We start from the raw sequence: 72,089 nt of genomic DNA on the forward strand, positions 1-72,089 counted from the left end.
AGGCCGAGCGCATGATGGTGAGGATATTTATGGGATCGGGCTGCGCGCCGCAGCATGTTTCATTGATATATGCCATGATTGGCTTGTTATAGCGCTTAGGCTAAAGGAGCCCCTCCGGAGTCTGTACACACCCTCAGTTAGCACAGGTACCTACTGAGTGCGAGTGCCAAGTGCGAGTGTCGAGCGTGAGTGCCGAGTGACTTGGGAGGATTGAGTGACTGTGAGGCATGAGTGACTGCGAGGATTGAGTGACTGTGAGGACTGAGTGACTATGAGGATTAAGTGGCTGGGAGGACTAAGTGACTGAGAGGATTGAGTGACTGGGAGGACTGAGTGAAATGATACTATGAGAGTATGCATATGGTTTTATCATTGAGGTGCATCGCATTGACAGGCACACTTGACATACATGCATAGAGATACATTTTCCTCATGCTGTACGGTATCACGTCATTCATGACTTCTCACACATATTGGCATATGGGCATATTGATGCATTTTCCACTGGCTATGTTGAAAGAAAATAAAACATCTTGTTTATTGTTGAAAGGAATTTTGGAAAAATTATTGTTCCAAACTTACTCATATTTTTAGCAACTTCGGTAAAAGACTTGAGTTTTCACTGATACACTTGAAAGGCAGAGCTATTTTCAGAAATCATGATTAAGTTTAGCATGTTATTGTTGAATTATTACTTATGTTGCTTTAAATTATATTGTTATGAAATTTTGTTGGCTATTGGTGTTAGACCCCGACATGTGTTTCAGCTCGTCACTACTTTTAACCTAAGGTTAGGTTTGTTACTTATTGAGTACATGAGGTCGGTTGTACTCATACTACACTTATGCACCTTGTGTGCAGATGTTGGTTGCTGATGTTGTTGTGTTCGTTGGGAGCTGGATACCTGCGTTCCGGTTATAGTTGCCTCTTGTTCATGGTAGCCTTAGATTTATTACGATCTGTTCATATATATTTCGAACAGATGATGTATTATTTCATACCAGTTTGTAAATTTTATTCTTAGAAGCTCATGATTTGTACTACCAGTCCTTGGGGAGTTTAATAGAGTCAGCTAAATATTATTTGAATCAGCTATTTATAAATTGGCTTACCTAACTGGTTGGGTTAGGTTCCTTTACGGCTAGTTGCATTTTGGGTCGTGACAGATTCGTCGTTTCGATGTTATTATATGTGATTTGAGGCCTCGAGTAGGTCCTTATGATGTTATAGAACTTATTGGTATATGTGTACGGGGTCCCGAGAGGCTCCGGTAAGTTTCAGACGAGGTTCGGATAACTTTTGGACTAAGTTGAAGTTCTATAGCTGCTGGTTCTGTTGTTTCGCACATGCGATTGGTATGCCGTAGGTGCGAAGAAGAAGGCACAGAAGTGAGGAAAGTTGATTTGGGGAGTCTTCGTAGGTACGGGAAATTTGCATGCTTATGCCGCTTCGCAGAAGCGGTATTACGTTCGTATAAGCGAACTGGAGCGCAGAAGCGAATTTATCATTCGCACCTATGGTTGCGTAGAAGAAGACGAAGGTCCGCATGTGCGAGGGGTGCTGGTCCAAGTTGTTCTCGCAGAAGCGAGATTTATACCGCATAAGTGGTGGTCGCAGATGAGACAAGATGACCGCAAATGCAAGAAAAACCGGGCAGAATGCCTTAAGTTCGAGGGTTCTATATTTTTACCCATTTTTGGACGTTGGAGCTCGGATTGGGTGACTTTGGAGAGGAGTTTCACCGGGAGGATTGGGGTAAGTGATTCTAACTCGATTTTGGTTGAATTACACGAATCCATTGTTGTTTTTATCATTTAAATTAGTGTTTTGGGTTGAAAATGGTAGAAACTTTCATAGACTTTGATTGAGAATTTGAAGGTCGAGTTGTGTTCGAATTTGAGTAATTTTAGTATTGGACTCGTAATTGAATGAGTTGTAGGATTTTGTGAGTTTCGTGGGGTTTCGAGACGCAAGCTCCACTGTTGACGTTTGGTTGACTTTTCGAACGAAGTTGAGAATTTTTATAAATTGTTAAATTGTAAGCATTGGAGTGTATTTTGATTAATTTGCATGTTATTTGACTAGTTTCAAACCGTTTAACTTGGAATTGAGAAGATAGGAAGGCGTTCGGAGGTTGATACGTGCGGAATGGATTTTCTGGAGCATTGTTTAGCTTGCTCGATATTGGATTCGGCTTGTTCGAGGTAAGTAACATTTCTAAACTTGGAGTTGAGGGTATGAACCCTGAATGTACGTGTTATGCGATTTGTTTGGAGGTGACGCACATGCTAGGTGACGGGCGTGTGGGTGTGCAGCGTAGAAATTATGATGTAATTGATTCCGTGGAATTTTGTACTCAGATAATCTTGGCATTATCCATGTACTTTCATGTGTTAAAGAAATTGAGCTAAGAATCATGTTAAAATCATGCTGAGGCTATATGCCGATATTATAGTTAAAATTTTGTACTGTTGAATTAGCTGTTTTAAATTATAATTTCACACTCAGTCATATTCATTCATTTCATATCATATTTCAGTCTCTGTTGCTATTTATTGATCCATCATATCATCATTTTAGGTTGATTTCATGACATTGTGAGCTCTAGAGACTAGAGAGATTGATGATTGAGTTGGGGCCTGAGGGCCAGATTGTGAATGATATTGAGGGAATTAGGTTGCACGCCACAGCAGGTCATATTGACTTTATATATGTTATTATTACATGGATCGGGGCTGCACGCCGCAGCAGGCCAGATTGGCTTATATTTTTGCTTGGGCAGGATCCGCCCCTCCGGAGTCTGACATACCAGTACAGTGCTGAGTGATTTTTTTTTTTTTGTGTGTGTGTGTGATGAAGTGGGCATTTGAGGCACACAGCTTGAGTATGTCAAGGGCGAGAGTGCCTGGGAATATCATCGTAAAATCATTTACTTGACATGCATACTTGGCATATAGGCATAGAGATGCATTTTTCCTTCTTCTATGCGGTATTGTGACATTCATGGTCTGACATGTACATTGACATGTAGGCATAGAGATGTATTTTTCTTATGCCATTTGATAAAGAAATTTTTTATTGTGGAAGAAAGTTTTTGGGGGACAATCACAATTTTAAAATTTACTCAAATTTTGGTGATTTGGAGAAAAGAACTGAGTGTTATTGTCATCTTTGAAAAACAATGTATATTTTTTCGAAAATTATGAATGAATAGAGCATCATATCTTGAGTTATTACTTGTATTATTTTCTTTATGTTGTTATAAACTGTTTCTTGACTGTTGATGATGGACTCTGACTTTTGTCCAAGCTCGTCACTACTTTCAACTTAAGGTTAGGTTTGTTACTTATTGAGTATATGGGGTCAGTTTTACTCATACTACACTTCTGCACCTTGCGTGCAGATTTCTGATGTTGATGTTGCTGTATATGGCGGGAGCTGGCATGGAAGATGTACCTATGATCCGGTCATAACTGCCTGTTGTTCATGGTAGCTTTAAAAATTTTAATCTGTTCATGTATATTTCAAACAGATGTTGTATTTTATTTCATACCAGCTTTGTAAATACTAAATCTTAGAAACTCATGATTTGTACTACCAGTCCTTGGTAAATGTATTAAAGTCGATTATTTTGTCACTTATTTTATCAGTAAATTTTATTGAATTGGATTTTCGTAAATTGACTTACCTAACGGGCTGGGTTAGGTGTCATCATGACTAGTTGGATTTTGGGTCGTGACAAGTTGGTATCATAGCTCTAGGTTCATAGGTTCTACAAGTCATGAAAAAGTGTCTAGTAGAGTCTTGCGGATCGGTATGATGACGTCCATACTTATCTTCGAGAAGCTACAGGGCATTTAGGATAAACCTCCCATCTTTATTTCTTTATCGTGCGGCATTGATTCGGCTTGAAGCGTATCGCTTTGAATTCCTTCCACTTTTTCGTATGTGTGCGTGAACGCTTGGTATCCGTTGTGCATTAACGACTTGTGATTCTTTGAACGAGGTACAAGATGTGTATTCTATCTTTTGGTAATGGGCCAGTCTGGAGGACTTGAGGCCAGGTTTAGACCGCATCTTAAGAGGGTTTCGAAAAATAGATTATCAAGGTTTAATTTGTATAAATTGTCACAAATAATACTAGAACCAATAAGATGATTATGCTTAAACAAACTGAAACATCCATTGCCAAAATTTTAAAAATATTCAGCTTTATCCAATTTAGACAAGGAAATTAAATTTCTTAAAAGAGAAGGTACATAAAAAGTTTCAAATAAGTCTAAGTGACGCCCAGTATCTAGGATTAAGCGATAAGTCTTGATAGCTTCAACTGGAGCCTTCACTTTATTCCCCGTGTACACAAATCTTTCACTCTGATTTATGGTCTAGGTTGTAAGGAATTCCTGCATCATATTAGAAGCATGAATAGTAGAACCAGAGTCAATCCACCAAGTATTATAAGGAACTTCAATTAAATTTGATTCGAGACACGTAAAAGCACAAGGCGTACCTTTCTTCTCGAATCATGCCTTACGTTTCAGGCAATCTTTCTGAAAGTGTCCAGGTTTTCCATAGAAACGATATTTATCATTCTTGTGTTCCTTCTTACGTACTTGAGAAGAGGACCCATTGACATTATGTTGTATCTGTTTAACTTTTTCATATTTCTTTCCCTTTTTTCCAGCTCCTTGATGGCCTACAAGGTTATTGGAGTGGGTTCTTTGATTCTTCAGCCTTGTTTCCTCTTGAACCAGCATTCCGTGCAGTTCATGCACATTCCATTTATCTTTCATGGTGTTGTAGTTCATTTGGAGAGGACCATACTTAGATGGGAATGAGTTAATGATGAATTGAACAAGGAAATTTTCATCCACCTACATTCCCAAAGTCTTAAGTCTCGCAATATTCATTCTCAAAGTACCCATTAGTGTCCCAGCAAGAGACTTATCAGCAGTTTGGGACCATTCTTCCACAAGTTTCAGAAGTTCTTTCGCGCTTTCAGTTTTGGGAAGAGTAGTCTTAATGTTTCCCGCAATATTCATTCGCATAAACATTAGGATTAATCTGTTAGACCCGTCCCAATGCTTAAAATAGGACATTTCTTTAGCACTACTAGTTTCAATAATAGCAGTTGGTCTCTCAGTATAAAGTGCAACATAAAGATCTAAAACTCCAAGATAGAATTTGATCTGTTCGCACTAATATGAGAAGTTGAGTTCGTTAAAGGTCGTAACAAAAGCACAGTGTGAATGAAGAGCAAGTGTTGCAAGTAAAATATGCTCATTCGTTAATGTTTTGAGTAAAAATTAAATATACTATCAGATTCAGAATGGTTTATGTACTATTAAATGTATATTGATGTCCTCCTTTAGGCGAATCACCAAAATACAACTTTAGACATTATGATACTTAAATATTTTAACTTAATTCGATAATTTTTAATGCATCAGTTAGTAATATTCACTATCTTTGGATATATATAAATAAAACTAACAACACGTCTAAATTATCGACTTAATGTTCAATGATTAGAAGAACAAATGATCAACCTTTGGGCGATCCATAAATGTCTTAGAATCAAGAACTTCAATTTACCCATAAATATTATATCATTTATATGCATCACAACTTTTGGGTAATTGAATATAGATTCAACCATTATTTTGGAATTAATCATGCTTAATGATTCAATCACTTTGGTGGTTAACGAATCACATAATAATTCCAAAAGTATTTTAGTTTATACTTTATTAGTCCATGTAATGCATTAAAAGGACTCTAAAAATTAACAGTGCACGTTTCTTTACTACACTGAGAGCTTCATTATTTTATTCACATTAAAATTTCAAGAACGATATTGAAATTTGAGGACAATGTGATATTGTTAAGAGTTTCAGCGGAAGCATCTCCAAGTATTAATCATGAAAGGATACTGGAATTAACTTCTTTCTATACTTTTTCCATGTAGTTCACAAATTAGGAAAAATCTTACTAGCTAATCCATTCAAGAGCAATTTCCAAGAGAAACAACTTTCATGGATATCATATGCAGAACATCAACTAAGTTAAATTCATTGCCTTTGCCCACAAATCTCTTTTTCCAAGAGAACAAACTTAAGATACTACCAAGTGGATGCACAAAAAACTTACATCTTAACCCAATATGAACTCGTATAGAAAGCAACAATATTCATTCTTTCCTAATATTCATGGACAACAATAAAGTGGATGGCAAAATAGACTTCTTTCAAATTAATTGTATTCATGATATCATAACAGGATTAACCGTAAATCCCTAAATCACATAACTAGGGTTCACAATTTGAGGGGACAAAAAAGGACGTTAATTTTAGCGAAAAATCATTAGTTCCTAATCCTTGTGACTCTGATACCACGTGTAAGGATTTATATAATTCTAGACTGTGATTCATAAACAATCTATACAAAATGCTATCAATAATCTCAGGGCTGTGGAACTATATGATTTTCACAAGTTGTAATATATAAAAAATTCAGTCAAGAAAACATACTAGAATCGGTCATAATGTTCTTGACTTAATCGAACGGAAGGGAAGAACTGGAACTTCTGCTCTTGATAAAACCAATTTTCTTTTCTCTCTCAGAATAACCGAGATGGAATAGGTTATTCTCTTTTAATAGGCAGAGAGAGGGACCACACGGTTAATTCCCACTTACCATCAAAGTGGGTAATGGGAAGTTTTATAAAAATAACTTCCTCAACAAATTAAAGAATTTAGCTAATATTATTAAACCAAATAATAGGCCACGTGGGCCAAAAACTAACAAGTGGGATTTTGAAACTGAAATGCCATTGCTATCATAGGAGTCTCGTTCCTCTACAAGAGGCAGAAGGTTTGAGGGAATATGAAATTTGGTGTTTGAGGGAATGGAGGCAAATCACAGGTGTCAAATGCGATTTATAAATCTCATGTGTCAAATGCGACTTGCCTTGAGAAATTTCTAAAAATAGGGGTTTCACCATTTTTAATATATTTTGAGTTGTAGACCTCGGATTTGAGTGATATTTGAGGGGTTCTTCACGACCAAATACCTCCCCAAACTTTGTACTATATAACTTTTCCCCTCTTAATTTATCTCCCCCCTTTATCCCTCAATTGAACATTTTAAATACATATTTCGCAGTCTAAATTATCAATCTATCTCTATTTATTTCTTTTTAATATTGTGATATTTTTTTCTCTTTTAATCTATATTATAATCTCAACTATAGACTTCATAAATCTTATTTATGATGTAAAAAAATATTTGTAAGCATATCTAATGTTGGAATGAACGAAAAAAAAAGTGAAAGAGAATAATTTTTTTTAACATATATTAAAAGTATACAACAACAAAAACAATCCAGTGTAATCCCGCAAGTGGGGTCTGGAGAGGGTAGGATATATGCAGCCTTACCCCTACCCTGGAAGGGCAGAGAGACTGTTTTCGATAGACCCTCGGCTAAAGAAATGATGGAAGAAGCACTGATAGCAAGTAATAGTAATACAAGGTATTTAGAAAACGAAACCCAAGATAGCAAAAGAGAGTATGGAGGAAGTACTAATAGTCAGTAATAACAGTGCAAGATATGCAGTGATAGCAAACTAAGGGTGTACGGAAGACAAGTAACAACAGTACAAGATATGTGGTAATAGCAAACTAAGGATAAAAAAGATATCAAACTAACACTAATACTATTGAACAAAGGAAGACACAGGGAAACGCTCGACTACTTACTAACCTTCTACCTTAATTCTCAACCTCCATACCCTCCTATCAAGGATCATATCCTCGGTTAGCTCAAGTTTTGCCATGTCTCGCCTAATTACCTCTCCCCAAAATTTCTCTGGCCTATCTCTACCCTTCCTCTTACCCCCCAAGGCCAGCCTCTCACACCTCCTGACTGGGGCATTTGTGCTTCTCCTTTTATATGCCCGAATCATCTTAGCCTCGCCTCTCACATCTTTTCTTCCACAGGGGGCACTCCCACCTTGTCCCGAATAACTACATCCCTAAATCTATCTAACCTAGTATGCCCACACATCCATCTCAACATCCTCATTTCAGCTACTCTCATCTGCTGGACATGTGAGTTCTCGACTGGCCACACTCTTCCACATACAACATAGTCGGTCTAACCACTACCTTGTAAAACTTACCTTTAAATCTCAAAGGCACATTCTTATCACATAATACACTGGAAGCGAGCCTCCCCTTTATCCACCCTGCTCCGATACGATGTGTAATATCCTCATCAATCTCTCCATTATTCTGAATTATAGACCCAAGATACTTGAAACTCTCTCTCCTGGGAATGACTTGTGTATCAAGCCTCACATCCCCATACGCTTTCTGGGTAACATTGTTGAACTTGTACTCCAATTATTCGGTCTTGGTCTTGTTCAGCTTGAAACCTTTAGACTCAATGGTATGTCTCCATACCACCAACCACTCATTAACACTACCTCACGTCTCATCAATCAGAACTATGTCATCTGCAAATAACATGCTCTAAGGCACCTCCCCTTGAATGTGACGCGCCAATGCGTCCATTGCTAGGAAAAACAAAAATAGGCTAAGTGTTGATTCCTGGTGCAACCCCATCTCAACCGGAAAGTATTCAAAATCTCCTTCTGCTGCCCTTACCCGCGTCTTCGCTCCATCATACATGCCATGGATCACTCTAATATACGCTAAAAGCATTCCTTTAGCCTTCAAACATATCCATAGAACATCTTTTGGGACTTTATCAATATGCAAATCCTTCTTCATCGCCCTATACTTCTCTACCAATCTCCTTACAAGGTGAATGACTTCAGTAGTAGAGTCGACCGTACCGATATGAAACCAAACTGGTTCTCGGAAATGGAACACTCCTCCTCATCTTCCCTTCTATCACCCTCTCAAACTTTCATCATATGACTTAATAACTTAATACCCCAATGGTATATTTTTATTTTAAAAAATGGACAAAACTAAGAGATTATTCTACTTATACTTAACATGAACTTAAGTACAATTTATAGTACTTCAATATATCCAAAGGAGCTAGGTGAAAAAATAAATATCACCTATAATAACAATAATAAAAAAATAAAAAATAATAATAATAAAATTATTATTATTTTTATTATTATTATTATTTTGATAGAATTTGTGTAACTTATCCTTTTTTTTTCTTCTTGTTATTGCATTTAGTGAAAACTATACCGACACCAACACATTTTTCTCTCTTAATATCACCATTATGGTGAGAGGTTAGGCATGACATCAACTTGTATATTAAAACCACAAAAGGAGAAGATTCGATACAAGAAGGGTTGATAAAACTAAGCTAATTGGCCCCCTAGTTAAAAGCAGAGGAGCACATAACAGAGAAATACATAGCTAACACTCCAAAGTAAAAATCTGTGAAGGCCAAAAAACTCCTCCTCAATAGGACAAGCCAAAATTGGGAAGGCAGACATTGAATGACTTTTTGGTAGTCCTAATTCGGAAGTTGACCAGCTAGTTTCTGTCATTCTTCAAAGCAGCTCTCACCTTCATAGGTAAAGTGCTAGCTTCCATGAAGAAAGTGGAAGATTTCCTATGTGAGCTCCAATTAGCTAGCAAGTCAGAAGTGCAATTGGCCTTCATGTAGCAGTGTGAGAACTTAATGTGGCCTCCCTTCCTCATCTCTCTGATATGTTCAATTAAATGGGCAATCAGCCAAGGTGTTCCATCCTGATTATTTGTTGCATTGATTAGGATTACAGAGTCAGATTAAATTTCGACCTCTTTATATCCATTGTCAATACACCAAATTAAGTCTACTAGAATAGCCCTTGCTTCCGCCATATTGTTAGTACAGGAGCCAAAGAAAGTTGAGTAAGACATAATGAGGTCTACATATTGATTTCTTAAGCATCCTCCTCCACCTGCTAACCCTGGGTTTCCTTTGATACATCCATCAGTATTGAGCTTTAAACAACCATCGGGTGGTTTAATCCATTTAACAGGAATAACCTTTAGTAAAGGCTTGCATCTTTCCACAACATGGACTAAATGTTTTCACTCAGTAAAGATAGGCAAGGATGGGAACTGGGCATTAATCAGAGTACAAATCATATTCTGGATCTGGACTACAAGTTTTTTAACATAAAGTTTTCCATCTACATATCTGATAGCACATCTTTGTTTCTAAATTTTCCAGCATATCAAGCATGGGAGGCAGTGGAGTAAAAAAGAGTGAACACTATTTTTTAGGTTTTCTAACCACTAGTTAAAGAGAGTTTGTCTCAAAACATTGATGGCTTTCACACCATAATAGCCACCAAATAACTTCCAAGCATTTGATGCCCCATCACTGTTAATGAACGCATGTTCAATGGTTTTAGTTTTGGGAGCTTTACATCAAGAGCATATAGACGGTCCAACAAAGCCATACCTCCTAGATATCTCATCAATAGGTAGTCTATTATGTATCAATCTCATCATAAAGAATGAAATTTTAAAAGGGATCCCTCTATGCCACATATTGGAAGCAGGGTTAGTAAAATTTCTAGCTTGTTTGAAAGTCTGCCAAGACGATTTACAAGAAAATGAACCATCATTAGTAATGATCCAAATTGGCTGATCAATTCTAGAACTGAAAGGCACATTAATCATGGAGATATTCCTTGCAATGGGACTAGGTATGACAGTCTCAAGAGTTGCAAGGTTCCATATACCTTCATGAGTGAAATCCATAATTGTCTCATTTGCTCTACTCGGATCATTAATAAGCTTGGCTAGAGGGCCAAAATCAGACCAGTTATCCCACCAGAAAGAGGTGCTTCCATTAAAAAGTCTCCACTTGATATGATTCTCAACAACAGTTTTTTTAATGTCCATTGTTCTTTTCCAAATATGTGAGTGACCAGGTTTCCATGAAGCAACAACATAGTGAATAGTATTACAATATTTAGCTTCAATGAAATTCCTCCAAAGGAAGTTTTTGGTTCTAAAGATCCACCATGACTTAGCTGCAAAGGCTTTGTCTATATCATGAATATCATGAATGGATCTAAAACCAGCTCCCCCTTATTCTTATCAAAACACAAAGATGACCAAGAGAACCAATGATGCCTTTTATTCTCTTCTGAGTTACCCCAAAAGAAGTTGCGACATTGTTTTTCAATGGTCTGAAGTGTAGTTTTGGGAGGGATAGTAGCTGCCAGGATGTGCATAGGAATAGAGTAAAGAACTAATAGCTTTACCTCCATAGGAAATATGTTTCCCATTCCAGCCTTGGATTCTCATACCAATCTTGTCAGAAAGGTCATTGAAATATTCAATTTTCTTCTGTAATGACCCGACCGGTCGTTTTGAATATTATAACCACGTTCCCCCATTTACTGCTCAAATTATATCTTGTAATTGATTTATGACTTATCGGGTTAGTTGGTTCGGGTCCGGAGGGAATTCGGAAAGAAATAAGACACTTAGTCTCATAATTAAAAATTTAAGTTAGAAAAATGGATTGTATATGGACCTATGTGTAAACGACCTCGAATTTGAATTTTGATGATTCCAATAGCTTCGTATGGTGCTTTTGGGCTTAGGAGCGTGTCTGAAATATTACTTGGAGGTCCATAGTGGAATTAGGCTTGAAATATCGAAAGTTAAATTTTTGGGAAGTTTGACCGGGGGTTAACTTTTTGATATTGGGGTCGAAATCCGATTCTGAAAATTTGAAAACCTTTGTTATGTCATTTATGACTTGTGTGCAAAATTTGAGGTCAATCAGACGTGATTTGATAGGTTCCGAAGTCGTTTGTAGAAATTGGAAATTTCAAAGTTCATTAGGCTTGAATCTATGTGTGATTCATGTTTTAGTGTTGTTGGATGTGATTTGAAGGCTCAACTAAGTTCGTATGATATTTTAGGACTTGTTGGTACATTTGGTTGAGGTCCCGGGGGTCTCGGGTGAGTCTCGGATGGTTAACGGATCAAATTCGGACTTAGAAGAAATAGCTGAAGTTTCTGCTCTCTGCTGCAATCGCACCTGCGGAAATTCCATCGCAGGTGCGAGCTCGCAGAAGCGAGCCTGGCAAGCGCAGATGCGTAAATGGACAGTGGGCAGTGGTTGCAAGCGCGAAGGAAATTCCGCACCTACGTGAGTGCAGATGCGGAGGGACACGCGTAGAAGCGGCTTGCGCAGGAGCGCAAATACGCACGCAGATGCGGGACTTTTTCTGCACATGTGGTTGGCGCAGAAGAGGCCAAGTTGCCGCAGGTACGAAAACCTCTGGGTAGTACAAAAACAGAGGAGTTCCGAGCTTTTGCCATTTTTGGGCATTTCAAGCTCGGGTTGGGCGAGTTTGAGCAAGGTTTTCACGAGAAAACTTGAGGTAAGTCCCTTGTGATCATTTCTACTCCATAATATTGAATTATCATCGAATAATCTGACTAGATTACATGTTTTTGAGGTGTAAATCGGGGGTTTTGAACTTAGGGATTTGAAATAAGATTTGATGATTTGGAGGTCGAGTTTATGTTAGATTTTGATAAAATTAGTATGGTTAGACTCGTGGTGGAATGAGCTTTCGGATTTTGTAACTTTTGTCGGGTTCCGAGACATGGGTCCCACGGACATTTTTGAGCTAATTTTCGGATTTTTATGGAAAATCATTATTTTCTTATGGAATTAATTCCAATGAATTTTATTGACTGAAACGAATTATTTATGACTAGATTCGAGGCGTTTGGAGACCAATTCATGAGGAAAGGACATTGCAGAATAAGAATTTCACGGCTTGAAGTAAGTAACCGTTTTAAATATGGTCTTGAGGGTATTAAACCCCAAATTTTGGTATCATGTGATTATTTTGGAGGTGACGCACATGCTAGGTGACGAGCGTGTGGGCATGCACCGAGGGGATTGTGACTTGGTCCGTCCCGGGAAACTGTAAAGTTGAATAATTTGTTGTTAGTTATATGCCCTCTATGTGTTGATAAAATTTGACTGTAAATCTTGTTAGAAATCATGCTTAGGCTATGTGATAGTATTGTTGGGACCCACAGAGGTCGTGTACATGTTGAATTGCATGCTAAATGCTATATTTACTCAGTCTCATTTTTTACTTGCACATTTTATCGTAGTCTCTATTATTATTATTGATACATCATATCATTGTTGTTTCGGTTGATTTCATGATTATTGAGAGACCGAGAGACTAGAGAGATTTATGACTGAGGGAAGCCGAGGGCCTAATTGTGAGGATATTTTATGGATCGGGGGTTGCCCGCCTGCAGCAGGCCTTATTGGCTTATTATTGCACGCGAGTTGGCCGTGCAGCACGTGAGTTGGTCGTGCAGATTCTTATATTATTATTGCACGTGAGTTGGCCGTGCAGCACGTGAGTTGGCTGTGCGGATCTAGATATTTATATTATAGCACATGAGTTATCCGTGCAACACGTGAGTTGTCCGTGCTTATAGCGCTTGGGTTGTAGGAGCCCTTCATGAGTATGTACACCCCCAGTGAGCGCGGGTACCCATTGAGAATGAGTGATGAGGGCTGGGAGCCCAGGGAGTGATGAGGGCTGGGAGCCTAGTGAGTGATTGTTGTCCAATAGGTTGTACTTGATTTCCATTTGTTGTTGTACTTAGTTATTATCTGTCATTGTTGTGAAATCTCTGAAAGATTGTTGATATACGGATTACATGAACAGGAACTGTATAAAATTGATTTGACATTAAACTTCCAGATTTGATAGCATGTCTATTCTTTTGATCGAATTACTGGAAATGAACCATAACTGTGTAGCTCGTTACTATCTTCAGTTTCTTATTTATTATTGTTACTTGCTGAGTTGGTTGTACTCATACTACATCTTGCACTCCATGTGCAGATCCAGGTATTCCCGAACATAGCGGGTGTTGATCCTTTCACGCGGTTGATTTTCAGGAGATTTTGAGGTAGCTGTCGTGTACCGCAGACCTTGTCTCTCCTTATCTATCTCTTTGTTCAGTGTATTTGGTCTCAGACTATTAAAGACTATATTTTTCAGACTTGTATTCATATTAGATACTCATGTACTCAGTGACACCAGGTTTTGGGGAGTGTTTGTATTGTATTTAAATATTATATTTTCAATCTTGAGAGAAATTATGGTTTATTGAGATTTTCGGCTTGCCTAGTATTGAGATAGGCGACATCACGACGAGTGAGATTTTGGGTCGTGACATCTTCCTTCCTAGGTAAATAGGAGCACCAAGATAAATGAACGGAAAATTCTTATTAGAAAAACCGGTAAGATTCATAATATGGTGAGCTAGATTATCCTCAACATTAGGATGTAAGAAAAAAATATGATTTACTGAGGTTTATCAGTTATCCAGAAGTGTTGGAATAATCATCTAAGCATTGCTTGATGATCTCAATAGAAGTGGTGTCATTAGAGCAGCATATTATAGTATCATCAGCATAAGTAAGGCGTGTGATGGAAGGCCTTTGTTTCCTCATTTTGTAAGGAATAAAATCTTCACATTGAATGATATTATTCAACATATTGGATAAGAGTTCAGAGGATAAGACAAATAAAGAGGGGGAGATGAGATATCCTTGCCTTAAACCCCTAGAGGAATTAAAAAACCCAGTTCTATTTTCATTTATGGCAATAAAATACCAGATATTGGAAATAAGTCTGAAAACAAGATTAATCCAAAATTCATTATAGTCTAGTCCTCTCATAACTTGACATAAAAAGGCCCAAGATACTCTATCATAGGCCTTTGACATGTCCAGTTTAATGATAGTATTATCACCTTTATTATCCCTGCTCATATTATGATCGAGTTCTTGTGTAAGCATAATATTCTTTGTGATTGATCTACCCTTAATAAAGCCAGACTGATTTGGAGAAATCAGTTTAGGCAAAATCTTAGCCAGCCTATTGTTCAAGATCGTAGAGGTCACATTAGCTAGGCTAATGGGCCTAAGATCAAAAAGAAACTCGGGATGGTTCACTTTAGGAATAAGGATAAGACAAGTATGCGTAATAAACCTTGGAAGTTCATGACCTACAAAGAAATATAGTACAAGATTAATAAGGTTTGTGGCAATAACATCCCATGAATCTTGAAAAAATAACGAAGAAAAACCATCAGGTCCAGGGGCAGAATCATGGTTCATTGAAAAAAGAGTGCTTTAATCTTAGTCATAGTTGGAGTTTCAATCAACTTTGCATTGTCTTGTTCTGTCACAATTTTATTAATACAATCCAGAAATTTTCATCTATATGTTCAGGGGGTTGATTGAAAAGGTCCTTGTAGAAGCTGATGGCTTCATTAGCTATTTCATCTTCCTCCTCAATCCATTGATCATCACTAGTCTTGATTCTATGAATAGTCAGCCTCCTTCTCTTTCTGGTGACAGCTGTATGAAAAAAACTTGTGTTTAGATCTCCTTCTTTGGCCCATTGTATGTTAGCCTTTTGTTTCCAGTATGCCTCTTGAATCTTGAAGTGTCTGGTAAGCAGAGCTTTCTTTCCGTTTAAAGTATACCTCATCAATTCATTGTTATTCAAGAGATATTGTTCCTCTAGTTGCTCAACTTCCTGTTCCAATTCATTAGTGCCAGCAAAGATATCTCCAAGCACTTCCTTAGACCACTAGGAGAGTTTAGAGCTGGTTCTCCTTAGTTTTTGATGGAAGATCCAAAACAGATTACCAGTCACCTCGATATTTCATGCTTCTTTAATATCTTTATATTCTTATTGACTGGTCCACAAGTTGAGGAACTTAAAGAATCTCATACGTGGCTTCTCGACTTTAGAAATCCTAAACCAGATGGGGGGGTCAGAGTTAACTCTAGGGAGATAGTTACTGATGAATTGGAGTATTTAGAAGCCCAGAGGTGTTTAACTAACACCCTATCAAGCCTCTTCCAAATTCTCTTATTCGGGGCCCAGTCATTGCACCATGTGAATTAGGAGCCATAGAAATTCATATCTACAAGATCACAATCCAGGATGCAATTAATAAAAGAAAGGGCTTTTGATGTTTATGAGGAAGGCCTCCCTCTTTCTCTTGGGCTTCGGTAATACAATTGAAGTCTCCTGCCACGCACCAGGGAATAATGGCAGAAGAGATTCTCCTAAGATCATCCCATAGTGGAACTCTCAAGTCAGACTTGGTTTTAGCATAAACAATGGAAATCAAAAGTTCTTCATCACTGCTTAGTTTGATGGAACATGTTAGGACCTGCTCTTGATTGTCCATAATAGTGCAGTCCATGTCATCCTCACACATGATCCATATCTTGTTGTTAATATTGCAGAGAGCATGTGTAAAACCTAGCATTCTTTTGTATTTTTCGAAGCTTCTCACAACATACAAAAGGCTCAAGAATAGCAATAAAAGAGATTTTGTTTTTAAGTTTCAATAACTTTAATCTTTCAAAGGCATTTTTAATGCCTCTAATGTTCCATATGAGTGTACTAATCATGAGAAAGATTGGGCAGGGGTGATGAGATTAGCTCTTGATCTTGTTAGAGGGGCATTACCTCCTCCTCTACTTTTTCCTCTCTTGTCCTTGTCCCCTTGGTGATAGGTTGTGGTTCCCTGTTATTTCCTCAAATTCCCGTGAGACATTGGGGTCAGATAACATATGAGGACTAAATGTATTAATGAGTTTCTCAGTAGTATCATCATCATCCTTTCCACTGCCTATTTCAGTGCCATCATCCTCACTTTCTTCACTAGAAGTATTCCCATTGATACTTTCATATTCTTCATTATCATCATCAGATACGGCTTCATTTCCAATATCAGGAGGGACATAGCTTAATGGGGGGTACTGCTTTGAATAGGATCATGTTGGGGATTAGATTGAATAACTTGTAACTTGTCTTTAGCTATGAATTTAAGAGGTTGGCTATGTGTTTCGTTATCTCCTTTGTTCTCAGGAGATTCAGGAACAAATGAGGTAGACAGTTGAGGGGTATTATCCTTAGTATCCATGTTGTCTCGTGAAAGGTCCTAAGCATCTTGTGGTTGAGAGGGATTGCCTAGCAAAATATTTCCACGAGGGGTTGATTCTTGGTCTTTTTGTGGATAACATGTTTGAGCTGAGGTTATGGATTTTTGGGAATGTTGACTAATAGTGTAGTCCTAAAATAAAACATTATCGAGATACGGAAAAGATGAGTGAAAATTGCATAATACTAGAAATAAAAAAAATAAGGTCAATATGTGTTTTTTCAAGTTCTTCTATTCCATAAAACATTCATAATTGTAAAAAAAAAAAAAGATTCTCTATTGACTGGTATCTTTATTTCACATTATATTTTATTCATAAAATCTATACCTACAAAATTTGCTAATCGGTTGTTATGTAGAAAGGAAATTAGTTGAACTTAATCCAAAACTTGAGATAATGAGTGTAAACCGAAAAAGGATTCATAAGTAGTTGTTAATGGAGTCGAGGTTAATAAATTCTGAGGTGTCGATATTAATTTATGCCGATCTTTCTTGAATCAACAAACAAATTAATTGATAAATACATTTCCAATAATGAAATAAATCAAGAAGATATTAATAAAAAAATTCACTTTATTTCAACTATAAAAAAGTCACTTTATAATATTAGTAAGAAAAATTCACTGTCACTTGTACAGTCCTCTAACATAGTAAATGAGCCATATCCATCTTGGCTTCAAAGTCTGATTCTGAAGTAAGGGTGGCATGTGGGCCGATTAGGACTGGGACCGGCCCAGGACCGCAAGTCCACATAGGCGGTGGGCCTAAACGGTCCTAACCGGATAGGACCGGGACCGTGAGGTGGTGGGCTGGGTAGTGGGCCGGTCTCATAGGGGAGGCCCGCGAGACCAGAACCGTTTAGGACCGGGACCAGCTCAGAAGTGGGCCGGTTCAAGCGGTCCTAAACGGGCCCAACGGATAATTAAAAAAAAATTGACCGTTTGGCCATTTAAAAACTAGCCGTTTGGTCTGCCAAAATAGTCGTTGGCTATTTGCAAAATAGCCATTTAACCCCCCAAATTTTGTTTTAACCCCAAACTTTTTATAATTACACTTTTTCCCTATTTTCAACTATAAATACCCCCTCATTCTTTCATTTTTCTCACAAAATCATCAATCTCTCTCTAATATTCTTCTATAATTGCTTACTTAATTGTTACAATTTGTGCAAAATTGTGAAGTTGGTGAATTGAAGTCTTCAAGTCTTCAACGATAATTATTTTTCAACAAGTTGTTCGTCAATTCGGTAAACTCGTTCCAACTCTTAAGTTTTAATATTATAGTTTTGTTTGTTTTATTTATTTTGCTTGATTAATTAATATGGCTTATTCCCTAAAAAAAATATTTAGTAAAAATAAGGGAAAATCCAAGAGTGGTGAATCTAGTGGCCAATCTGTTCCTCCTCCACTTCCCCCGGCTCCCCGGCCGAAACCTGTTACCCGTCCTACACCTCCTATTCTTGATAGCGATAATAGTTTATTACAATTTATCGAGAGTCAATTTTGCCATAATATTGCACCCGGTGAACAATTAAACCATGAATATATGAATGCTCTTTATGGTAATCCAACTATTGATGAAAATGATGATGAAGAAATAGATTTTGATGAAACGCAACCGGATGACGATACACAACTAATAATAATCCAAATGATCCCCCGTCTAACCCTCCTGTTACTGCCCCTACTTTTTCTAGACAACCTTCTAAACGGGCAGAAACATCTCTTGTTTGGCCATTTTTTACTCAACTAAGAGAAAAAAATAGGGCTAAGTGTAAAACTTGTGGCAAAGAGTTAGTTTTTAAATATGTTGGAAGTCGGGGGGGACGGGAAGTTTGACTAGACACATATTGCTACACCCTCAAGATAAAGCTAGATATTTTCGTATGAAAGCTTTGGCCGAGGGGACAAGTGCACCTAGTCAGGCTGACCTTAGTACCGGGTCAAATCAATTTCAACCGGGAATTAACACTGTTACCGGTGGTATTTTATATTATGATCCAAAAAAAGATCGGGAAGAATTGGCAAAAATGGTTACTGTTATGTGCTTACCCTATAGTTTTCCTTCTAACCCTCACTTTGTGCATTATATTAGAAAAGTTTATAATCCTACTTATAAAGATTTTCCTCGCACAAGCGTAAAGAGTGAATATTTATAAATATAAACATGAATATGAACAATATTTGCGCTATTTATTTACTCATATAAATTGTCGTGTTGCTATTACAACTGATATTGGTAGAAGTGGTAATGACTGTGATTACCTTACTGTTACCAGTCATTGGATTGATGAGGATTGGATAATGCAAAAGCGCATTATTTCTTATAGAATAATTAATTCACATCACACATGGCAGTTTATTTCTAGCACGATTACGGATATTTATAAATATTTTTGCATTAGTGATAAAATAATGTCAGTTTCAATGGATAATGCTACTAGTAACACAAATGATGTAGCCTTGCTTACCACTACACTAAGTCCTTCATTTAGTAACATTTTTCATGTTAGATGTATTTGTCATATTTACCATTTAATTGTGGGTGATGGTATGCGAATTTTAAATGTTGAAATTGAAAAGGTTAAAATGGCTCTTAATTGGCTTTTTTATTCAAACCGTAGAAGTAGACTTAGAGAATATTTTAAAAGATGCGATGAATTTGGCCTAAGAGAAAGAAAAGTTCCTAAACCTTGTCCAACTAGATGGAATTACATGTATGAAAGTTTAGTTGTTGCATATGAATATAGAAACCCCATAAACTCAACGTTTAATGCTCATGTAAGTGATGATGATGAGCACCTTACAAATGCGGATTGGGCTAATGTTAAAATGCTTGTAGATTTTTTAGAAAAATTTTATCTTTTTATATACTTTAAGCTATACATATAGTATAATATATATATATATATATATATATATATATATATATATATATATATATATATATATATATATATACACACACACACACACACACACACACACACACACACACACACACACACACACACACACATATATCTTATATACTATGTATATATAGTATATATATATATATATATATATATATATATATATATTAAGATGTATATATAGTATATAAATCGAATATTAATGTATAAATCTTAAGATGTATATATAGTAAATCGAATATAGCTTATATATCTTAAGATGTATATATAGTATAGTATAGTATATATATTATAACGCATTGCTTTGAATATCTCTTTACAATATTTTTGTCTTTAAATTTGAATTAAAAAATTTAGGTGACAATTCTATAATATAATTTACTAGAAATTGCCTTAGATATTTTTATTACCATTTTTTTCCTCTAACTTGTATAAAAATAATTTAAAAAATAGAAAGTATATGTTGGGCCCACTTGGGCCCGCTTAGGCCCGGGACCGGCCCACTTAACACGGGACCGTTAGTTCGTGGTCCCGGTCCCGATTCCAACAAGAAGCCCGCGAAGCCCGGGACCGCTTAGGACCGGCCCACTTAGGACCGGCCCACTTAGGACCAGGCCCGACCCACATGCCACCCCTATTCTAAAGAGAGACACTGACCCTAGTCATCGTTATACTCATTATTAAATTTGTTGAAGAGACGAAATATAACCAAGGTATGTCTTTTTTATCAGAGGTTGAATCGGTCATCAGAAGAAGAATTAGGCCAAAAATTAGGATACACTCTGGGAAAATCAAACTTCCATCGAAGAGAAGCAAATGAAAGGCTTTCATAAAATTAAAAAGGATAACTCGGTGCACAAAACATCTCGCATTAACGCAGGATTCAAGAAAGGGCCGCATTCTTAGGGGTGTAATATAGACAGACTGCCCTAATGCATTTAATAAGTGGTTGCTTCCACTTCCTGAACTCGTAACCTCTGGGTCACATGGAGACACATATGCAATCTGCATATAAAATGCCACACAACCTAGATTCTGGATTTATACTACTGAAAATAAGACAAATTATGAATCAGTCCCCATTTCCTAAAGTTTATGACTGCTTAAGAAAATAAAGCTAAAGTCTCACATGACCTCAATGCTTAGAAATATTTGCAATTTATAATGATCACAACAACTAAAACATTAAGGATGAAACACTGGGATTCGAAACAACAACAATAACAAACCAAGTGTAATCCCATAAATGAGGTAGAGTAGTGTGTACGCAGCCTTAGAAAGGTTTTTTTTAATAGACCTTCGGCTCAAGAGAAGCATAGTCACAACATTTGTTAAAAAGAAAATAATAGTGTATAAACCATGGAAAGGAAACAGTAACACGAAACAGTACCAACAAGATGATGATAAACCTGCTGAAACACATGATAAAGAGTCACACTATTATCATAATTAAACTGTCCACATTGATAAACTATCAAGATGTAAACATTGGAATTTCCCATTTGAAACAACATAGTGTAAGCAACAGCATTGTTGGAAGAACTAGATCAAATCAGAAAACAAAAGGACAGCAAAGGGAAAAAAAGAACACATTGTTGTATTCACTGCCTACTTGAACCTAAGCATAGTAAGAACCAAAATGGATACACTTTGTCCAAAATTTCTACAGAACATATAACATTTTGGTTGTGAGCCTATGACTCAATACTTACGCCAATTTCTATCTAGAAAAACCTTTTGAAATCCCACCCTTTCACTTTTTCTCCTTCATTTTCTTTTCAATTTTCCATAGCTAGAACAATTCCACTTTCTTCTTATCACCATGCTTCTGACCCTTATTCAATTTTTCCTCGTCGCGTTTGGCTCCTTCAAATCTTCAATCTTGGAATCAGGCAAATCCTCAAAAACAGGCAATGCCAATGAATCCGAAAACTTCAAATGAAAAGCTCTAACACCACCCAATTTCTTAGGAACAAACTCAGCAATTCCTTCAATAGCAGCCAAAACATTTTCCATAACTTCACCACTCTCCATCCCTCCCCTCCCAACCTTCAAAACACTACATGTCCCATTCCCCAAACACAACAAACTCGACGCGCAAGCTCTTTCTATCTCCTCTTTCCAACTACTATTCCCCCTTAAATCTACTGGCACAGGTACCTTCCTCTTCTTCTTGTAAAATTGCTTCCCTAATAAACCTGGAAGCAAATGTACCACTCTTTTATCAGTCAAAAACAACTCATATGAACCATACAACTCCCTTTTCGCCTCAAAAGACTTGTACTCAGCCTTCAACTTTGAAAATTTCAAAACTTTAGTTATTGGTATTCCTTCAGCTTTAATCTTTTTTTGCACTGTTTCAACATCAAGTTTGGATTTTGACAAATGGGGTTTGTTCTTTTGCATTGTTTTAGCATAAAGATTGGATTTTGACAACTGGGGTTTGTTCTTTTGCATTGTTTCAGTATAAATATTGGATTTTGAGTTAAGGGGTTTTTTGGGTCTGTCGTCAATGATGAGACAAATATTGGAGAAGGATTCAAGGGGGTGGAAAAGGGGGTGGGGGAGGGGGATTTTGTGGGGGGTGGTGAGTTCTTTTGGTGGGATTTTCTTGAGAGTTAACATAAGATAAATGAAATTTTCTTCTAATACCTCTGCTTCTGTTTCTTCTTCTTGTTCTGCTGTTTCATCTGATAGTAAAGATTGGTTTTTGGATTGAAGTTTCTTCCATTTGAGAAGAGCATTTACTGCCTTGAGCACTTGGGCTTCGTTAATTTTCGCCATTGTTGCTGAGTTGAGGAATTAGGGAATGGTGACGGCGACTAGAAAATTTGTAGGGATGGTGTTTAGGAAAAAGGGTTATTTACATTTTTGGTTCATAAGGTTTAGAAGTGGTACGAATGTTGGCTTAAATTTAAAAGATTTTGCCTATAATATCCTAAACAATTTTAATTTCTAAAAAGGGAAAAAAGTTTTTAAAAAGTGTTCAACTTGAAGGAAATTATCATCATCTATGTATCTTGACCTCATTTACGGATATTCACTATTTCACGTAGTGCTAGTATAAAAGTATAAGGTATAAATACATTTTCCTTTTATGGAGTTTTAGTGTATTTTAAAATTTTGATAGAAAATAGCAAGCTCAAGTCAAAATACCAAAGCTAAGTCATGCAAATTGGAAATAATAATGTTGAATATAACATTTTTCAAAAGTAACATTTATGCATGTAGATATTAATAAGTGTAAAACTAATAGCATGTTTGGCCAAACTTCTAAAATCAGCTTATTTTGATAAGTGTTTTTTTCAAAATTACTTTTCAAAAAAGTATTTTTGGTGATAAGTAGTTTGTGTTTGGCTAATTAATTTGAAAAGTACTTTTGAGCAGTAATTAGTATTTGACCACACTTTTAAAAACTGCTTCTAAATGTATCTTTGTCAAAAGTGTTTCTCAGAAAAGTGCTTTTGAAGATAAACTATTTTTTTCTACTTATCAAAAATTATTTTTGCTCCCTCTCAAAAGCATTTTTTTTCCTTCTAAAAGCTTAGCTAAACACCTCAATTTTTGAAAAAAATACTTTTGGCCAAAAAAGAAAGCGTGGTCAAACATGCTATAATTAATAATTTTAGTAACACATATTTTGTAGAGTTGCATAACATTTAAAATTGTTCGCACTCATACGTCAATATCAAATTAGAAATTTATATATAGCAAAAACAAATTAAATTAAGAACGCATAATTCATCTAATCAATTGAGAAAATATTTAACAAACAAAATGATATGATCATTCTCAACAAAATTCAAACTGCAGCTTGTATTTACAACAATAACAAACCTAGTATAACCTTATAAGTGGAGTATGGGGAACAATAGTGTGTATGTAGACCTTATTCATGCCTTGAAGGCAAAAAGACTGGTTCCGATAGACTCTCGACTTAAATAAAAATAAAAATTACAACTTATACTTAATTAATTAAAATCGTATCATTTCATGGTTAAGTTATAGATATTTATATAAATGAACTACATATTTTTCACAATTAATTTAATATAATTATTAAATAAGTACTCCCTTTGTCCTAATTTATATAAAAGGGATCGGAGTACAAGAATCAATATTCTTGATTTTCGAAATGAATTCAAGTCATAAATTTTAAAATAAAATTTTATATTTAAAAACTACATAAAATAAAAAATAAGTTAATAATTGTTGATACAAGAAGTTTGCTCTTACCATTCCTTTTCCGCAAACTGTAGAGAGGTCTCAGTATCAGACTAGTCGAAGTCTCGAACGCCGTCATCAAGCAACTAAAATGAGTTTCGGAGCCCTGAGATCCATAATCCGACCCGTTTCTAGAGCTCTTCTATCTACCCGAACCGCATCCGCTTTTCAACCGGTGCCGCCCTTCTCGGCGACCACCGCCTCTTCGGCACCGGAGCTCCGTCATTTATTATTCAACAATCTCCGCCCTAAACTTCCATGGATTCCACCGTCCAGTGCTTTCCACAGCTTAACGGACACTCGCTTCCCGAAGCGAAGACCCAGTCTCAAGCCTCGCCGTAAAAGAGCTAGCTTGAAACCCCCAGGTTAATGATTTTCATTTTCCTGTTGTAATTAATTACTACTCTTTATAGTTTGATTTTAAAACCTAGGGGTTTGGACTAGGGTTTAAGATTTTATGCCATTTTCGTATTTGGGCATTTCATTCTGCAAATTATGATGTTTTTGTTTGCTTTTAGTATAAACGAAAATCTCTTACTCCATAGAAGAAATGTTAAAAAGTTAAATCATAAATTAAGGTGAGAATGTGTATTAATTAAAGTACTTACCCGATAGAAAGTTCTTCCATAGAAAATTTTAGCTTGGGGAATCATTTCCTAATGTTTGGTTGGGATTTTAATCGTATAAGGTGGAGGATGGGACATGTGGATGGGGTTTTGATGATATTTTTGAATATTAAGGGGTCGTTTGGTTTGAATAGAGCTTATGCCGCGATAAGTGATGCTGGGTTAAGTTATGTTAGGATTAGTTATGTTGAGATTAGTTATCATGGTATTGTTTTTTATCCATTGTTTGGTATGTTGTATTAAAAATGACAATTGCATAATTTCTAAGAAGAAGGTATAAGTTATCCCGGCACTAATTACCCCACGCTCTACAAGGTATAAGTTATCCCGGTACTAATTTTAATCTCAGGATAACTTATACCAGGTTTGCTAACCAAACAAAGTATTAAAGTGGTATTAAATTTTTATACCAACACTATAACTTCTTATACCTCATACCAAACGACCCCTAAAGACCCCTAAAGGTTCATAACAATGTCTAAGTGTTGGTTGATATAGAGTAAGAGTTGGGATTGTAAAGAAAAATGGCCCCTAGTAGGCAAATTTACTCGGTACTTGTGTTAGTGGGATAGTCAAGGTAGGCAAAAGACTTTCGTCATAAGTTATGGAAGTCACTTCTCTTCTTTTGGTGGAAATTATAGTCCTTAGGAGAAAATATTGTTCAATAGTTCAAACTAACCACATACTTGAAAAAGGAAAACTTTTTCCCTAAAAATATTTTTTGTCATACCACACTTGGTATGTTTAGGATTTTTATCAGCCTTTGGATTAGAAAGAATGAAAAGAATTTAGAAGCGTCTTTTTTCTTTTGGAATTTAGGTCCATATGCATGGGTCAAATATGTGCCTGGTGAACCTATAAGTCCAAACAATCCCAATGAAGGAAGTGTCAAGCGAAGGAATGAGAAGAAGAGAATTGGGCAACGAAAGGCGTTTATTTTGGTATGTTGCTACAGATTTTGATTTCATTTATCTTTTCTGAGATGAATCCTCTTTGGTTCTTGAGAAGAATGCTTTCTTTTCTCTTTACTTTTTCATTAGAATAAAAAAAAAAGTGTGTTCTTTTCTTGATGAGTAGATAATTGGATTATCTTAAGGTTTGCTGCACATTTAAGCTAAAGTGGTATATTAAACATTTAGGGGTCGTTTGGTTTGAATACGGCTTATGCCGGGATAAGTTATGCTGGGATAAGTTATGCTGAGATTAGTTATGCTGGGATTAATTATCCTGGTATTGTTTTTTATCCACTGTTTGGTATGTTGTATTAAAAATCACAATTGCATAATTTCTAAGAAGAAGGTATAAGTTATCCCGGCACTAATTACCCCACCCTCTACAAGGTATAAGTTATCCCGGTACTAATTTTAATCTCGGGATAACTTATACCAGGTTTGCTAACCAAACAAAGTATTAAGGTGGTATTAAATTTTTATACCAGCACTATACCTTCTTATACCTCATACGTCAGGAATTGCAGTCACAACAAGCTTTCAAAAACTGGATATTAGCATTGAACTTAATTTGCAAAAGGCCGTTCAAATGCTATTTTTCTGATATATTGATGTGATATTGTGTCTGCTGCGCACACAGCATTGAACAGGTGATCCATGTTGTTTTTGCTATTTTGACGCGGCACATGTTGGTGTTTTCACGTCTCTATGTCTGAACATGTCTCTTAAGTCACTCTGGCCTGTACCATGAGACCTTAGGGGTATGCCCATTTGAAGTATTTTTGCTTGAATAAACTCCTGCCCCAGATAATCAAATCCAACTTATCCTGCTGCGGAGCTAGTTATTAGGACATAAAAAATAAGAAAGTGCTTAGCTTATTGCATCAAAAGGCTCTCCTGCTACAAGTTGATCACCCATTCATAAAAAAGCTAAATTGCTATTTTGCATGGTATATATTTTGAATGACAATCAACTGCTCGTTCCTCGATATCTTTGTTGGTGACCATGCATCCAAATTCCATTACTGATACAATCAAATGAGACTATTCAATATTGCCTTGTCTTGGTTCCCTAAAGCTCCCAAAACCTAATATGAAATTCACATTAGCCCAACAAAAACTAAAAAGAAGCAGTATACAAGCATACAATGGTGTATCCAATAAACATAGGAAAGCAAATTGCATCAACTAACTGAATCATCAAATCAAGCCTTATATCTCTCTGCTAGGTTTGGAGACTTTAAGTATCCTAGTAATGATTATATTTTGTAGATAAGCATACAACCAGTTTGAAAGATATAAAGAGCAAGAACACCTTCTTTCCTTGTCAATGCTATCTATTCGATACAGTTATGTAGTAGACCCTCCTTGGTCTGAAGATTTATCACTTGTATGTTAATGGGGTCTACTCTCATGTTCCGGAGACTTATCTGCTTATACAAAACTGTTCTTTCTTTACCGATTTCTCCTCAATGATTTTCTTGGTTTGGAGCAAGCATTAAAGTTGGCAACTTGAGGTTCAATACTGTTTAGCCGGGTTTTATACTGTTTGTATCATTTGTAGTTATCATTCTTCGTATGGCCTTTCAGAAACGGAAGAAGTATCTTTCAAGGACTTCTGCAAATTCTCTGTGCATTTCTTGAATTAATAAGTTTTAGTTTTCTTCCTGAGATCCTAGTTTCGTTAACCAGTCCTTTACTATAAATTTGGTTTTTATTCATGGATAGGCTGAGAAGAAGAAGCGCAAAGCTCAGTTGCAGGAGGCCAATCGGAAAAAAATGAATAAGAGAGTAGAGCGTAAAATGGCTGCAGTTGCTAGGGATAGAGCATGGGCAGAAAGACTGGCAGAACTGAAGAAGCTCGAGGAAGAGAAGAAGGCAGCCATGGCTTGATGGTTATTGAACAGAGTTTCGATCTGTTAATTTTCTCTCTTGTTTTTGAGAGTGAAAAATATATTAATCCCTTATTTAATAGGCACAATTTTCTTCACACAATTTTTACTGCTGTCATGTTTTCTTGAGGTTAAATCTCCTTGTCTTTTGTTTTGCTAGCTTGCCTTAGTCTTTGTTAAGAAGAACGTGCTTCCTATCTCCAAAAGTATACCTGTATGGTTTCCTAGGCATCTTGTATAATTTTGGGAGGAAGATTAGCGTAGAGAAATGAGAAATCCATATTCTGAACATGTGACTTCGATGTAAAAAGTTACCTAGAGAGATTGTGTGGTTTATGTAATCTGTAATTTCAAATAAACTAGATTTAGAGTTAAAGCTAAGTTGTTTAAACTATCCAGAAACCAAAAATAGAACCTTTTCGAAATGGGGCATGATATTGTCTCATTCATTTTTCTGATCCTCGTTTCTTCTCTACAAATCTTCATTCACTGCTTAAAATTTGACTCTACTAGCCCAACGCCGAAGAAGTCGCAAAACGCTTCTGACTCAACTGTTTTACATGCTTCAGCTCCGAACTGGCTGGTGCACTTTGTTCTGAATTTTAGCGACTAATTAGTCTTATGATTACTAAACATCTCCTGGTAAGTGTTAATTTACCGCTCCTGTTTATATTTTCTTTCTACCAAAATGGTTCAATTATTCTTTTTTTTTCTTTTCTTTTTAATTTGTTTTGAGGTGGGATTGCCCCATAAAAGTTGTGGAAGGGGAGGAGGCTTTATTAATCTTAATTCATTAGCTAATTGATATGGGATGAATTGTAACCATTAAACTGTTGTTTTAATTCGTAAAGAATTAACTATTTTTTCGCTATCTATGTAGCATAGTTTATGGGATTAAAAATAAAATCAGGATGCTCTTTTCATCATGATAGCAACAACCTGTACGGATATCAGGTGTTTATGTTAGGCAGAGTCGCTTATTTTTCATGCTCTAATATTTCTTTTGCAGGTCACTAAATTTTGTACAAAACAATTTCTACTACCTTTACACATTTGTTCCCCCCTTGGTTTCGGCAGAGATAAAAAGAATAATAAGTAACCTAGTTTATTTGTAAAAGTCTTTTTTGGTAAATAAAGATTTTCCCCCCTCTTAATATCACCATTATGGTGAGAGGTTAGGCATGACCTCAACCTGTATATTAAAACTACAAAAAAGAAAGATTCGATACAAGAAGGGTTGATAAAACTAAACTAATTAGCCCCTTAGTTAAAAGTAGAGGAGCACAAAACAGAGAAAGCTCCAAATTAAAAGCTTGTGAAGGCCAAAAAACTCCTTCTCAATAGGACAAGCCAAAAATTGGGAAGGCTAAGCATTGAATGACTTTTTGGTAGTCCTAATTCAGAAGTTGACCATTTGGTTTCTGTCATTCTTCAAAGCAGCTCTCACCTTCGTACGTAAAGTGTTAGCTTCTACGAAGAAAGCAGAAGATTTTCTTTGTAAGCTCCAATTAGCTAGCAAGCGGCAGTGCAATTGGCTTTCGTGTAACAGTGTGAGAACTTAATGTGGCCTTCCTGCCTCATCTCTCTGTTATGTTTAATTAAATGGGCAATCTGCCAAGGTGTTCCAGCCTGATTGTTTAGTGCATCGATTAGGATTAGAGAGCCAGATTCAATTTCGACCTCTTTATATCCATTGTCAATACACCAAATTAAGCCTACTAGAATAGCCCCTACTTCCGCCATATTGTTAGTACATGAGCCAAAAAAAGTTGAGTAAGCCATAGTGAGGTCTCCATATTGATTTCGTAAGCATCCTCCTCCACTTGCTAACCTTGGGTTTCCTTGCTACATCAATCAGCATTGAGCTTTAGACAACCATCAGGTGGTTTAATCCATTTAACAGGAATAACCTTTAGTAAAGGCTTGCATCTTTCCACAACATGGACTAAATATTTCCACTCAGTAAGGATAGACAAGGATGGGAACTGGATATTAACCAGAGTACAAATCATATTCTGGATCTGGACTAAAAGTTTTTTGACAGAAAGTTTTTCATCTCAATATCTGATAGCACATCTTTGTTTCCAAATTTCTCAGCATATAAAGCATGGGAGGCAGTGGAGTAAAAAAGAGTGAACACTATTTTTTGGCTTTGCTAACCACCAGTTAAAGAGAGTTTGTCTCAAAACAGTGGTGGCTTTCACGCCACAATAGCCACCAAATAACTTCCTGGCATTTGATGCCCCATCACTGTTAATTAACGTATGTTCAATGGCTTCAGTTTTGAGAGCTTTACAGCAAGAGCATATAGACGGCCCAACAAAGCCATACCTCCTAGAGATCTCATCAATAGGTAGTCTATTGTGTATCAATCTCATCATAAAGAATAAAATTTTAAAAGGGATCCCTTAATGCCAAATATTGGAAGCAGAGTTAGTAAAATTTATAGCTTGCTTGAAAGTCTGCCAAGCCGACTTACAAGAAAATGAACCATCATTAGTAATTGTCCAAGTTGGCTGATCAATTCTAGAACTGAAAGGCACATTAATCATGGAGATATTCCTTGCAATGGGATTAGGTAGGACAGTCTCAAGAGCTGCAAGGTTCCAGTTACCTTTATAAGTGAAGTTCATAATTGTCTCATTTCCTCTACTTGGATCATTAATAAGCTTGGCTAGAGGGCTAAAATCGGACCAGTTATCCCACCAGAAAGAGGCGCTTCCATTAAAAAGTCTCAATTTGATATGATTCTCAACAACAGTCTTAATGTCCATCATTCTTTTCCAAATCTGTGAGTGAACAGGTTTCCATGAAGCAGCAATAGGGTGAATAGTATTACAGTATTTAGCTTCAATAAAATCCCTCCAAAGGGAGTTTTTGGTTCTAAAGATCCACCATGACTTAGCTGCAAAGGCTTTGTCTATATCATGAATGGATCTAGATCTAAAACCAGCTCCCCCTTATTCTTATCAAAACACAAAGATGACCAAGAGAACCAATGATGCCTTTTATTCTCTTCTGAGTTACCCCAAAAGAAGTTGCGAATATTATTTTTCAATGGTCTGAAGTGTAGTTTTGGGAGGGTTAGTAGCTGCCGGGATGCACATTGGAATAGAGTAAAGAACAACCTTAATAAGGATAGCTTTACCTCAAGAGGATATAAGTTTTCCATTCCAGCCTTGGATTCTCCTAACAACCTTGTCACAAAGATGATCGAAATATTTAATTTTCTTCCTTCCTAGGTAAATAAGAGCACCAAGATAAGTGAACAGAAAATTCTTATTAGAAAAACCAGTAAGATTCGCAATATGGTGAGCTATATTATCCTCAGCATTAGGATGTAAGAAAAAATATAATTTATTGAGGTTTATTAGTTGTCCAGAAGTGTTGGAATAATCATCTAAGCATTGCTTGATGATCTCAATAGAAGTGGTGTCAGTAGAGCTGAATAATATAGTATCATCAGCATAAGTAAGGTGTGTTATGCAAGGCCCTTGTATCCTCATTTTGTAAGGAATAAGGTCTTCGCACTGAATGATAATTCAACATCTTGGATAAGAGTTCAGAGGATAAGACAAATAAAGGGGAGAGATGGGATCTCCTTGCCTTAAACCCCGGGAGAAATTAAAAAAACCAGTTCTATTCCCATTTATGGCAATGGAATACCAGATATTAGAAGTAAGTCTGAAAACAAGATTAATCCAAAATTCATTTTGCTACTTTATTTTACCTTTTCTCATTTTATTCACAATAAAATTTATATGAAACAACTTAATTGGCTTTGAAATTTTAATTTTACAGTATACTGAAGCTTCCCCGCACAAGCGCCAGGTACCTCAGACGTCAAGCGGGCAACCTTCTTTACCGAGTAATACGGCAGTTTTACACACGAAACACGATTAAGCTTCAAAATTGTACATAAAACCAAAATTTGATTCCATACAAAGTGATCATTATGATAAATTTAAGTCAAATTGAAAATTTTAACTTTTAAGAATGATTTTTCAATATTAATCCTATACTGCAGAACAGACGCGGAGGTATAAAAGATAAGTTACTATCTCAAAGCAGCCCGGTTTCTATATGCTCAACAAGTTTAGAACTTGAACCACTCAAAGACACTTTCTGTAAGGTTGAGAGTGAAAAGAAAGCTACAAGTGCACAGTTTTTGTTGAGTGTAAACTAAGAGAGTTTAATTGCAAAGGCTATATAAGCAATAAGACGAACAACAGGCCTGTTTACTTGAGATTTGCATACACAAATTTAATGATTGTTCCAGTAAACTAAATAAAGAAATCCACTTCAAAAACACATCTCAAATTAACTAAAATCCAAAAGCCTAACAGCAGTTGATCAAAATGTAGGCACTTAAGTACGAGCTGCGGTAGGAGCTCCGGCAGGGCGTGGGGCTTGACCAGGCTTGGGAGCATCATCCTGAAATAACCACAAAGAAACAAGACAAAAGCTCTAAGGAGGCAGAAGAATTACATTGATTCAGCAAAAGCAAGTGAAACAGATATGACCCCTGTTATTTTCTCTTAAACAAATTGCAAGCAGATGATACTTAACAAACAATAGAGCAATCTACTTCTCGAAAACTCAAAAAACTTCAAATTAAAGTAGGTGATATAGATACTTAACATTTTAGCAGACAAATTGTTTTGCTGAATATAGGTGAAAAAACAAAGTTGAGATTCAAACATCAGCAGAATTGACTGAAAAGCCTATTACTACGTTAATGTATCTAAAAGAACGTGTTTCTTCTCCAAAGCAGGAAATAGACTTTAACAGCTAAAATTTGATCTCAATAGAGAAAATATTGCAGAATAGAATTAAAGATATATAAGTGAAATTTAGTACCCTGGGGCGCCTGAAGCGCTGTGGAGGCTCACGGACCCTCCTATCGGTAACAGAGCGGACCCTAACAACTTTGGAGTGAATGGCACATGAGACACAATATTGCATTTTCAAGTACAGCTTAGGAAGAGTGTACACTGTAAATACAAAAATATTCATGTTAGTACATTATGCAATATTGCATGTAAATACATATTATCCAATCAATGCACTAAGAAGCTCACATTCAAAAGCACAAGCTTCCTGAACATCCCTCACTGCTGCTTGCTCAACAATGTTCCTCACAAGGAACCTCTTGATTGCTTTGTCCTGATAGGCGCAATTCAAAACGAAAGAAACTTATTAGATTCAATTAATCAACTAATCCTCGATCACAAACAAGCTGGATATGCAAAACAAAACCTCTAACACAAAAAATTACCTAACATATACCCCTACTTAGGAAAAACTGGTCTCTTAATTTAACCAAACTGATTTTGCAAAGCCGAGATGAAGAAAGGAGCCATAAGAACTTGTTTCATTATCCCGTGGGCAAGCAGATATTGATCTGATAAAGCATGGATACCCCATTGATTCACTTGGACAACAAATTTGCACTAAATCAAACACTGTGAAGACCATGACTTCTCAAATTGCCCAAGTTCTACGCAATTATCGAAAACCCACATACACACCATTTTATCCACATTCAATCAACCAATTATCAACTATGCTTCAATCCCAAACTAGTCAGAATCGACTACAGAATTTTCTACGCATTAAGCTATATTCATGCCACATTATTCTAGTACTAGATAACTTGTCTTATAAAACAAATTTACGGGTCTTTATAACTAGACACACTCTAAATTAAAAGAATAACAGGTGAACCAGCTCAACCGGCAGGGTTTACAATTCCTCTATATCAAGTTATAACCCCATCAAACCCACAAGACTTTGGTATATGTGGTTTAGGCGCACAAGTCGCGGGTTCAAACCCAACAAAAACATATTGGTATTTAGGTGGAGATGGGTAGAGGGGCTGGCCCATTATCCATCACGTTTTGGACCGGGCACGACTGGACCTATTTCTCGTTTTTTTATTTAAAAAAAGTTATAGCTCTATTCAACAAAACTAGAGATATCATTTACAACAAACTGAATAAGCACTCAAAAACAAAATATACTAGCAATATACAGATAAATATCAAAACCATAACAAAATAAAGCTTGTTCCAGCAATCTAAGCCCATAATATGCACATGTGTATATCCTTAAACGTATTTTTATTCACAAGTATACGAGTTATGCACATATGATTTACATAACAAACCCAACTAGTTTGATATAGAGATGTACTAGTAGTTATTGTTGTTGAAAAATAAAGAGAGAAGAAGGAACGGACCTTGGGGCAGCACTTGCCGCAGTTAGAGCAGCGAATAAATTTAGTGTGGCCACGTCCATGCTTGTTACGACCTCCGTTTCTTCTCTTGAAAGTCTGCAAATTTACATATACACAATCAGAAATTGTAACATTTTTCAAGTATAATGCAACATTGCTGAAAAAAATCAAATCATTGCTTACCATTTTCGCCGGATGAGTTTGTTGCAGCTGCTGAGCAGTGGATACGATGGAACTCTAATGGCGACCACTCAGCTTCTGAAGCTATCAGCTACTAGGGTTTTTCTTGAAATATAAGCCTTCTTTGAAAAGCCCAATAAACATGGGCCGTCTTCCGAAAACTCGAATATAGTGGGCCGCCTTCTTTGAAAAGCCCAAATATGGGCGTCCAGGTACGAATTTTGTTTCTTTGTTTTTTCATTTTCCCTGGACTAGCTAGTTTTCAGACTGGTAATTGAAAAATAGTCAGCGTTTGCAAAGTCATTGAAAAATAGCCATTATTTTTCTGCAACACGAAAAGTTACAACATAATATACTGAAAGTTGGTACACTTGTGTATGAACCTCCAGCATATTATGCTGGAACTCTAGCAAACAACTCTAGCAAACATAAAGTTCCAGTATAATATATTGGAGATTGAAGTACCTGTGGATGAACTTCCAGCATATTATGCTGGATCAGTATATAATGCTGGAAGTTTACATGTAAAAAATTCGTACTCCAGTATATTATGCTGAAATATTTTTCGAATTTTGAACAGTGTTTTCGTTTATATTTATCTTTATATGAAAAGTGACTAAATTTCGATTACTTATGAAATTATGACTATTTTTCAATTACTACTCGTAAATCTTGTTATTTTTGAATTTCATCCTATATTTTTACCGCGAGACATATAAACAGTAGGCAATAAGAGGTAGAATGGGGTTGAAAAAAAAGAAAGAGGTCTGGGACATGACATTTGGTTGAATTAGAGTAAAAGTTGTGCGAGTTAGAGTTACCATAATTAAGGTACATCGTTAGTGATTTTTTTTTTCCAAGTCTCTGTATTTTCACAATGTAGAAGTAAAGTCTACATATACATTATCCTTTCCAAATTCACTTGTGGATTATACTAAATTTTTTTTTGTTATTATTGTTAGTGGTTTTTTATTTGTTACAAGAGCACAAAAATACGAGCGTAAAAGTTTCTCGCAGGAACTTAATCCAATTTGGTAAAAAAAATCTAGTTTCAAATATTAATCGTTATGGAAGATTAAATTTGTTTGAAATATCGAACGTGTTTATAAAAATATGAAGTCTTTTTTTTTTTAAAAGATATATCTTTACTGCTCCGATGAGAAAAGTATTACATAATTAAGTAAGATATTTGAGGAAATAGTTTAAGCAAATTTTCTTATGTGTAAAGTAGTTTAACCGTACCAACATTTGCCACATTTGAGTTTTCCTTTTTACTGAAATAATATATAAATGCAGAGTAAGTTAACACAAGAAAATTTCCAAGAAGTGTAATGCACTAGTGGTATATTTACACTAAAAAAAAAAAAAAAAAAAAAGAGAACTTAATATGGTTAACGATCGTGAACCGTCCAAAATGAAGACTCCCCAATCCAACAGTAGATATACAACCCACGTCATCGATCCGAGTCATTTCACTTTCCACCAAATCCCTTTGGCGGGTTTTTATAAAATTCAATGTGGCGCCTAATTCGAAAACTGAAAACCACATTTTCCCACATTCCCTCCCTTCATATCCTTCTTTAAACCCTCCAAATCCCCACTCTTTTCCCCAACAATCCCACTTCTGTTTTCCTCTTCTAATTCCGAAATTTTCTTTGAAAAGTTCATTAAAAAATTAGCTGTAAATGGCTGGTGGTGGAGCATCAAAGAATTCAAATGGTCCAACTAGAGTAAGAAAGAGAGTAGAAGTTGAATCTGCTACTGCTGCTAGTCTTAAACGTGCTAAAGATGGCAGCGCTTTTGCTCGTTGGTATGTACTAATTCTATTTTATCTGCTATTTTTTTTTTTGCTATTTAATTTACACTGCTGTAATTTTATTCATTTATAATTGATTTATAGGTTCATTTTGTATTGTAAGTCTCTGAATGTGAATTTCCAAGGCGTCCACTATTTACTTGTTACTATTTTTGTGGATTTAGTACACGTATATAATTTTTATTTTTATTTTGTAAAAAAGGTTAAATATAATGTTTAGCTTGGAGATTGTGTGTGTTTTTGAGTCATTTAGCATATTTTTCGTTGTTTGTATACTTGGAATTGGTATAAACATTATTATATTTTTATTGGTAAAAGATTTAAATATATATAGTTCAAGTTGAAGGTAGTGAATATTTTTTTCCTTTTAATTTTGTAATCTATGGAAAATAGAAATGTATTTGTGGTTGTTGAGAAATTCAGCGAAAGATACTGCTATGTCTCTGTGGTACAATGGAATTCGTGTGTTTGTGTGTCAATTTAACTGAATAATAGTTGGGGGTTTCCTTATATTGTTGTCGACTATTGTGCTGCATACTGACATGAATTGGGTTTTCTCTTCCTTTCATTATTGCAGTGAAGAATGCAACAAGGATGTACCCATAGCATTGATTAATTTCCACAGTTGTAGCCTTGATGCTAAAATCAAGATGAATTTGGGTATTAACACTCACTATGCCTTTTGTTATACTATCTCTGTATTCACTTGGAACTATTGTATTAAGCATTTTATTGGACTTTGTTAATGGACTGATTTGTTGTTTGTACAGAGGCTCAGGTTGTAGAAAATGCAAGTGAAACAAAGAAACCAGCATCAAAGTAATTTTCTAGATCCTCGCCATTTCCATTATGTGCTTGATCTTTTAATGGTTGATGGTATGCTTAAAATTTGTAACATGGTATTATGTGATATTGCACAGGAGTAAGGAGAAATTGACCGAACCAAAAGCTAAGAGGGAAAGGAAAGCAAAGAATCCAAATGCACCAAAACGCCCTCCCACTGCTTTCTTTGTATTCATGTAATCTCTCTACCTTTGTGTATGAGTTTGCATTTATATATAAATCTAGTATGGTTGATAAGTTATATACAATGCTCTGACATGAAACAAACATATTTGTAGGGATGAGTTTAGGCAGACGTTTAAGGCTGCAAATCCCGATTGCAAGAGTGTCTCAACGGTAATATTGAATTGAGCTGTTTCCTATTGACAATGTCTTTTGGCTCCATTTGCTTCTTTCCTTTGGATAGTGCTAATTGTGCTACTTGTGAACCATATAGGTTGCTAAGGAAGGTGGTGAGAAATGGAAGTCCATGACTGATGAGGTGAGTGGCATGTGTAATATGGTTTTTACTAGTTTGTTGTAACATGTCGAATGTGATTCTTACTCTTGTGGTTCAAATGGTTTCACCAGGAGAAAAAGCCTTATCAGGATAAGGCAGCAGAGCTCAAAGCAGCATATGAAAAGGCCCTGAAGCAGTCTATCACTGATGCTGAGAATGCCAATGTGGGTTCTTGTTATCTTTGTTATTGTTGGAAATTGTAGTCGGTAGTTTTTTAAAATTGTTGTGTATTTTTCCTATTCTTACATCTAAATTAATAATTTCAGGATGAAGATGAGTTGTCTGAGAAGGAAGTGAAGGAAGAAGTAGAAGTAGTTGAGGAAGTGAAAGAAGAAACAGAAGTAGTTGATGAAGTGAAGGAAGAGGTAGAAGTAGACGAGGAATAGAGCTTTTGGTGTTTGAAATTTGTAGCTATTTTCCAGCTTTTTGAAATGACTAGTCTTGAGCTTATGTAAATTTTGATCATTGTCAACTTAGGTTTATTAAAAGTAATATATGGAAGCTTATGTTAAGTTCTTGCTTTCAAGTCTTTTTGGAATGAAATTTATGTTAACTTTCTGATGATTCTTAGTTGCCATCTCAAATTCTCTTCTTTTTCCCCCTCTTTTGAGGAGTTTGTGTTTTGTGTTTACCAAGTGATAATTGATTTGTGTATAAGGTGATGTTTGCATCAGAGGATAACTTGAAAGTGAAAATTTCCAATTCATGTCAAATTTATGTCTAGGAACATTGACTAACAAAGTAAGACAGTTGTACAAGTAGTACTAGAATTCAAAAAATGTGTTTGGTTATTGCAAGCATAACTTCCTATGATGTGGTCAGCATTTACTGGCCCAACTTCTCTTGTTTCTTTCCCTTACAAGGTGGCAAAGGCTTGCCACACAGGCATAGATTGTGGGCATAAGCAGCTGCAGGAAATATGTTGTATGGTCTGCCTTGTGGGATTTCTCCACATAATCTGTTTGCCCTGAAGTTTGCATGTCTCAATTCTTCAATCCCCAACAAGCTATCTGGAATCTTGCCTGAAATCTTATTAATTGACAAGTCTAACCATTGCAACTTCAGCAATGATCCTAGACCTATAGGGATTGTACCAGCGATTTGATTTCTTGATATATCCAACCTCTCAAGCTTATCCAGATTAGAAATTGAAGTGGGGATTTGACCTGCAATCTTGTTACTTCCAAGGTTGAGCAGTTTCAGGTTTAAGCCACTACTGAATTCTGGGATGTTTCCTGAAAGTTGGTTGTTCGATACATCGATTGTCTCCAAAAAATTGCTTGTCTTGTTGCTTAACATCCTTGAAAAAGTCCCGAAAAGCTGGTTTGAATGCAGGTCAAGAGATGAAATTCCATCAGGCAAATTGATTAAACCAACATCAGATTTTAATTGGTTGTTTGATATCTTTGCCTTTTGCAAGCTTGACATCCTTGCAAAGAAGTTCGATATCCCATCTGTGAAGAAGTTATCCGATAGGTCTATTGAGTTCAGCGAATCAGGCCTTGTGAAATTCGGAAGCCTCCCACGAAGCTTACAGCCTGCTAAGTTGACATCAGAAAGTTCTCTATTTCTAATCCAATCAGGCACTGTTCCTAGATTGAAACTGTTGTAAGACAAGTCTATTGACAAAAGAGAAGGGAGGCCATTGGAAAAGGCAATAGGCAAAGGATCTAAGAGATCATTTCTGGATAAACTAAGGTTCCAAAGATTTGGTAAGCCTGCAATAGACTCTGGAATTTGGCCTGTCAACTTGTTAAAACTTAGTGATAGTGAAGTGAGTGCCTTTAACCTCCCAATTTGGCTAGGAATTCTTCCTGTCATCCGATTGTGATCGAGCGATAAAAACGAAAGCTTGAGCAAATTGCACAATGAAATTGGAATCTGCCCTGACAATTGGTTACTGGAGAGGTCAAGGTATGTCAAATTCTGAAGCTGTCCTAGAAAATCTGGAACCACCCCAGATAACAAATTATGGCTAAGATCCAAAGACTGTAAACTAACAAGATTTTTTAAGGCAATTGGTATAGGACCAGTCAGCAAATTTCCAGCCAAATTCAGCTGCTGCAGATTCTTGAAATTCCCTATAGTAGAAGGAATTTGTCCTGACAAATGATTCTCACCTAGTGAAAGAGTCTGAAGGAAGGACAAATGACCTAAACAAGTAGGAATATACCCTTGTAGAGAATTATCATCTAAGATAAGTTGCTGCAATTTTGTGAGATTTGAAAAGCTCTCTGGGATTTTCCCCTCAATGTGTTTCATACCACTTATTATCATTGTTTCCAAGAAATGCAAATCACCAAGAGTTGGTGATAAAATTCCCTTCATATAAATGCTAGTATCCCTCTCAGAAGGTCTTTGCAAAATCAACCTATTCACTCTTCTTGTAACAGGATCACACTCTATACCTTCCCAACCACCTCCACAACAATCTGTACTTGTCCAAGAAGAAAGAATATCAGTAGTGTCTTTCAATATCTTGGCTTTAAATCCAAGTAGAGCTCGCCTATCAACCTCTGCGCAAGCTGGCTCGGACACTGCAACTGCTATTTTTGGTTCTTGGGGTAGGGACAATGAAGTTGAAAAGAGGTGAAAGAATGTAAGAATGAACAAAATCTTGAAAACCAACATCAGAAACTGCATTATGTGATGTGGGTGTTGATCTGTTCGGAAAGTTGGACAAAGATATAGTGGGAAATAACTTTGAAGGAAAGTAGTACTATATGCAACTAGAGTATATTATATGTCTGTTACAGTAATTAAATATAGGAGTAGCTTAAAAGATTTGAAAAGGAAGGATGGGCTTTATTATGACTTAGACAACAAGGTACAATGATGAAAAAGATATTGGGAAAATCTGAAGAGAAGAATGATTTAGTCTGAACTTCTGAACAATTGTTTCACTTATTTATAGAAACTTTGAGTAGGAACTGTTATTTGTGGTTAAAATAGTTATTTTTCTCAGGTGCAAGTGGGAGGGTGAAATTTAAGTGACTTCACATGTAAATATGACCGTTTGTTAGGCTCATTCACGAGTATGCTAAAGTCCATAGGAACGTTGGAGCGCACTATGCATAAGGTTTAAAATTCTTTCCCACCTTTTGGGAACATTTCACTAAGTTTTTTGAATTTTTCTGGTCTACCATTTCACCTTATGCACCGATCTACACGGGTGAAAGTCAAGGGGTGCCAAACAGTCGGGTCGGACATGGACGGGTTAAAAATGAATAATACAAAACGAAAAAAATATTCGACCCGCTCATATTTATTACGCATAGAAAATGAGTTAATTGGTGAATAATATGAATACCGTATTATCCATGATTTCTCTAATGTGATCAGTTTTTTGAAAATTTCTAGTCTTCCAAATTTGACGAACTCCCAACTTGTGTCGATGCAAATGTAAAAGTTAAATTCATTATTTATCCATTAAGTATCTAGTTTTAAGTGGATAATATGTATAAGATTCATACTTGACTCTTTTTTTTAAAAAAGTTCATCATCCAACCTATTTTTTAGCAGATAATATACATAAATAATTATTTTTTTATGTTGTTTGCCACCACTAGGTGAGACCATAGCGATTGAAGGTTTTAAAAGAGGACGAGATCTAAAATCACATTAAAAGAAGTTCTTTTAAAGACCTATAATCTTTTGAAAATCCATGCAGACCTACTGAAAACATGCCACGAAATAAAATGATCTATACATGTAATAGAAATTAGAGGAGATTAACTCTTGGTCATGTTAATACATTTATTTTAGGTCAATGTTCATTCGGAGTTTTTGGTCTGATAAAAAAAAATACTAATAGAATTATATGTAGAGAACTTCTAGTACCGAAAAAACTATTTCATATATATATTGAACTGAAATAAGTATAAATAATGCGAGATAAACAACGAAAATTCATATAGTTCACCTCAACTTACCTGAGTTTGTGACGTAGTAATTATACTATTTCAACTCACCATTCTTCGCTTATAATGTGGGTATAAAAAAAAAAGTCTATTGGTGGAAGTACCCTTCATCCTGTTACTATTTTAAGTTTGGAGATTATAGTTTTTGCATTTAATCTAAACAATTTTTGCTACAGTCGTGAACCAGACAACTTAATTACTATTAAAAAATAAAAAGAAGAATATGGATTTTTGAAGATTTTTGGCATTTCGATTGACACCAAATCAATGAGATGAATCAAATTTTCACATTAAATGTATTCTACTTGGTCAATTGTTCGTGGTTGTTACATTTTGACAATTTTAATAAATAATATTGGAGTAATGAATTTAAGTTTATACATCAGCCGTATATAATGTTTTTACACATTACTATAATTTAACATATCAAACAAGTTAGTTACTATTTTTACTAGGCTTACGTACAATTATTTTATAAGTAATTTAAAAGTATTTTTTTTTGTATTATCAGTGCATAAAAATTAAACTTATTTATAATTTATCGTTTGCCTCATTTTAATGAAAATACATTGAATATCCGTTAGTCCAGATTAAGAGGAAAATTACCAAAAGAAGAAAAAACGTTTAGGGTTTAAATCGTCAACCTACTATCAGTGACAGAACCAAATTTTTTTTTTAAGGAGTGTCAAAATATATAAAAGTAAATATATTAAAAAATTAAGAAAAATTAATACACAGTATATATATATATATATATATATATAATTTACTTTTTACCTAGCTACACAGTATATTTTTTCGATAAAGGGGTATCATTTGACGCCTTCCTCTAAGGTGGCTCCGCCCTGCCTACTACTTGACAAACGCATGTGATTTCTTTATTGATATGTTGAATTGCTGTTGTACAGAATGAAGTGATTATCAACTTTCCTCTTTTGGAAGTTTGCTACTTTGCTTGCAACTAAGTTGAATTAAACGGTCCAATCACAGTAAAACCACTTAATATAATTGGTATCTAAAGGTAAATTTTTTTTTTGCTGTCTTCTCGTTAATTATCTTTTTATCTTTACTATATTAAAAGCCAGAAGGTCTTAACGAAATATCGTTCACCTTTTTTACCATTTTAAAATAGAGTTCATATTAGACAAAATAATCATTTGATTATTCTCCTAGCTAATATTTAGGAGTTTTAAATTAAATCAGATTTATTACTTATTAAATTTTTCTTATTTGAATTAAGTAAGAAGTCCTTATAATTAGAATTTTAAAATTATTAAAGTTTTACCTTATATAAATTTAATAATTAAAGTATGATTAAATAACACCAAATCTTTACGGAAAAAATTCAAAAATAGCTAGATTTACAAGTGATCATTCAAAAATAGCTACAGTTTCAAAAGTCATCGAAATTTAGCCACTTTTCATGTAAAGATAAATCCGAACGAAAACACTGTTCAAAATCCGAAAAATACTCCAGCATAATATACTGGAACTCCAGTATAATATACTGGATCCAGCAAAGTATACCGGTCCAGCATAATATGCTGAAAATTCATACACAGGTGCACTGAACCTCAGTATATTATGCTGGACCGGTCTTTATTGCAGCAAAATAGTGGCTATTTTTCAATAACTTGGCAAACGCCGGCTATTTTTGAATGATCAGTCCGAAAACTGGCTAGCCCGTGTTATTTCTTCAATCTTTACGCGTATGAACGAATGCCCTTAGCGAAATATCGTTCGCCCTTTTTATCCTTTTAAATAAGAGTTCACATTGGATAAAATAGTCGTTTGATTTTTTTTAATATTTAGAAAGTCTTTTAATTATTTTCCTAATATTTAGGCATTTGAAATTAATTAGATTTAATATGTTAAATTTTCTCTAATTTGCACTATGTGATATACCATATTTGTAAAGAAAAGTAACAATAAAAAAAAAAAATCAAAGTAGGAAAAGTTCTAACTTAGAATTCCTTTTAGTTTAGGAGTCTTTGTTTATAGTAGAAATAAAATGATTTTTTTTTTGATTTATTTCATTATTGAAAATGTATTTATCATTCTTTATTATAAATTCTAACCGATTAATTCTAGCAACATAAATAACTCCACCCTATTATTCCCACAAAAACTAATATACAGGAAACGCAATCACTTGTCTTTGACGGTGCTTGTGTGTATAATTCTAAATTTCATTATTCATATCAGAAACTTTGGTTTGGTTGACTACACAAATTATGAAGACATAAAGTTTGTTATAAGTTTCTAATTATCTGTCTCACCATCTTATTAGTTTTAAACACTTATCTACGCTAATATGCACTTTTATCATTGAGGAGTCCAACTCCTACTTGCAAGGTTAAATTTCCCAAAACTTTATTTATTGGGTTCATTCTTTTGGACTATAGTTATTTGCCTCCGACTTAGTTGGAATTGGTTTCTAACTTCTAGTGACAAAGACATGAATCCTATGATGTAATATTAAGGATGTTGGGAAGTTTTAATATTTTTGGATTTTAAATCAAGATTTTATTAAAAAAAAATCCCTTGCCCAAGATTTAGGACTTTAAAATTTTATAGATAACTTTGAAATAGAATATCACTGAATAATCATGTTTGCAAAGGAATCTCTTTACTAAATAAATTTGAGAAGTGGATTGCATATTTTATACAAATATATTTAATAGTTCTTCGACTCAAAAGCAAATCAGACGTTGACAATGATGAGGAAGGGACGGGGAAGAGGGCAAAGATGATTTTCATTAATGATACTGAATTTAACTCTGACAAATTTGGAAAATTTTATTTTCTAGCAACTTTACATTATTTGTTCATAAATTATGGAAGACCAACGAAGTATTAATGAGTTTGCTAGGAGACTTAAAGAAAGATATGGTAGAAATCTCATGCATGAAATTGTGGAAGAGAGAATGTAACATATGTACCACATGCCTATAAATTGAATTTTTTGTGACTTTTCGTCCTTTTTCCCTTTATATTTCGAAAACAAATTATTTAGAAATTTTTATTAATATTTTCTACCTATATTACATTGGCTAAATCACAAAAAGATGAATAAACTATGCTAAGAATCAAGTAGTATGCCTATTGGTTAAAAAGTTCTCATCCAAATAGTTGTAGTGTGTGATATGCCTATTACCTATTTATTTTCTTTATTGTTTCATTTTCTTTGCGATAACCAAAAATTTTGAAACAGGCAATGCTTCATTTTTTATTTTTTTTTATTACATTGGGGGTAGAAGAAGGGAAATGAGAAGCGGATTATAAAGTAGAAATCAAATCCTCACCAATAAGCTGAAAATTCAAGTAGCCAACCAAGTGAGCTACTAAGATATCTCGCAAGACTTTATTTGAAAGGATATAATAAAAATTTCTTTTAATAGAGTGATTATTTAAGAGACTTTTTTTTTAAAATCTGTTTAAAGCCGAAGTTTGTAGTTGATGCAAAGCCCTAAATATAAATACGATCAATATTTATCTTTAAGAAAGTTTTTTTTGTTAATTTTTTATTTTACAATTCAAAAATATTTTTTGAATACGTGTTATCAAAAGGTTTATTCTTATTAATATAATTACACGCACAACACGCGTACCCTAAGACTAGTGATTATAATAATATATCCCAACATTATGCTAGCGTTTAGACATAGATTTGGTTGAAACTTAAAAAAAGAATTTTTGAAGTTGTATTAAAAAATAATTTTTAAAAGTTGAAATTATATTTGGACATGCATTTTATTTTTAAAAAATTTTATGTTTTGTGAGCGGAAGAAAATATTTTACCCCAAAAATTGTCATACACCAGTTTTTCGGAACTTAACCAAAATCTATGGCCAGACAGGAGTTATATTTGATGCTTGTATTTCAAACATTTTTATTCTTACAATTAAAGTGAGCTGTACAGTCAAAAACTTCTCTATAACATCCATTCTCTATAACAACACTTCATTTTAATGGCCAAATTAATTTTTCATATACTACAAAACACTTCGCTATAGCATTCACAAAATATCCGCACAAATACTCGGAGAAAAACGTAAATTGCATGACATTATCTGAAATATATGATGGAAGAAAGTGATGAACTGGTCTAAGATTATGACTAATTGATTAGTACGAGAGTACTGGAGAATCATAAAATTGAAGTAGTAGTGCGTTGGATTCAGAAAAACTAATGAATTTATGACCTATGACTAGAGTTTCACGTGACTTCAAAATCTTCAGTAGCAAGAGTTGGTTCAAGTTAGTTGGCAATCATTAAGCTTCACACACACACACACACACACACACACACACACACACACACACACACACACACACACACACACACACACACACACACATATATATATATATATATATATATATATATATATATATATATATATATATATATATATATATATATATATCTTTTTTATTTTTTTCAATGTTTTTTGAATTTTTTTCATCTACTATTCGGCATTAAGTAATTACAGCTAGGAGGATCCATCAAATAGATTAATGACTTGTTTGGGTCATCTAAGAGCAGGGGCGGAGCTAGCATGTGAGACACGAGTTCGGCTGAACCCAGTAGCTTTTGTCCAAACTATATATTTGTCTTAAAAAATTCATTAAATATGAATAAATTATCAATTTAGAACTCATTAACTTAAACGGACTAATATCCCGAACTCATAAATTTCAAATCCAGGCTTCACCCTGTCTAAGAGGTAAGGCCTCCTCCGATGGCCCTAGAGACAAGTAATGGACACTACTCATCATAAGAAAGCAGTCATGTTGATAATAAGAGTAATCAATCAGAATTGAGACATGGAGAAGAGGCGAAAGAGAGATTTTCGAGCCTGGAAGCAGCAAGCAACGACTTTTTAGCCGTTGCACGCTAGCTTGTAATTTAGGGGTAATATTCGAAGTTGTGATCGGATCTTTCATTAAAAAGAATCGATGCAATACATTTCTTATGTACCTTTAGGTACTGTATTGGATTGAAACAGAATATTTGTTCATGATATTTGATCAGTTTTTATTTTCAAGTTTCAAAAACTAGTTTCAGATATTTTTGGGTGAAAGTTTTTTTTTCACTTACAAAATTTTAACTTTTTTCAAGTAAAATGTATATTCAAACACAACTTCAATTTTCAAAAATTACTTTTCAACGCAACTTTAATTTTTTTTCTTCTTCAAATTTCAACCAACTATATCTCCAAACTCCTACGTAGTTCTCACACATGATCCAAAATTTGGTGAAATTGATTTGATATTTTCTAGCTCAAAAAGTTGCTTTTTACTATTTGATTATAGGACAACTGGCACACATATATTCTTTGTGATACTGATACCTATTTGCATTTCAGTGGGTTGATTTAGCATGAGGAGTGATGGAAAAGGGTAATACTAAATCATTTCTAATTCGTAAATTTCTTATGATTCTTCTGTTGATTTTTAACAATTTTAGCTTGTCAATTAGGATCGGAAAATCAGGTAGTGCAGAATTTAGGCAAACAACATTATAATGACAATAACAAAACAATGCAAGTTGATAATAACGGCAATTAAAGAAGATAAAGAAGACACAAATCTAACGTGGTTCGGTCAAGATGACCTACGTACACAAGCGGAGATGAACAATTTTACTATACCAACAAGAGTACAAAAGAGAGTACAAAATTAGAGTAAATACTCTAATTCCCAAATACCTCAAGAGAATAACCTCACAAGATCACTCCAAAGAAAGGGTTCACACAAGTATCTCCTAACACTCACTCTCTTACAAAATACTCTATAAGAAAATAAAGGAGGAGAAAGAAAGACAAGAGTGAAAAGCTCTTGAATTAGTGTGTTTACAAATGAGGAGAAGCTCCTTTATTTATAGCAAGAAATCCTTGGCCTAATAGTGGATATTATGTCATGAAAAATATCATGATCCACAAATTTATTTTAGTGGATATTATGTCATGGCAAATGTCATAAAAATTTGGCCCCCACTTGAGAAGAAGCCAAATAAATGGCGATATTACAAATCCCCACCTTGGCCTAGTTTCAGCTTATATATAGTAAATTTGCTCTTCCTTCTCCATAAAAACCCCAACGGGCAAAATCATTCTTCATAAATGCCAATCAAATTCAGGCAAAGCTTGAACTTGGACACTGGAAGAGGTTTTGTGAACATGTTAGCAGGATTGTCTCTAGTGTTGATATTCTGAATAGAGACTTTTCCTTCAGCAATGGTTTCTCAGATGAAATGATACTTTATATCAATGTGCTTCATCCTTTCATGATACATCTGATCTTTAGTCAAGTGAATGTCACTTTGACTATCACAGAAAATGGTAAGACCACCTTGTTGTGAACTGAGTTCCGCAAATAGACCCTTCAACCATAAGGCTTCTTTGATTGCCTCGGTCACTGCCATATATTCTGCTTCGGTAGTAGATAAAGCTACTACATGTTGTAATGTAGCTTTCCAACTAATAGCGCAACCACCAATGCAAAATACATAGCATGTCAGTGATCTTCTTTTGTAAAGATCACCTGCATAATCTGAGTCTACAAAATCAACCAAAGTGTTAGTATTTATCCCAAACTCCAAACGTGCGTTTGAAGTACCTCGCAAGTATCTGAGAATCTATTTCACAGCCTGCCAATGTGCTTTATCAAGGCAAGCCATATACTGACTTGCCACGCTCACTGCTTGTGAAATGTCTGGACGTGTACAAACCATTGCATACATAATACTGCCGACTGCACTGGAATAAGGAACTTATTCCATGTACCTCTCTTCTTCCTCTGACTGTGGGGACTGAGCAACTGATAACTTAAAATGAGCAGCAAGAGGGGTACTAACTGGTTTAGCATCTTTCATGCCAAACCTTTCCAAGACTTTCTCCAAGTACTTCTTCTGGGTTAGGAATAGCCTGTTGGCTTTTCGATCTCTTTTGATCTCCATGCCAAGGATTTTCTTAGCTGCTCCCAAATCTTTCATCTCAAATTTACTTTTCTGCTGACTTTTCAAATTGTGAATTTCTATTAAATCCTTAGCAGCAATGAGCATGTCATCTACATATAATAATAGGTACACAAATGAACCATCATTTAACCTCCAGAAGTAAACACGACTATTATACATGCTCCTCGAATAACCATGACCCAACATAAAGGAATCAAACCTTTTATACCATTGTCTTGGAGACTGCTTTAATTCGTACAAGGATTTCTTCAACAAGCAAACATGATCTTCTTTTTCTTCAATTTCAAATACTTCGGGTTGATGCATGTATAATTTTGTTCCTCAAGTTCGCCATGTAAGAAAGTTATCTTAACATCAAGTTGTTCTAATTCCAAATCATACATGGCAACAAAGGCAAGCAAGACACGAATAGAGTTATGTTTAGGAACAGGTGAGAAAATATTATTAAAATCAACTCCTTGTACCTGACTATAGTCCTTTGCAACTAATCGTGCCTTATACCTCGCATCTTCAACCCCTGGAATGCCATCATTTTTCTTGAAGATCCATTTGCAACCAACAATTCTTTTTCCTGATTGCGGCTTCACAAGAGACCAAGTACTATTCTTGTGAAGAGACACAATTTCTTCATTCATTGCAATTAGCCACTTGGCTGAGTCAGCACCAGAAACCGCTTCTGAATATTTTGATGGTTCTCCAATTTCTTCAGTTTTCCGTGCAACTGAAAAAGTAAATGTAACATAATCTCCAAACCTTAACGGTTGTTTACCTTCTCTTTTTAGTCTATGTTTTGCTATAGAATACTCCTCTTCTTCTGGTTCAACTTCAGGAGTCTCAACTTCAGGAATTTGAGCTTCTGTCTCAACTTTAGGAGTTTCAACTGTATTTTGCTCCAAAGTTGATGAGCTTGGATCAGAAGGAATACCAATCTCAATCTCCACCTGGTTCTATATACTCTTTCCTTTATATGTATTACAAGAACTAGAAGACTCTTTTCTAGAATGTAACATAGAGAATTCATCAAAGGTTACATCTCTGCTAATTATAAGTTTTGGTACCGTGGGATCAGGATACCATAGTCGGCATCCTTTCACCCCAGATGCATACCCAAGAAAAATGCACTTTTTAGCCCTTAGCTCTAATTTTCCATCATTTACATGCATGTATGCAGGGCAACCAAATATCTTTAAATCAGAATAATTAGCAGGAATACCTGACCACATTTCCTCTGGAGTCTTAAAGTTCAAAGGTGCAGAAGGAGCTTGGTTGACAATATAACAAGCTATAGAGATAGCTTCTGCCCAAAAGGCGTTTGTCAACCCAGCATTTGAAATCATGCAACGAGCTCTTTATAAAAGAGTTCTATTCATCCTTTCTGCCACACCATTTTGTTGAGGTATCATTCTCGCAGTACGATGTCGAACAATTCCTTCATTCTTGCAAAATTCGTTGAATTTATCATTACAAAATTTCAAGCCATTATCTATTCTAAGCCGCTTAACCTATTTTCCTGTTTGCTTCTCAATCAAAACTTTCCATTGTTTGAAATTTAAGAAAACACATCACTTTTATTTTTTAAGAAATAAATCCAAACTTTCCTTGAATAATCATCAATAAAAGTTAACATATACCTGACACCATCTTTTGATGAGGTACGTGAAGGACCCCAAAGATCTGAATGAATGTAATCCAAAGTACCTTTTGTTTTATGAATCACTGGAGATTTGAAGCTGACTCTTTTCTGCTTTCCGAACACACAATGTTCACAGAACTCCATATTTTCGGTACTTTGGCCATATAAGAGACCTCTGTTGCTGAAGATAGAAAGACCTTTTTCACTCATATGCCCCAATCGCATATGCCACAATTTGGTGGTGTCAGAATCTGATTTATCTGATATTGAAACTGTAGCAGCACCTGTAACAGTAGATCCCAAAAGAGTATACAACGTACCAGATCTGCGTGCTTTCATGATCACAAGAGCACCATGAGAAATTTTCAAAACTCCATCTTCACCTGTGTACTTGCACCCAAGAGATTCTAGAGTACCCAAAGAGATGAGATTTTTCTTCAAGTCAGGAACATGTCTAATATCGGTGAGATTTCTCACAAGTCATCGTGCATTTTGATTCGGACTGTACCTTTTCCAATAACTTTGCAGGCAGCATTGCTGCCCATCAAGACAACTAATCCTGATTGGGACACATATGATAAGAACAACCCGAAGCTAAAATCCACTCATTGTTAGATTTAAAACTATTATTAGTTGCTAAAAAAAAGTTCCCCCGAGTCTTATCAGCAGCTACACTTGCTTCGGCAGTGTCAGTATTTTTGTGCTCATTTTTCTTTTCTGTATGCTTTTCTTTATTTTTTAATTTAAAGCATTCAGAAATAATGTGACCTTTCTTATGACAATATTTGCACATGACATTTCTGTATCTGGATTTTGACCTTGTTTTAGGTTTCTTACTACTTGAATCTTTCTTATTTGATCTACCTCTTATGAATAAGCCTTCCCCTTGGTTCCCACTAGTTTTCCCAGTAATATCTCTATCTATTTGTTCTTTAGATTTCAAAATAGATTTGATATCTTTATAAGAGATATTATCCTTTCCATAAAACATAGTATCTCTTATATGTTTAAACGACTGGGGTAAGGAAACAAGCAATAACACAACTTGATCCCCATCTTTGATTTTAGTATCTATGTTACTTAAATCCATAAGAAGAGAATCAAAAGTATCAAGATGTGTAAGTATAGAGGTACCTTCGGCCATACGAAAAGTGTAGAGTTTTTGCTTTAGGTAAAGCATGTTTTCTACTATTCTTTTCAAATATAGGGTTTTAAGCTTTTCCCATATACCTTTGGCTGAGCTTTCTGCTGCAACTTCACGCAAAACCTCATTTGAAAGATTTAAAATAATACATGCTTTTGCCATTTTGTCTATGATGGCAAACTCCTCGTCCGTTATTTTATCCGACATCTTCTCCTTTCCTTGCAGTGCCAAATCTAAGCCATCCTGAATTAGGATAACTTCCATATTTAATTTCTACATTTCGAAGTTTGCACTTCGGTCAAATTTCTCAACATAAGATTTTATTAGAGTCATTTTGGCTATTTAAACTAACCTAGTTAGATCTGGCTCTGATACCAATTTTTTAGGATCGAAAAACCGGGTAGTGTGGAATTTAGCCAAACAACGTTATAATGACAATAACAAAGACAATGCAAGTTGACAATAATGGAAATTAAAGAAGATAAAGAAGACACAAATTTAACGTGGTTCGGTCAAGGTAACCTACGTCAACAAGCGGAGAGGAGCAATTTTACTATACCAACAAGAGTACAAAATTAGAGTAAATACTCTAATTCCCAAATACCTCAAGAGAATAACTTTACAAGATCACTCCAAATAAAGGGTTCACACAAGTGTTTCCCAACACTCACTCTCTTATAAAATACTCTATAATGAAATAAATGAGGAGAAAGAAAGACAAGAGTGAAAAACGGCTAGAATTGGTATGTTTACAAATGAGGAGAAGCTCCTCTATTTATAGCAAAAAATCCTTGGCCTAATAGTGGATATTATGTCATGATCCACAAATTTATTATAGTGGATATTATGTCATGTCAAATGTCATGAAAATTTGGCCCCCACTTAAGAAGAAGCTAAATTAATGGCCATATTAGATTGTCAACGGCAAGTTTGACCTCTTTTAAGTTAAATTCAACTAAAATTAAATTCTTAAATACTCAGAAATTACACCAAAAGTAGCATTGTTTTCACGCATCAAAACAGTAATGATATGTAGTTTAGAATATTAGTCCAAATTGATCACTTAGCTTAGATCTCGTGAAATATAAAGGGCCAAATGCATGAGTTAATTCATAGTAATATACATTAAAGAACAAATTTTCCGATATATAAGAAAGAGATGTTGAACGCACTTAAGAATATTTAAGTACAACAAATTAATCCAACCAAAAACATTACAACCAATTAAAAGAAAAGATGAAACAATTATTAGGACCATTTGAATTGACAACCATTGCTTGGCATTTGTTAAAAGTAAACTAATGACTAAAGGTCTTAACCTTTTTCATGAATCCAATAAATCTTTAGCTGTACAACACCGATTTATGTTCTTCACGTAGCATTTCTACCGAATGATATATGAAATTAAGTAGATATTGTCACACCCCTTTTCTATCCCCAAAAAATATGTGTGTCATATGGGTTGAGTTAAAGAGTTTTTCCAATTAAAGTGACAAACTTGAGTAGAGATTATTTTACTTATAGAGTCGTCACTTGGAATTGAGTTTTGGGGTGTTCCAAGTCACCTTTTATTTGAATCCCTAGTTAAAGGAATGTTTGACTCTATTATTATTGGTCTGCGAAAACAAAGTCCGGGTAAGGAATTCTATTGACCGGGGAGAAGGTATAAGGCATTGCCCGAATTCCGTGGTTCTAGCATGGTCGCTTTATTGACTACAACTTGGCTTGAATTAATTTTTGGATAAATTGTGATTTATTGATTTTCATATTTTATCTATCCGCTTTTAATTATTCAAACATGGAATTATCTTTGAAACGAATCACGCGTGTGAATCCATTTTTTTGCTGTGCCAAAATCATGTCATGCGTATGTGTACACAATTAATAGCATTTTTATTATATTAAGATTGTTTTGGCAAAAGTTGCGCGAACACGTACTTCGATTTTAATTTTAAAAATCGTAATTATGTCACGCGAACGTATACATAACTACGATGATTTGATTAATTTAGGGCGCGCTTAAAGCACTCTAACGTACTCAAAAATTATTTTTCTAAGTTTGGGATTATTGTGATGCTTAAGAGTTATACATTCTTCTGACTTAACACCACTCATGGCCTATTCTAATTCCTTGCCAAGAAAGAAACAACTTTAATTTTTCATCTATCCAATTTAACAAACTCACTTAAATCACCACTTCAACATGCTAAAACAAAAGAAATGTAACATAACCATATAAGTAAGAAAACTAAATCAAAGTCCATAGCATATTTAACAGAAATCGTCCAAAACAAACCTACATGTACTCAAACGAATTAATCTTTAAAACCAATATATAAACCAAATAATACGCAATCTGAACACAAACAATACGAAAGAGATCAAGTATTTTTCATAGAGCAAATGAAATTCATCATGAGCAGATAGAAACACTAATATATCAAAGTAAGTGTATACTAAAAATGTAAATAAATACTGAGAAAAATAGATTCGCAATGGACCTTTATATTGATGAATAAAGCTGAAAATTTGTAACTCAATCGAAATAACAATTCAACAATCGTTGGACGGAAACGCCGAAATTACGAACCGGAACCTCGACATAGAAGCCTTGCCTGACCGATGAAGATGGGAACAGTTTTAGGTGGTTTAAACCTGTTTTTGGAGTTGTTTAGTGGCTGAAGTTTGGTGGTTTCACGGCTGATTTCAGGTATGAGTTCGATTGAAGTTTCAGTTGGTTTTCATGGCCGTTTCAAGGCTGTTTTCAAGTGGGTTTGGGGGTGGATTTTAAGCTCGTTTTTGGGGGTGTTTAACTGGAGAAAAGGGGCTGTTTTGGGGGGTTATCGGTAGCTGTGGGTGAACTGGTTTTCAGTTCGTTTTTTGGGCTATTTTCTGCTCATTTTTGAGCTGTTTTGAGGGAGTTTGGGGCTGGATTTGCAGTTCGTTTTTTGCTGGTTTCTCTTCTCCTTCATGGCTGATTTTTGCAGCAATTATATAGAGGGTTTTGTTGGTCTTTAAGGTGGAGATGAAGCTCCCTTTTTTTTGGATTTCCATGTGTGTTTGTGGAGGGATCATGTGAGGGAAGTGCTTGTGTGAGTTGTTAAAGAGGAAGAGTGGAGTGTGAGTTGTTAAAGATGAAGAGTGGGAGTGTGAGTTGTGAGGGAATAATTGTGTTGGTGGTAAGGTGTGTGTTAAGTGACGTGAGGGAGTTGGAAAAAATTCCAAGCATGGTAAAAAATTAGGTACTCACAGCATGCCCCTCTTTGCTTGGAAACATAAAGAATTTTCAGGCAAAGAAAAGATGAGCGATATGACTAATTTTTTGCCATACCATTATTCAAAAGGGAAGAGATAAGCGAAAAGAGTGTAACCGAGTCCTGATTTTAGACAGCCTACATATCCCGGGTTATAGGAGAATCAGGTTGTATGTAGTTTAAGAAAAATGATGGAATGATGAGTTGGAGAGTCGAGTGAGGTTCCGTCGAGGCTCCTGTCCGTGGTCCTGCTATTACATCAAAATCAAAAGAAAAAGAAGCTAAACATGCCTATTAGCTATGAGTTACAAGATTCCTATCTATAAATTTTCTAAATCTTGATCTTGAGTCTTGAATGTTTCTTCTTGCAGACTTTTGATTTGAACCTTGATGCTTGCTAGCTGTAGGTGCTCGTTCATTCGTCCATGACTTTTCTGATCAAAACGGGAAATGTAAAGCTCGTTACTTTAGTCATGTCTAGAGCTTTTCATATCCTTTTCATCTGCTTCTACATTTGAATTCACTGCTTTTTCTTTTCTTTTCTTTATTCTGGATTGAGAATTCTTCTTTTGGTCATCTCGAATCCTATGCCTCGAGGTAAATCCTGTTTAGATACCAAAACAAACAAACGAACAAAATTTTTCTGCCCTAGTTTTCACTAGAAAAATTTCATGAGTTATTGTAAAAAAATCTAAACTACTTTTTTATTGAAAGCAATAAAAGATCGGGAATGGTATACCCTGAAAAGATCATGATGATTTTTTTTGAATGGTGTTCCTTTATTGTCAAAAAGATATCTCAACCAAGGATTGGTGTACCTTATGTTGGGAAAATGTGGCAAGGGAATGGTATACACTATATTGGCAATGATATGAGAGAGTGTTGTATCCTGCATTTAAGATTAAATAAACTAGGGACTGGTGTGCCCTATGTTGGAGAACACAACTAGGGATTGGTGTACCCTATACTGGTAAAGAGATCAGGGGTTGGCGCCCTGTATTACTGAAAAGGAAATGTAACCAGGGGTTGGCGCCCTGTATTACTGAAAAAATACTTAATCCCCTGGGCGAAAAGGTTCTACCTGGGTTAAACTATGAAAAGAATACCTGGGCGAAGAGTACTTCTACTCGGAAATATGAGCTAGATCCCCCTAGGCGAAAAGGTTCTACCTGGGTTATGCTACGTAAAAACAACATAGGTGAAGAGTACTTCTACCCGGAACTATGAGTTGGATCCCCTTAAGCGAAAAGGTTCTACCTAGGTTAAGCTATGAGAAACAACCTGGGCGAAGAGTATTTCTACCCGGAAATAAAAGCTGGATCTCCCTAGGAGAAAAGGTTCTACCTGGGTTAAGCTAAGAAAAATAGCCCGGGCGAAGAGTAATTCTACCCGGAACTATGAGCTGGATCCCCCTAGGTGAAAAGGTTCTACCTGAGTTAAGTTACGTAAAAACAATCTAGGCAAAGAGTACTTCTACCCGAAAATATGGGCTGGATCCCTTTAGGCGAAAAGGTTCTACCTGGGTTAAGCTACGTAAAACATCGTGAGCGAAAAGTACTTTTACCCAGAAACTATGAGCTAGATCCCCCTAGGCGAAATAGTTCTACCTAGGTTAAGCTACATAAAGAATCCTAAGCGAAGAGTGCTTCTACTCGGAATTTTGAGCTGGATCACCCTAGGCAAAAAGGTTCTACCTGGGTTAAGCTACGTAAAACATCGTGAGCGAAGAGTACTTCTACCCAGAAACTATGAGCTAGATCCCCCTAGGCGAAATGGTTCTACCTGGGTTAAGCTATAAAAAGCAAACCTGGACAAAGAGTACTTCTACCCGGATTAAGCTACAAAAAGTAAACCTAGGCGAAGAGTACCTCTACCCGAAAATATGAGCTGGATTCCCCTAGGTAAAAATGTTCTACCTGGGTTAAGCTACGAAAAGCAAGTCCGGGCGAAAAGCACCTCTACCCAGAAATATGAGCTAGATCCCCCTAGGCGAAAAGGTTCTACCTGGGTTAAGTTACAAAAAACAAGCCTTGGCGAAAAGTACTTCTACCTAGAACTATGAGCTGGATCCCCCTAGGCGAAAAGGTTCTACCTGGGTTAAGCTACAGAAAACAAGCCTAGGCGAAGAGTACTTCTACCCAAAAACTATGAGCTGGATCCCCCTAGACGAAAAAGTTCTACCTGGGTTAAGCTACGAAAAACAAGCCTGGGCGAAGAGTGCTTCTACCCGAAACTATGAGCTGGATCCCCCTAGCAGAAAAGGTTCTACCTGGGTTAAGCTACAGAAAACAAGCCTAGGCAAAGAGTACTTCTACCCGGAAACTATGAGCTGGATCCCCCTAGGCGAAAAAGTTCTATCTGGGTTAAGCTACGAAAAACAAGCCTGGGCGAAGAGTGCTTCTACCCGGAACTATGAGTTGAATTCCCCTAGGCGAAAAGGTTTTACCTGGGTTAAGCTACGAAAATGAGAGGTATGAACAATAGTGATGCATGCTAAAAATAAAGGAAAGTGGAGATTTTGAGGAAACTTATCTTTGGTGATATTCGTCCTTTAGAAATCACCATTCTGCACTGCTTTGTTCATGCTGCAAACAAAGAAAAATTGTGAATTTTGAAAATAGTGGTCAGTTTGTGGCCTTGATGTCTTTGGAAGCTTGGCTTTGTGCCCATCTTCTTTTGATGATGATTTCAACCTGCCACTAGATGTTTCTTGAATACCACTAGCATGTCTGGCCCCAGAGAGCCTTTGACTTTTCAAACTTTTACATGACGGTTGGTCGCGTGGGACTTAACCTTTTCAACTTTGTTTTGCTTTTGTGGTATTTGACTTTTGACTTATTTCCTCAAACACTTTCAATTTCAGAGCATTGGGGAACCTTTGGCTTTTCAAACTTTGCCAAAACAATTATCCACTTGGGACCTTTTCAACTTTATTTTGCCCTTGTAGGCACTTTCAATTTGATTTCTTCCTTTCGAGAGTTTTTGATTTCAAAGCATCAGCCACAAAGTCCAGTCGGGGTTGACTTGATGCCCCTGCCGAGTCTGGGTGCCTTTTTTGCATAATAGATTGTATCAAACGAGAGCCCTGTAAATCAATCTTGCCATCCCTTCTTTGCCTTAGTTTTTGGAACAGAGTTAGACCGAAAGAGATTCAAAGAACAACAAACAATGGAGTGGACAATGAATATAGACAAGAGGTATCCCTTTCGGGGAAAGGAAAGGACTTATCTAAAATACATGCGGAACTTAATGAACATGACATGCCTTTCGGACTGGATGCCTGATCTGTGTAAACCGTTTGACTCTCAGAAATTCATCACAACCTTTGCCTTGAAACCGAAAAACTTTGCCCAGGACTGTGTCAATGTCAGTGACTGAGGATCCTTTTTTTCGATCAGTGGCGCCCTTTGCGGGTTTTCACCAGCTAACCTCTCTCATTTCTCTTCTCACCATCGTCTTATAGTGCCCTTTGCGGGTTTTCACTAAAAAGACTCATTTTAGTTTCTTTACTCACTATTGCCTTACGGTGCTCATAAGGGTTTCACCAATAAGACTCATTTTATTTCTCTCATTTTGGTGGCATCTGATCCAAGTGACTGTATCCTCCAATTCTTGAACATTCTCGTTGATTGATCGGAAGGACTTAAAAAGAATTTGGGTAAAAAGGATTTGGATTGAATTATAACTTTGGAACCTTTTAGGCAAAACCGTCGTCGAACCAATGTGATATCTGCCCCAGTTTTAATTTTTGGGGAAATGTGGGTTTTTGTTTTGGTGTGACTGAACCCCAGAGAGAGGCTGCCTACGTATCCTTTCGGAATCAAGTCGAACGTAGTTCAAGTAACATGAACTATTTTTTTTTCTTTTGTTTTTCTGTTTGTTTTGTTTTCTTTCTCTTTCCTTTTTTTATTTTTTTTCTTTTTTTTTCTTTTCAATAACTCCTTCAGGTTCCAAAGAGGTAATCAAAGAAAGGTAACTAGCTCAAAGGGTTGGCAAAAAGGGTTAATGGTATTTGTGTAGCGAGAATGAAAGTCTTCGTCATCCCAATCAAAGAGCATTAAAGGTGCGTGAAGGGTCAAACATAGTACCTTTTTGACTGCATCAATTTGGAGCCAATTTTCTTTAGCTTCTTCATGATGCGGGAGGATACATCTCAGAACGAGTTGCCCCACTTCAAATTTCCTGGGCCGCACTTTCTTGTTGTAGGCACTAGCCATTCTTTGTTGGTACAACTGCTCGTGACAAACTGCGGCCAATCGCTTTTCATCAATCAGTGTCAATTGTTCCAATCGATTCTTGACCCAATCTTTATCCTCAATCTCGGCTTCAACAATGATCAGAAGAGAGGAAATTTCAACTTCTTCTGATTTCATTAGGACTTAGCCTAGGCCTACTGTTCCAATTCTTTGTTTATTTTCTCACAAGCCTTATCTTCAACACATTCTGCTTCTTGATTCATTATTTCGAGGTCTGACAACATTTTAGAATCTAGGCATGAAGTCCGCAAGTATGTCATATCATTAAAATCTGCATTAACAAAACTGAAAATAGAATAAGAAAGGTGACAAGATTAAGAGAAGAGATGAAATATTAATTTCATTTGATTTTTTTTTAATTTTTTAAAGATAGAAGGGTTTGCATGAGAAAGTAAGACAATAAAGTAAAACATCTGGATTAAACTCTGAAATAATCCGAAAGCAGAAAAGACAATAAGACCGGCTATCGAGACTCCCGTCTGACAGAGAACTTTTCAGGTTTGGCGAACTTTTTTTTTTTTGCTTTTCTTCCGTCTAGGTAATGGTTACCATGGCCTTTAGTGTCAGATCAAATTCCTCATCATCACAGATCATTACAACGATGGGCCCAGTGTTGTGAGTAGGCAACGGATTATTCATCACATCAAGAGCCTCTTCGTCCCGAAGAACGATTCTTTCGGCTTTAATCAAGTCTTCAACTACCCTCTTGAGGGTCCAAACAATCCTTAGTATCGTGTCCCACTGCTTCATAGTGGTATTCACATCTAGCATCAGCCTGGTGCGAGGGGGACTCGGGGTTTGGCCGTTTCGGTGCCACTGGCTACAGCGGACCTAGCCCGATTACCTTTTGAAACAAACTTGAATATGATTCACCAAAGGGGTGAACTGATTCCTTTTGAGGGGCTCTCTTGGGAGAGAATTGTATTGGAGAACATTTGGTTGGGGATTATATGGAGCTTGGTAGGGACGTGCATTTCTGGGATGTGGAGCTTGGGTTTTGTGTATGATGCTCTAGTCGCGTGTAAGGTTGTGCATTCATCACCGCATAGAGAGGCGGTGCCACGACATAAGCATCATCTTGATGGGGATAATAGTGTTGTGGGACCTTAGAAAGCATACATGATTGGTTGAATGACCTGTGGGGCCCCCTCGAGCTCGAAGCCATCATGGCTCCCTCTTCCCTCCTTCTTCTATTCATCAAACCCCCCGAACCATTCTGAACGGTCTGTGATGTGGCCTTGAAGGCAGCATGACTCAAGATTCGGCCCGTTTTTAAATCATTTTCGACCATCTCCCTAATTTTGATAGCCTTAGCGAATGGTCTATCCATAGCGGACATCATATTCTGAAAGTAGTCTGCCTCTTGGGCATGTTGGAAGACCGTAACTATTTCTGCTTCGTCCATTTGAGGCTTTACCCAAGCGGCTTGTTCGCGCCATCTGACAACATATTCACAGAAGTTTTCCGGGGTTTTCTTTTTCAAATATGACAAAGAGTTCTCTTTTTTATTTTATTTTTCACTCTTGCTTTTTTTCTTCTTCTTATTTGTTTTTTTGTTATTTTTGTCACTCTTTTTTTTCGCTTAGTTTATTTGATTGATGGCAATAATTAAATTCAATGGGGATTGCCTACATATCATAATGCATCATGAATCAGATCTTGCGTAATTCGGGAAGATCAAGAATAAAGAAAATAAACTAACTCTTTTTTTTTTTGGATTTTGATTTATTATTTTGAGAATTTTTGAAAAGAAAGACTTCTAAAGATGAAAGAATTTTTTTTTGAATTTTGATTTTTTTAATTTATTCCGGAGAAAGACTTCTAAAGAAAAACAAATATTTTTAAATTTTGATATAATTTTCTTTTTCAAATGACAGACTTCTAAAAAAAGAAAATATTTTTGATTTTTATTTTTCTAAATATTTGGGACTTTCTAAGGAAAGACTTCTAAATAAGGAATTAAAGGAAAATATATTTTTGGATTTTTGAAAATTGGAGGCCGGAACCGATGAGGTTTGCCTACGTATCTCATACCTGGTGAGAATCAGACCCGCGTAGTTCGGTCAAAATCGATTATGTTCTTCTTTTTTTTTTTTATGAAAATTAATCTTTAAAAATCATATGCACTAGACCACATCATTTTTTCTCTCTTCGTTCAACTGATTTATGCTAAAGTCGGTCGACATGCAAGCCTCCCAAATAATACAACAAGCAGCACATAACATGACATAATGGTCTCAACACGGCCTATCCTAAAATAGAACTCGGCCCCTGTGTCGAGCGTTGCTAAGTCAAATGCACATGATGCAAATAAAGCGTAGCCTACTAGGGATATTCATTGCTTGTGGCTTGTTCTTCTAAGTTTGTAAATCCTAAAGGAGATGGTATCTAGACCTGGCTTACCCGGGCGGACAACCCGAGCCAAGGAGCGTCAAGCGTCACCAGTAGTAGAACAACACTGGCTAGCTAACGGCTCTCCCGCCTAAACACGTGTGACTAAATCCTTCACCAGAAGCTGGTAGGCTAACTGACTTTATCTCAAGACAGAAATTTTATGATGCTGGTATGCAAACACAACATAACTAATTATCAGAAGACTCAGAGGGATGCGAGAGAGGATACAATTTATATGTACAGTTCAACAATATCAAAACGGTAAAAGCTGTACAAGTAACATATTAGGCCCAAATAAATCACAATATATACAAAAATTAATAAAGTCAATGTACAAGCTCGAATTCTTGAAGTCCCCCAGCAGAGTCGCCAGAGCTGTCACACCCCTTTTCTACCCCCAAAATATATGTGTGTCATATGGGTTGGGTTAAAGAGTTTTTCCAATTAAAGTGACAAACTTGAGTAGGGATTATTTTACTTATAGAGTCGCCACTTGGAATTGAGTTTTGGGGTGTTCCAAGTCACCTTTTATTTGAATCCCTAGTTAAAGGAAGGTTTGACTCTATTATTATTGGTCTGCGAAAATAAACTCCGTGTAAGGAATTATGTTGACCGGAGAGAAGGTGTAAGGCATTCTCCGAGTCCCGTGGTTCTAGCACGGTCGCTTTATTGACTACAACTTGGTTTGAATTAATTTTTGGATAAATTGTGATTTATTGGTTTCCATATTTTATCTATCCGCTTTTAATTATTCAAACATGGAATTATCTTTGAGACGAATCACGTGTGTGAATCCATTTTTTTGCTGTGCCAAAATCATGTCATGTGTACGTGTACACAATTAATAGTATTTTTATTATATTAAGATTGTTTTGGCCAAAGATGCGCGAACACGTACTTCGATTTTAATTTTGAAAATCGTAATTATGTCACGCGAACGTATACATAACTACGATGATTTGATTAATTTAGGGTGCGCTTAAAGCACTCTAACGTACTCAAAAATTATTTTCCTAAGTTTGGGATTATTGTGATGATTAAGAGTTTTACATTTTTCTGACTTAACACCACTCATGGCCTATTCTAATTCCTTGCCAAGAAAGAAACAACTTTAATTTTTCATCTATCCAATTTAACAAACTCACTTAAATCACCACTTCAACATGCTAAAACAAAAGAAATGTAACATAACCATATAAGTAAGAAAACTAAATCAAAGTCCATAGCATATTTAACAGAAATCGTCCAAAACAAACCTACATGTACTCAAACGAATTAATCTTTAAAACCAATATATAAACAAAATAATACGCAATCTGAACACAAACAATACGAAAGAGATCAAGTATTTTCCATAGAGCAAATGAAATTCATCACGAGCAGATAGAAACACTAATATATCAACGCAAGTGTATACTAAAAATGTAAACAAATACTGAGAAAAATAGATTCGGATGGACCTTTATATTGATGAATAAAGCTGAAAATTTGCAACTCAATCGAAATAACAATTCAACTGGACGGAAACGCCGAAATTACAAACCGGAACCTCGACATAGAAGCCTTGGCTGACCGATGAAGACGGGAACAGTTTTAGATGGTTTAAAGCTATTTTTGGAGTTGTTTAGTGGCTAAAGTTTGGTGGTTTCACGGGTGGTTTCAGGTATGGGTTCGAGTGAAGTTTCAGTTGGTTTTCATGGCCGTTTCAAGGCTGTTTTCAGGTGGGTTTGGGGGTGGATTTCCAGCTCGTGTTTTGGGGGTGTTTAACTGGAGAAAAGGGATTGTTTTGGGAGGTTATCGGTAGCTGTGGGTGGACCGATTTTCAGCTCATTTTTTGGGCTATTTTCAGCTTGTTTTTGAGCTGTTTTGAGGGGAGTCTGTGGTTGGACTTGCAGCTCATTTTTTGCTGGTTTCTCTTCTTCTTCATGGCTGATTTTTGCAGTAATTATATAGAGGGTTTTGTTGGTCTTTAGGATGGAGATGAAGCTCCCTTTTTGTGGGTGTCCATGTGTGTTTGTGGAGGGATCATGTGAGGGAAATGCTTGTGTGAGTTGTTAAAGAGGAAGAGTGGAGTGTGAGTTATTAAAGATGAAGAGTGGGAGTATGAGTTGTGAGGAAATAATTGTGTTGGTGGTAAGGTGTGTGTTAAGTGACGTGAGGGAGTTGGAAAAAATTTCAAGCATGGTAAAAAATTAGGTGCTCACAGATATTTCCACATATTATGAGTAACGTAGAAGATATCTCTATTTTTCTCCTGCAAATCTTTAGAATTCTCACTGCTTAACTTTCAATTCGCCTCTGACCATCAAATGAAATGTGAATAACCGTCCTTCTCTCTTTGAAAGAAGGGGCGCTTCCGGTTCTGTCGGTGCTTGAAATAATTTTGTCTTCTCCATATTACTAGTGGATGCAATGTATCGATACCGAGTATAAATTATGTATAAAAATATATTAAAATTACATCAAATAATAGATATAAATCCATAACTTAAATAATACAATAAATTCAATATTAAAAATCTTAAAAGTTTAACTCATATTGTATTGTTAGTTGTAGTTAGTTGGCAATTATATCAAGTGCATCATCAAGGCAGGTTCAAAGGTTCTTGATTGCCAACATTCTCCGTTAATGAATGAAAAGTTAATGATAATGTTAAAAATATGAATGAAGTGTGCGTTCGAGCATATTGTTTATTTTCTGTTTTGAAATAGAAAACTATTATTTTTTTTTTGGGAAAAGCAAAAAATGTTAAATAAAACACAAAAAGCAAGTTCTCTTACCTTACATTTATTTTTATTTTCTTTACAAAATTGGCCAAATTGTAAAGATATTGACCCAACGAACAGTACTCTAGGTGCAGTTTGGCACTCGAGTGAGCTGTGCTCTAAATAAGGCTGTATATATTTGGCACGTAAGACGATCTTCCTCTTAAGATATAAAATATAAATACAGGGTCTTGCTCTTCAAATAATGGGTCCCTCTTCATACAACAAAAGCATGAGATTTTTTTACAAATAATAGGGGTGTTAAATGGCCGGTTGGGACGATTTTGGGCGGATCAAAATAGGCTGAGTCAATAAATGGGTAGTCATTAACCCGTCTAAAAATTATTTGGGCTGAGTCAAGATGGTCTAAAATTTGGGTCATAGTCTAACCCGCCCAACTCTTGCCAAACTTTAATTAATATGTGTTGTTTTCTTATGAATTGTATAATTACTAAATAAAACTTTTTTTCTTTTGTTATGGTCATATATAACATATCAAATAAAAAAAATTATTTTTAAAATATTTTGACAAAGTTACTCATGAATCAATTTGAGCTAAAAATCAGTCCAACTTTAAATAAGTTGAAATGGGTTGGGTTAAATTTGGTTGAGTTCAATAAATAGACAGGTCAATAATTAGCAGTCATTTGGATTTGGGCCAAATTTGACAGCCCTACCAAAAAAACAAACATTTTATCCTTAAAAATAGGAATTCTTTGGTTTTTCTTGAAAAAGTTTCATGTTATCTTCTTTTCACTTTCTTGATATTAATTGTCTGTGTTCATCGATGACAGGATTGACAGCATAATATATGAGTCTACAACAGATTCAACGAATTAGGTAGCGCTGAATGCGGAGGAATACGTTAATTGCCGTCCATGTTTTTCTTATCTAAATGTCAATGCATGCTTTACTTTGTGGTAATAGTTGGAAACCAAAGGAAAACTTAGGAAGTTGTCTACTTCCTCATTATTGCTCGCATTGAACGTATTCTATTTTAAAGTTATGGTTCATAGTTATTATTTTATTTTTTGATGAATTTTACGCATAAAATTTTACTCTGTATTAAAAATATTGAATTCAGTTAAATCTGACACTCCTATGCTTCATCCGCCCGACTGTGGGTTCTCTGTTTTCCATTAACTTGTCATCATTTGCTATAAGACTGTTTATCAGTGCGCATAATCTCGTTTTGTTCGCGTCTACGTACTAAGATTGCATTTTTTAAATGACCTTTTCTTCTCACAAACCCCGCATTACTGGTTGCGAACCCGAATAAAAGAGGAGGGCGCACTAGGTTGACGATTATACAATGCTCAAAATGGTGACATTATTGATTCACGAATTCTGTAGCTCAATTAATAGACTTTAATCTATGTGTGATTTATGTTGGGTTTTTATCTAATTGAATAAGAGGTGTTAAAAGATTTGTAGGGAAACAAAAAGTTTGAAGTGTTGTTTTTACTAAAACACTTTGTCCCTCATCGAAAAATGGAAATGAAAATTTTGTGCTTATATAGAGAAGCACATTTTTAAACTCTTAAAGAGTTGAGAAAAAGTGGTGTCTTATGTTGTCGCCGCTCACTCGACTTAGATTTGGCTAATTGATATGATTGATAAATTTTTTTGATCAAATTTATTTTTTATTTTTTATTATTTAATTTCTTTTCTGATATTTTTTCGTAGAAGTTCAAATTCACACCTAAACGAACAGGTATCTTGGAACACGTTAAAATTTATATGGAACAACTTGAAGGGTTCGTATTTCCCGAAAAAGAAAAGAAGACGTGCCGACTTGTTAAGTCACTTCATGGATTGAAACAAGCACCCAAACAATGACATGCGAAATTTGACCAAACAATGTTGAAAAATGGATTGAAGATTAATGAGTGTGATAAATGTGTTTATATTACAAAACACTCCAAAATGTTTATATGTTGATGATATGTTAAAAATGATCAAAGACATTGCATATATAAATGCTACTAAGCGTATGAGTACTAGCAAGTTTAATATGAAAGACTTAGGAGTTGCTGATTTAATTCTAGGAATTAAAATCCATAGGACTCTTCAAGGTATGGCATTGTCTTAATCTCATTACGTTAAAATAGTACTTGAAAATCTCAAGTATTTAGATTTCAATGTCGTAAGATGCCAACTAATGTTAATATTGCTCTTACAAATAATCTAGGTCAAAGCAGATCTCAACTGGATTATGCTCATGTGTTGGAAAGTTTAATGTACATCATGAATTATACCCGACCTGATATAGTCTGTGCTATAAGTAAACTAAGTCGTTACACAAGTAATCCTGACCAAACTCATTGGATAGCAATGAAACGAATTTTGGGATATCTAAAACATACCCAAGATTATGCTTTGCACTACAATAAGTATCATGCAATAATTAAAGGAAAACGTGATGCCAATTGGATCATTAGGTCATCAGAAACAAAGTCCACTAGTGGATACATTTTTACCATTAGTGGAGGAGCAGTGTCTTAAAAATCATCCAAACAGACATTCATCACTCGCTCTACAATGGAGTTTGAGTTTATAGCTTTAGATAAGGCCGGAGAAAAAGCTGAATGGCTCCAGAATTTCTTGAAAGATATTCGATTTTGGCCCAAACCAGTAGCTCATATATGCATACATTGCGATAGTCAAGCGACAATAGGAAGGACTTAAATTCAAAAGATAATGTATCGAATCTGCTTACAAAAGGCCTAAATAGAGAGACAATTGATAAATCATCAAAGGAAATAGGATTGTGGCTAAGGATAAGTCATTGTGACGGTAACTCTACCTAGAAGACTAGAGATCCCAAGATCTAGGTTCAAGTAGATCAAACAAAGTCACTAATGACGGTTCAACATTATCAAATAAAACTTTAATCCGTTCTCGTGATAAAGGCAATGTTCAGTTCCAAGGATAAAGCATTAAGACTTTTTAATAGTTTCTAAATTTGATACGTAGTATATCAAATAGTTTATCTATGGGATAACACGTTTAGGAATCACCTATTTAAGTATGAAGTGTAAGCCGCTTCAAGAAGAATTTTGCAAGGCCAGTTCTCTATGCACGTATGAATCAGACGGTATTGATGGATAAAACGAACACAACAATGAGAATCAAAGGCGGTTAAAGGGTTGATTGTGTGACTTATCACTGTCTAGGTATACACTAAAGTTCGAAGGTTTAAATATATCAAATCTACCAATTAACCGAGTATATCCGATATAAGTTCACTATGGAAGGTTCAAAGGGAAACCTACTTATCCAGATGCGATTAATCCTTGCTTGTAAATCACTTAGTTTTTCATGCATGTATATTTTCAGATATTAATTCCCCATTCATGTAGGTGAATTGTTGGATTTTTATCTAATTAAATAAAAGGTGTGAATGTGAAATAAAGGGAAAAAATTTGGAGGGAAACGAAAAGTCTGAAATATTTCTTTTACTAAAGTACTTTGTCCTTCATCGAAAAATGAAAAAGAAATTCTTGTGCTTATATAGAGAAGCATATCTTCTAGATCTTAAAGAGTTGAGAAGAAGTAGCGCCTCGCGCCGTCGTCGTCGTCGCTCGGCTTCAGATTCCCATTTTCCGTTATTTAATTTCTTTTTCTGATATTTTTTCGCGAAATTTTAATCTAAAATTTGAGGTTCCCAACGGTCAAATTCATGCATAACAGAATTTTAATTTTGGCGAACAGACACCATTTCAAACAGACAGGTATCTTGGCACCTGTTGAAACCCAAATCATTGGCTATAAATACAGAGGAGAAGCCTCATTTTTCACTACCAAAAATCTGAAAACTCTCCCCTCTCTCTTATATATTTCTGTATTGTTTTTCCAAAGCAAAAAGTAAGCATCAGTGTGGTTTATTTTCGTTTGTTGAGTTCTACGAAATTTTATAATTTTCATTGTCGGTATTACATAATAGTTGTTCCATTCTATCGGGGGCGGTATTAATCCAATAACCTTGGGCAACAGTGATGAGATTAAATTCTTTAAGAAAACATAATTTTTCTGTTGGGCTCGAAACTTTTATTCTTCTGATTCTATTCTTGTTTTATTTTTGGTTTCGTTTTATTTTGCATGAATTATTTTTCAGACATAAATTATTAGCAATCGATAAGTCATAAGTTCGACCCGTATGACATTTTATACTTCAATACCACACAAGAGGGAGGGATGATTTATGTGGTATCCAATTTTTTGCGTGCACAAATTGTAGAAGGACTTGGCTCTTCTATGTGTTCCTTACACTACAGTTGTGAAATAATAAATGCAGAAAGTAAAGAGCACTAGTATTTTTATATGAAAAACACCCAGCTTAAAAGGTAAAAAAACCACGATCTACTACCCAGTAGGATTTTTTTCCAACACTTCACTAAATCACTGAGCCAAAACAAAGTTTATAAAGCTCTTGTAAATCTAAGGATTACCTATAACCCTTTGTGGCAACCAGACTCAAGCTATTGCAATAATCTTCAAGTTAACTCTAACATGAATACTACAACTCAAAGTACCTAGTACAAATGCTTATAGAAAAAGCTGAAAGGTGCAACTCAAAAGTCCTACTACAATTGAACTACAATAAAAGAAAGACACTTGGAACTGGTTCTTCTATTTGGTTCATGTAGCCTCAAGTTCGTACACTTGAATTACACAGGAATTGCTTGCAAAATTCCTTGCTATTTTGCTCTCAACTCTTGCTTAACTTCAGATATATATATATATATATATATATATATATATATATATATATATATATATATATATATATATATATATATTGTTATATCCTGTGCATCCCAAGGTGATATATAATGAATATGAGACTTGTTAATAATGATTTAAATAGGTTTAAAGTCATAACATGACTATATATGATGTTTGGATAGAAAATATAAAGTTTGGAAAAAGTTGGATTTAAGTTGCGAAAAAACCGACTAAGGATTTGCATTGTAACAGAGCTTTTTGAGTAATAAATTTCATATGCTATATGGTGTATTTTTCTGGACATATTATTTACCAAATTTAAGGTTTTGGAATGTAGTTTCTAACTCTCTTAACCATTCGTTCATACGACATCCGGATAAAAAGATATAAGCGTCGGAAGATGGGCCAATGATAGTGTGCCAAGCTAGCACCTCTTTGACTTTTCCAAACTTGATATATATATATATATATATATATATATATATATATATATATATATATATATATATATATATATATATATATATATATAGAGAGAGAGAGAGAGAGAGAGAGAGAGAGAGAGAGAGACACGACCTGAGAACATCCATAAGCTCTCTTGTAGGGTTTCAAAGAAGATTAACATCTCGGGTATGAAATCAAGAAGCGATAACATTAGAATGATCCCTAAGAGGTAAGTATCGCTATATCGCCTCTCTTTTTCTTTGTAGTTTGAGTTTTGGAAGGTACTTCATAGTTAATAAAACATATACTTTCTGTATTTATGCTTTTAAATATCAAGGAAGGTTGATAAATTCATTTTCTAATAATTAGAACTCACGGGACGGTGATCGGAAGTCGTGAGTTTGATTTATTTCACTTTTAGTGGATTGCTTTGTAGTCCACTTGTGTTGGCCTATTGTGCTGTTGATTTATGGAGTTTGGAAGGATGAAGAGCATGGAGAAATGCCACATGTTGTAGGGTAGTATGCTGGTCGCTTGTCGTTGAAATTTCAGGTTAATTGATAACTTATTGATTGGGTGTGTTATGGTGTATTTGGGGTTTTTGTTGTATTGAAGTCCCCGAATTGTAGTTGGGTTATTTTTGAGTCATGACAAGTTGGTATCAGAGCCTAGGTTACATAGGTCTCACAAGTCATGAGCGGGTTTATTAGAGTCTTGAGGATCGGTATGGAGACGTCTGTACTTATTTTCGAGATGCTACAGAATCCTTAGGAAATTCCACATTCTTGAATTCTTGCCGTGCGAATCTATTGATTCTAGTAACTAAACATCTATTGTTTCATTCTCTCACAGATGGTAAGGACTCGTACTACCGGTTAGGAGGGCCATCCACCAGTACCACCAGTCAGGGCCGCGAGAGGCCGAGGCCGCGCTAGAGGCCGTGGTAGGGGCAGAGGTGCAGCCCGTACAACAGCTGGGGCAGTACCTGCAGATCCACCAGTTGTCCCAGATCAGGACCATGTTCCAGTTGTTCATGTACCAGCTCAGATACCACCTATGCCTATTATGATTTCAGGCCTTTAGGAGGCCCTAGCTCAGATTTTGACAACGTGTACCGGCTTTGCTCAGGCGGTCTCTATCTCGACGGCCACAACCACTTTTCAGGCCTGGGGAGGTATAGGCACTCAGACTCCCATCGTTCACACACCCGAGCAGGTTGTTTAGGGACTCTAGACACCGGGGGCACCACCAGCTCAGCCGGTAGCAGCTGCACATGATTATGTGGTTCCTGCTATGCCTGAGGATGATTAGTGTAGGTTGGATAGGTTTGAGAGACTTTAGCCGCCACCTTTTAGTGGCACAGAGAGAGAGGATGCTCAGGACTTCTTGGACAGGTGTCAGAGGATACTCCGTACTGCTGGTATTCTAGAGACTTGTTGGGTCTCATTCACTACTTTTTAGTTTTGTGGGGTTGCACTCAGATGGTGGGAGACTTACAAGAGGCGTAGGCCTATTGGCGCAGCACCCCTTTCTTGGCAGCAATTCTCCGTGGTCTTTTTGGAGAAGTTCGTGCCTCGGTCCTGCAGAGAGGAGCTGCGCAGACAGTTTGAGCGGCTTCGCCAAGGTGATATGTTTGTGATGCAGTATGAGATGCGATTCTCGAAGTTGGTCCATCATGCTATTTGGTTGGTTCCCACGCACAGGGAGAGGATTATGTGGTTTATTGATGGTCTCACTTTTTAGCTACAGTTGCTTATGACCATAGAGAGGGTGTATGGTGCTACCTTTGATGAGGTTGTCGACATTGCTCGACAGATTGAGATGGTTCGCTATCAGGAGATGGTTGAGAGGGAGGCCAAAAGGCCTCGTGGTCAGGGTGGATTCATAGGTGCTCCTTTTGGAGGTCAGTTCCAGCACGGTAGAGGTCGTCATTTCAAACATGCTCAGTTAACTCGGCCATTTCACCATGGTGTATCATATGGCCATGGTTCTCACAGTTCTCATCAGGGCCACTCATCACTCGGTGCCCTTTCATCTCAGAGTTCGTGTTACACCCCATGCTTTCGTACGTAAAAGTACGCCATAAGTAAATTGATATATGCTCGTAAATGAGATGTTACATCCCACATTTTTGTACGTTAAAGTTTCGTCGTAAGTAAATCAACGTAAGTTCGGGGATGAGATTATTTTGGGATTATAAGTATTATGTTATTTCAAACAAGTGATAAGTAAATTTGTGAATGTGAGAGGGTAAGCAAATCGAAGAAAATAAATTTCATCAAAGTTTGACATTTTGGGATAAAATACGGCCCGAGCTAAAATACCCGATATTTATGGACTAGTATCATACAAGGTACCACATGGCCATGATAGTAAGGTGTATAAGGCGTGTTAAAAGTGAGTAGTAATTTAAGTAAGTGAAAATAATTCTTAATTATGTGGATGATTGGGTAACTAATAATTTTTGGTGGGAGATTAGCTAATTAATTACAACATTTGGATAAGTCTAACCCCCCTAACGTGGCTTCCCAAAGGGGACCTTGATTATGAGTATTAACTCACACAAAAAGGTAGATTTTAGAGGGGTTCTTTGCTAAGTCATCACCTAGTGGGGCCCACACCCACTAAGGTAAGACTTCTTAAATTCAACTAATTTCATACAAGAATATGATCATTTCACAAAGAAATAGTACGGTGCAATTTCATACAAGAATGATCAATTCAAAATCTTCAAGTCTAATTCACAAAAACCGTGAATTAAAACTAAGAAAAGTGACGGATTTTGGGTAAATTTTCATACAAAGTTACACTGCGTAATAACAGCGGGATTTGCAATTCTAAGAGAGCACAATACAATCTTTACCAAGAACAACATACAGATCTTTTCCTACTCCAGGTATGTTAAGGCTAAACTCTTCCTTCATTTTGCATGATCTCGTAATTACACAAGTTTGATAACGAGGTATAAAGAAAAAATTCATGTTCCACAATTTACATATATTTTTCCTAGTCTTGTAAGTACAATATTCAATTGAGTATTTTTTCCTTCCAGTCAAGAGATTAGAGAGTCTATATATACAGTATTACAGTATTTTCATTACCATCGAGCTATAATCGATGGGCAGGCCCCTATTGTGCAACCTCTGATCAGATGGTAAGTTATATACCGAGCCTACTGTGGCCTAGCGCCTATGAACGAGCTCAATTGGCTGAGATACAGAGCCTAGTATGGCCGAGTGCCTATGAGCGAGCCTACTATGACATAGCAGTTATATATGTATATACCGAGCCTTATAGAACCAGACAAATATTTTACTTACTATATTGAGAGAGTTGAGTCAGTATCAGCAGGTGAGCA

General features: G+C 35.7%; 6 protein-coding genes across 6 annotated transcripts; 2 read left to right on the forward strand and 4 right to left on the reverse strand.

The window, feature by feature from the left end:
• Nucleotides 1–21,778: 21,778 nt before the first annotated feature.
• LOC107793874 (uncharacterized) lies at nt 21,779–22,723 on the reverse strand. The gene has a single exon (XM_016616316.2). It carries the CDS (start codon nt 22,721–22,723, stop codon nt 21,779–21,781), a length of 945 nt encoding a protein of 314 aa, XP_016471802.1.
• Nucleotides 22,724–24,154: 1,431 nt separating this feature from the next.
• On the forward strand, nt 24,155–27,922 carry LOC107793873 (uncharacterized). Its single transcript, XM_016616315.2, has 3 exons — nt 24,155–24,528; nt 25,609–25,730; nt 27,468–27,922. The coding sequence occupies exons 1-3, from the start codon at nt 24,255–24,257 to the stop codon at nt 27,630–27,632; spliced, it is 561 nt and encodes a 186-aa protein (XP_016471801.1). The 5' UTR covers nt 24,155–24,254; the 3' UTR covers nt 27,633–27,922.
• Nucleotides 27,923–30,780: 2,858 nt separating this feature from the next.
• LOC142167355 (uncharacterized) lies at nt 30,781–31,137 on the reverse strand. The gene has a single exon (XM_075227519.1). The coding sequence runs from the start codon at nt 31,135–31,137 to the stop codon at nt 30,781–30,783; it is 357 nt and encodes a 118-aa protein (XP_075083620.1).
• Nucleotides 31,138–31,796: 659 nt separating this feature from the next.
• Nucleotides 31,797–34,192, reverse strand: LOC107793872 (small ribosomal subunit protein eS26x). Its single transcript, XM_016616313.2, has 5 exons — nt 34,053–34,192; nt 33,873–33,965; nt 32,713–32,797; nt 32,492–32,625; nt 31,797–32,065 (listed from the first exon to the last, which is right to left on the reverse strand). The coding sequence occupies exons 1-5, from the start codon at nt 34,053–34,055 to the stop codon at nt 32,000–32,002; spliced, it is 381 nt and encodes a 126-aa protein (XP_016471799.1). The 5' UTR covers nt 34,056–34,192; the 3' UTR covers nt 31,797–31,999.
• A 1,400-nt stretch (nt 34,193–35,592) lies between these two features.
• On the forward strand, nt 35,593–37,771 carry LOC107793871 (high mobility group B protein 7-like). The gene is made up of 8 exons (XM_016616312.2): nt 35,593–35,859; nt 36,443–36,525; nt 36,636–36,684; nt 36,786–36,884; nt 36,987–37,044; nt 37,145–37,189; nt 37,279–37,371; nt 37,474–37,771. Exons 1-8 carry the CDS (start codon nt 35,735–35,737, stop codon nt 37,591–37,593), a joined length of 672 nt encoding a protein of 223 aa, XP_016471798.1. The 5' UTR covers nt 35,593–35,734; the 3' UTR covers nt 37,594–37,771.
• Nucleotides 37,772–37,887: 116 nt separating this feature from the next.
• LOC107793870 (uncharacterized) lies at nt 37,888–40,082 on the reverse strand. Its single transcript, XM_016616311.2, has one exon. The coding sequence runs from the start codon at nt 39,848–39,850 to the stop codon at nt 38,033–38,035; it is 1,818 nt and encodes a 605-aa protein (XP_016471797.1). The 5' UTR covers nt 39,851–40,082; the 3' UTR covers nt 37,888–38,032.
• Between the last annotated feature and the right edge of the window lie 32,007 nt (nt 40,083–72,089).

This window comes from Nicotiana tabacum, chromosome 12, assembly GCF_000715075.1.
Source record: "Nicotiana tabacum cultivar K326 chromosome 12, ASM71507v2, whole genome shotgun sequence".
Taxonomy (NCBI): Eukaryota; Viridiplantae; Streptophyta; class Magnoliopsida; order Solanales; family Solanaceae; genus Nicotiana; species Nicotiana tabacum.

Excerpts from the sequence above, each read along its gene's own strand:
- LOC107793874 (XM_016616316.2), bottom strand. The coding sequence starts at position 22,723 with ATGGCGAAAATTAACGAAGCCCAAGTGCTCAAGGCAGTAAATGCTCTT.
- LOC107793873 (XM_016616315.2), top strand. The coding sequence starts at position 24,255 with ATGAGTTTCGGAGCCCTGAGATCCATAATCCGACCCGTTTCTAGAGCT. Across the intron at positions 24,529-25,608 it reads AGCTAGCTTGAAACCCCCAG|GTCCATATGCATGGGTCAAA; the intron begins GTTAATGATTTT and ends TTTGGAATTTAG. Across the intron at positions 25,731-27,467 it reads AACGAAAGGCGTTTATTTTG|GCTGAGAAGAAGAAGCGCAA; the intron begins GTATGTTGCTAC and ends ATTCATGGATAG.
- LOC142167355 (XM_075227519.1), bottom strand. The coding sequence starts at position 31,137 with ATGAGGATACAAGGGCCTTGCATAACACACCTTACTTATGCTGATGAT.
- LOC107793872 (XM_016616313.2), bottom strand. Across the intron at positions 32,798-33,872 it reads GCGGCAAGTGCTGCCCCAAG|GACAAAGCAATCAAGAGGTT; the intron begins GTCCGTTCCTTC and ends TGCGCCTATCAG. Across the intron at positions 32,066-32,491 it reads AGCGCTTCAGGCGCCCCAGG|GATGATGCTCCCAAGCCTGG; the intron begins GTACTAAATTTC and ends TGGTTATTTCAG.
- LOC107793871 (XM_016616312.2), top strand. The coding sequence starts at position 35,735 with ATGGCTGGTGGTGGAGCATCAAAGAATTCAAATGGTCCAACTAGAGTA. Across the intron at positions 35,860-36,442 it reads GGCAGCGCTTTTGCTCGTTG|TGAAGAATGCAACAAGGATG; the intron begins GTATGTACTAAT and ends TCATTATTGCAG. Across the intron at positions 36,885-36,986 it reads ACTGCTTTCTTTGTATTCAT|GGATGAGTTTAGGCAGACGT; the intron begins GTAATCTCTCTA and ends ACATATTTGTAG.
- LOC107793870 (XM_016616311.2), bottom strand. The coding sequence starts at position 39,850 with ATGCAGTTTCTGATGTTGGTTTTCAAGATTTTGTTCATTCTTACATTC.